The 60,966-nt window shown below is 52.9% G+C and overlaps 5 protein-coding genes across 9 annotated transcripts in view; 2 read left to right on the top strand and 3 right to left on the bottom strand.

The window, feature by feature from the left end:
- Window positions 1-265: 265 nt before the first annotated feature.
- Window positions 266-3,458, bottom strand: BLOC1S1 (biogenesis of lysosomal organelles complex 1 subunit 1). Its single transcript, XM_004589638.2, has 4 exons — window positions 3,300-3,458; window positions 2,722-2,794; window positions 691-823; window positions 266-453 (listed from the first exon to the last, which is right to left on the bottom strand). The coding sequence occupies exons 1-4, from the start codon at window positions 3,358-3,360 to the stop codon at window positions 343-345; spliced, it is 378 nt and encodes a 125-aa protein (XP_004589695.1). The 5' UTR covers window positions 3,361-3,458; the 3' UTR covers window positions 266-342.
- An 8,675-nt stretch (window positions 3,459-12,133) lies between these two features.
- On the top strand, window positions 12,134-34,588 carry ITGA7 (integrin subunit alpha 7). Of its 5 annotated transcripts, XM_058673261.1 has the most exons (26): window positions 12,134-12,406; window positions 16,467-16,594; window positions 16,677-16,756; window positions 18,371-18,626; window positions 19,159-19,290; window positions 19,510-19,629; window positions 20,450-20,657; window positions 20,804-20,997; window positions 21,284-21,372; window positions 21,482-21,612; window positions 21,732-21,827; window positions 21,991-22,052; window positions 22,225-22,394; window positions 22,780-22,929; window positions 23,503-23,618; window positions 24,879-25,071; window positions 25,139-25,219; window positions 25,305-25,384; window positions 25,479-25,553; window positions 25,713-25,815; window positions 26,359-26,535; window positions 26,673-26,804; window positions 31,151-31,264; window positions 31,485-31,583; window positions 31,742-31,867; window positions 33,595-34,588. In XM_058673261.1, the coding sequence occupies exons 1-26, from the start codon at window positions 12,201-12,203 to the stop codon at window positions 33,823-33,825; spliced, it is 3,549 nt and encodes a 1,182-aa protein (XP_058529244.1). In that variant the 5' UTR covers window positions 12,134-12,200; the 3' UTR covers window positions 33,826-34,588. The 5 variants fall into 5 exon arrangements, with proteins under 5 accessions (XP_058529244.1, XP_036348341.2, XP_058529243.1 ...); XM_036492448.2 differs by lacking the exon at window positions 19,159-19,290; XM_058673260.1 differs by lacking the exon at window positions 19,159-19,290 and having other exon boundaries at window positions 26,640-26,804.
- Window positions 34,589-34,614: 26 nt separating this feature from the next.
- Window positions 34,615-37,543, bottom strand: TMT1B (thiol methyltransferase 1B). The gene is made up of 2 exons (XM_004589636.4): window positions 36,814-37,543; window positions 34,615-34,961 (listed from the first exon to the last, which is right to left on the bottom strand). Exons 1-2 carry the CDS (start codon window positions 37,309-37,311, stop codon window positions 34,725-34,727), a joined length of 735 nt encoding a protein of 244 aa, XP_004589693.2. The 5' UTR covers window positions 37,312-37,543; the 3' UTR covers window positions 34,615-34,724.
- A 17,176-nt stretch (window positions 37,544-54,719) lies between these two features.
- On the top strand, window positions 54,720-55,717 carry LOC101533752 (olfactory receptor 10P22-like). Its single transcript, XM_004589799.2, has one exon. It carries the CDS (start codon window positions 54,720-54,722, stop codon window positions 55,659-55,661), a length of 942 nt encoding a protein of 313 aa, XP_004589856.2. The 3' UTR covers window positions 55,662-55,717.
- Window positions 55,718-60,427: 4,710 nt separating this feature from the next.
- Window positions 60,428-60,966, bottom strand: part of LOC101534394 (olfactory receptor 10P1) — a 1,210-nt gene continuing 671 nt past the window's right edge. The window contains exon 1 of the mRNA XM_004589635.2: window positions 60,428-60,966. This exon is cut by the window's right edge and continues 671 nt beyond it. Coding sequence (XP_004589692.2) covers window positions 60,428-60,966 — 539 coding nt within the window.

The following is a 60,966-nucleotide window of genomic DNA, read 5'->3' as shown; positions in this document are numbered from 1 at the left end:
AGCCAGAGCTGGGGCCCAGGCCTGCTCCGAGTCATGTCCCGGATGACGATGCTTGGGGCAGGGGCCACTAGGACCTTCTCTAGGGAGGTGTGGGAAGCTGCCACACTCTGATCACCCAACAGAGGCCCTGAGAGAAGGAGAAAGAGGAGAGAGTCCGAACAGTGAGAGAAGCGAGTGCCACCTTTTATCTAAAAAACATTGTCCAACAGGAAACCCCTTTGAATTCTCTCTCCCCTGCCACACCAGAGTGCCTTGAAACACCACGTAGGAGCAGAAGCTTGGGTTTTATTCCTGCTGCGACACGTGAGGTAGGGGTGGGGGGTGGAGAGCAGGGCAGAGAGGCTAGGAGGGGGCGGACTGCAGCTGGCCTTTATACACATATTCCAGCGCTGTGGCGATGGTGCGCATGTCCAGCTCGATGCTCCGGGCCCAGTTCTCTACATCCCCAATTTCCTGGGAAAGGGAGGAGGGATCAGGTGGAGGGGCCCCCAGGCTGGGAGCACTTTCAGACATCCCCTGGAGAGAGTTGGCCTTGCACTCTCCAGTGGCTTTTCTTGCCTTGGCTTCTCTGACACGGGGCCGCAGGTGCGGTTTCTGGGACCACCTTCACTTCCTCCCTCAACTCCAAGCCCAAGGGAGCCAGACCCTGGGCAGTCAGGATGGGGAGGGGATAGAGTGAGCAAGGCCCACCTTAAGTGCCTGGTTGAAGTTCTCCACCATCCCAATCCACTGGCCTGTCTGCTTGGCAAATTGGGCGGCCTGCACCTGCAGGGTCTTCACCTCGTGGTCCAGCTTCCTCTGGTTCATGTAGGCCTGGGCCACACTAAGGTACACAGGAGGAAGGAGGTTAGCTCACTCAGCTTGTGTGTGTTGTGTGTGTGTGAGGGGTTGGTCCCTAGAACTAATGTTCCACTGTGGCAGGGGGAAGCCAGCCAGCAGTCCTGGATCAGGGGTCGGGGGGAGTGAGTGGGGGAACTGGAGGATTTTGGCCAACCTTAGATGTGATACAAATGAGCCGGCTCCTCCCTCCCACCTCTGGGACTCCCAGAAGCAAGATGGGAACTGACAAGGGACAGCAACTCTCATCCTGAAGGAGCTCTTGCAGCTGGGTGGGAAGCAGGGCTAACTCAGGAGGACAGCCTTGAGGAAGGAGCCAGGAGAGGGAGAGGGGCATGGTGATGCGGGGCAAATCTGGCAGCAAAGACACAGCCGGCAGCTCCTGAAACTCGGGGGTCTGTGCCAGTCAGGAAGGGAAGCTGGGCCCCTTCCTGGATCTGGAATAGGATGGGAAGTCCACTCCTGCCCAGGGACCCTGGGTAAGGACAGATAGCCCAGGCCCAGGGGTTTCTTCTTGGCTCGCATTCTCTCCCCCCAGTCCCTCTTCTCTCTCACACACTTCCTCCTCTCTGCTCTAGGCAATAGCTTTCTCTTTAGATAAGTTGCTGGTGGCAGTCAGGGTTACTACCATGGGTCAGCAGGGTTGTTCTCTCCCCACTTCCTCCCTCCATCATTATTCTCCTTTATTGGCTGACCAACCTTTCACTCTGCACCCCCAAAGCTCCCTAGATCAGCCTGGAGACTCCATATCCGGTGCCCCTCCACCCACTGGAATGTGTGGGGGCTGGCGGAGGCATGGGGTGGGGTGGGAGCCCAAGAGGGGGGCCAGGACACCTGACAGGGGCTGAGATAGATGGGGCCTTTGTTTTCCTTTCCAGGGAATGAGAGGAGCTGTGGGCAGCCACACAAAACCCTTTCTAATCTGGCTTTGGCTGAGCTGAAAGTAGCTTTGGCTACTTTTTCTCTTTGGCCGATGGTGAGGGAAGACAAGGGGAGGCCTGGGCTGACCTTGTAAATGGTGGACTAGGCAGAGCCCAGGAGGCACCAATGTGGGAGGGTGGGGAGGAGGCGAGTGGGTTCTTTCTCCTCAGAGATAGCCTGGAGTGAACAGAGTTGTGAACGGGACTGCCTGAAGGGAAGAAAGATCAGGGGCCCCAACCACAGCCTCTTCCCTTCATTTCCCTGCAGACGAGTCATGGGATGACCCCAGGCCTGGCCTAGCTCACTCCCATGAGTCATCCTCTGGCTTGCTGGCCGGCGCATCGCTCTACTTACTCTGGGTACAAGGCATCCTGCTGTGCCATGGGGCTAGGTGACCATTGGCTGTGTACCTTCCTGGGTCCCTTGGGACCATGTTCTTTGCTCCTTTCCAAGTCTCTGGCCGTTCCTGGCATTCATTTAGGGCTGGGGCAGTGGATGGTCCCTGGAGACCAGGAAGGACTGGAAGAGACAGCCTGGCTCTGCCCTAACTCCTGGCATAGAGTCTGCATCTTCACCCCTGCCAGCTGTGCCACCCCTTTCCTGCCAGCTGCCACTCGGGCTTGCCAGGACTGGGAGGTACAGAGGGGAGGTGGCAAACTGTGGTGAAGCAGAGGGCTCGCCCTGCTGCCGGAGTGACAGCTGGAGCTGTAAGGGTGAGGGGAGGTGGACAGATGGCATCAAGTGGGGACTGGCAGCAAGGGGAATGCGGGCAGCGGGGAATCTGGCAGTTCCTCCATCCGCTGCAGCTGCTCCTTCCTTGTCAAGGCTGGGAGGGAGGGGCTTTTTACCCCTTCCACAGCTGTCTGAGGAGCAGGCCTCACCAGGGTCTCAGCTCGAGCTGGGGTGCGTTTGTGTGTGGGAGGGGCAGGGTGGAAACTGGTGTGGCTGGGGAGTTGTCCCTACCCCACGTTGAGGTGATCCACCAGGGCTTCCGTCAGGCAGGTCGCGGCCGCGATGGCCTCTCGCCTCCTCTTCTCTGTGAGGAGGGAAAACGGGATTGGAGCCGAGGCTGATGTTTAAAGGGGTGCAGCGAAAGGGTCTTCACCCCTTGGGTTAGCCTCTCAACCCATTTCGCAAAGGCAGAGTGGAGAAGGAAATATTGCAACATAAAGCCTCTGTTGGAGAGGAGAGCAGGACTTTACTCTTGAACTCTCCACCTCGGAGGTGTCTGGGGGGGGGTCCCAACACTCCTTCATTAGGGGTGTTCCTCCCTACCGTCAGAATGACAGGGGCCCTGGACCAATAGGCTCAGCGGCCTACAAACACAGGGCGGGGCTAGGAGGCCGCGTCGGGGATTCGCCGAGGGGGACCCGGAGAGTAGCCTTACGGACCGGGTCCGTTGGCAAGGGGACGGGATTTCCAAAAAGGCCGCCCCTCGGTTTCCTCTCCCTCGCCCTTGCCGAATCTGGACGAGGTCCAGGCTCCAGACTGAAGCTAGGCCGCGGCCGGAGAGACACAGGCCGACGCGGTATACAGCTTACCCTGCAGCTCCTTGCGTTCATTCTGCTTGGCCTGGTGTTCCTTGAGCAGGCGGGACAGCATGGTGGCGTCCGGCTGGGGGGGCAGGGCATACTGGGTCCCCTCCACCACCGCAAGCTGGAATGCACCGCGGCGGCCGAGGCTCACGTGACCGCCCCCTCACGTGATGCGGAGCCCGCCCTCTTTTGGAGACATGGAGTGATGCTAGTGAAAGGCTTAGCCCGGAAGGGCAGGCACCGCAGGGCTGGCGCTGCATCTGTACTCTTAGTTTTGAGAGCTCACTTTTTGGTGAGTGTGGGAAGCACTATAGTGTTTAACGTCTCCATGTGACTGCTGGTCCCCGGGAGGGTCGGTGTCGCCTGGCTACCCGTGGCGGTTCTGTGCCGAGGCTCCCCGGAATCACTGAAATTCTTTTCCTTCTCTTCCCCTGGCCCCTGGCTGTGCTGGCCAGACCCCCTCCCGCCGGAAGACAGCCTTATTCTCTGTCCGGAGTCTCCAGCGAGGTCCCTGAGTTCTAAGTGATCACTGTGGAGCAGCGTTTGAACCTTCTAGGGAGCTTTGGCATCGTTGGCGGACTGCGTGCGGTGAATGTACAATTCCATCCTTCTCCTTTTGTGGTCAGAGAATGCTGCACCCCTTTTAGTCTTAGCCGAATCCCGAGTGTTGCTGCCAAAGTAAAATGTACATTATATAACACCTCTCCCAGCTACAGAGGAATGCTTCCCGGCTGAACTCCAACAGGGAAAAGGGTAAACATTGCCACTGAAATGCCAGTGCTACACTCGCCCTTGTATCTTGCCCTGACAAGGCCCACAACTCTGCATCTAAGTTGAATGAAGTCGCCTGGCTATTGGAATATCATAGACAAATTTTTAAAATGCTTATTTTCATCTGCTTCAAAACAGCGGCCTTTCATCTACTGGTTCACTCCCTATATGCCCACGGCAGCAAAGGCTGGGCCAGGTGGAAGTCAGCCTTTAGCTCTGCCATGTGAGAGGCAGAGATCTGAATACTTGAACCATCCTCTGCTCTCATTAGTTGCAAGCTGGACTGGAAGTAAAGGTGTTGGGACTTAAACCAGAACTCCAAAATGAGATGTAGGAGTCTCCAGTGAGGCTTGACTTGCTGTTTCCCAATTCCCATCCCTCATGGGGGAGTTTTGGTTTGTTTGTTTTGTTTTTAAGATTTACTTATTTATTCTTAAAGATTTATTTTAATTTTATTGGAAAGTCAAATATACATATACAGAGAGAAGAGACAAAAATCTTCCTTCCGATGATTTACTCCCTAAGTGAGCACAACGGCTCATGCTACGCTGATCTGAAGCCAGGCTCAAGGAACTTCTTCCAGTTCTCCCACATGGGTGCAGAGTCCCAATGCTTTGGGCTGTCCACGACTGCTTTCCCAGGCCACAAGCAGGGAGCTGGATGGGAAGTGGAGCTGCCAGGATTAGAACCAGCACCCATATGAGATCCCAGCGCATTCAAGGCGAGGACTTTAGCTGCTAGGCCCCGCCGCTGGGCTCAGATTTATTCATTTTTATTGGAAAGTCAGATCAACAGAGAGGAGAGACAGAAAGATTTTCTGTCTGCTGATTCACTCTCCAAGTGGCAGCAACAGCTGGAGTTGAACCAATCAAAAGTCAGGAACCAGGAGTTTCTTCTGGGTCTTCCACGTGGGTGCAGGGTCCCAAGGCTTTGGGCCATCCTCTACTACTTTCCCAGGCCACAGTCAGGGAGTTAGATGGGAAGTGGAGCAGCCGGGATTAGAACAGGCACCCATATGGAATTCTGGCCTATTCAAGGTGAGGATTTTAGCTGCTAGGCCACTACACCGGGCCCAAGGCTATTAAAATTTTAAAAAAGGCTATTTCCAAATTTGACATTCTGTCTTTCACAGTTACATTCAGTGGCATAGTTGAAATGGACATTAGTGTATTTACTTTCAGGAAGAAGAGAAATAGGTAGTGATTAAGATATAATGAATCATTCTGAATGAGAGAATTATTGACTCATTGGTTCACTCTGCTACTTATGGAATAGTATTGTAAATCCTGGCAGAGGTACAACCACCAAAGGATGAGACTGAAGAAAGACACGAAATGTTTAAGGGCAAGGGGACTGGTGTGGTAGCCTAGTGGCTAAAGTCCTTGCCTTGCACACAGCAAGATCCTATGCTGGCACTGGTTCTAATCCCAGCAGCCCCACTTCTTCCTATGCAGCTCCCTTCTTGTGGCCTGGGAAAGCAGTTGAAGATGGCCCAAAGTCTTAACCCTGCACCCACATGGGAGACCCATAAGAGGCTCTGGGCTCCTGGCCTCAGGTTGGCACAGCTCTGACCATTGTGGCCACTTGGGGAGTGAATCAACAGACAGAAAATTGACCTGTCTGTATATCTGACTTTATAATAAAAATAAAATAAAAATTAAAAAATGGAATTAAGGACAGCATCAATCAGATCATTAAGTGGCATAATGAACATTCCAACTAGAACTTTTGGATACTATGTATATATATGTCTAAGCACATGTTTGCGTAGCACAAGCACTTTGTCTCGCATTTCATAAGTGCTTCCAATGAGTCAAGCCCCTTTACTTGTATGACTTCATTTAACCCCTAGAGCAAGCCGGCGAGGTTTTGCTGTCATCTCCACTTTGCAGAAGGAGAATCTGAGGTACCAAGCAATGAAGTAGGAGAACTCCCAAGTGGTATAGATTGGATACCACTCCAGGCTTTACAACGCCAGAGCCACAGGATGATCACTGTATCCTGCAGAAACTGTGGGAGAGAGCTCGGGAAAGTGGTGGTACCAGCACTTTTCTTGGGGTCCCCTTATGCTGTCACCATGCTCCTGTCACCCATGGGGCGTCAGCTGAAGGGAATCCTGGCAAGGAGGAGTGTTTGGGAAGAGGCTTGGCTCTCAGGAGGGTTGATCAATAGGAGCAGTAAGAGTGAGAGCAGCACAGGGCAGCCCGGCGCAGTCCTCCCCCCTCTCTGGCTCCAGCTCCCAACGCAGTGAGCCAGCAAAACAGAGGCTGACTGGGAGATGGCTGACAGCAGGATCACAGGGCCTGAGAGAGAAGGGCACGAGTTGGAAGGGGCACCAGGGAAAGAAGGCATGGGGAAGTGAAATGGGTAGGGAATTGGTGTTGGGGGCCTCAGGGGGCAAGATTGAGTGCTAAGACTGGGCTGCCTCGGGAGAGAGAGGCCCATCTGGTAGCAGCACCCTCAGCCCCCTTGCAGAACCGCCGGCATGTTCACAGTCAGCGCAGCAGGCCTGCCAGCATTCTGCAGACACCTCTCCCACCTGCCCTCCCCTGCCCACTGGCTGCTCGTGTGCCCCACACAGGACCTGGGGAACCTGCATCTGGGCATCCGGGCATCTGGGCTGTCTTCTATTTGTTCTTCCTCCCTCCCTCCCTTCCTTCACCTCATTGTTCACTTTCCCCCTCAGCTGCATTGGATGTAATTGCCAAGAGTTGGATGATTCTTAACTTCTTTTTTTTTTTTTTTTAAAGAATTATTTATTTGAAAGGCAGAGTTAGAAAGAGAGAGAGAGAAAGATTTTTCATTCATTGATTCACTTCCCAAATGGCCACAATGGCCAAAGCTGGGCCACTCCAAACCAGGAGCCAGGAGCTTTTTCCAGGTCACCCATGTGGGTGTTGGGGGCCCAAAGCACTTAGGTTGTCTTTTGCTGCTTTCCCAGGTACATTAGCAGGGAGCTGGATGGGAAGTGGGGCAGCCAGAGCTCAAGCTGGCAGCCTTAAGGGGTGTTGGTGTCTCAAGCAGTGCTTTACCCACTAAGCCACAGTGCCAGCCCCTGATTCTTCTTTTTTTTTTTTAAAGATTTTATTTATTTTATTACAAAGTCAGATGTACAGAGAGGAGGAGAGACAGAGAGGAAGATCTTCCGTCCGATGATTCACTCCCCAAGTGAGCCGCAACGGCCGGTGCGCGCCGATCTGAAGCCGGGAACCAGGAACCTCTTCCAGGTCTCCCACGTGGGTGCAGTGTCCCAAGGCTTTGGGCCATCCTTGACTGCTTTCCCAGGTCACAAACAGGGAGCTGGATGGGAAGTGGAGCTGCCGGGATTAGAACCGGTGCCCATATGGGATCCCGGGGCGTTCAAGGCGAGGACTTTAGCTGCTAGGCCATGCCGCCGGGCCCCCCTGATTCTTGAAATTGGATTTTTTTTCTGCCTATCTCTCCTTGCAAGTTTGCACCCAGATCATTTTCCCTTAGAATGAAGGAATGCAACCTCATGCTCCTTTTCTCCATTTATTTCCATATTGTTTTCAGGGCTCTTTCAAAATTAGCAAATTCCAAATGGACCTTGCAGCAGAAAGCTACTGAATTGCTAGAGGCTGGGTGGGGAGCGAGGGAGGGCTGCAGAATGAGTGAGTAGAGAAGGTTTCACTCCTGGGAAATCTGGCCGTGCTTCAAGGAGTGGGGGCTGTTGGTGGTGTGGCCAAGTTCCAAATGTCGGCCTGAGGCCAGGGCTCGAAGAAAAGGGGCCCTCAAGGCGGCCTCAATGGCTCCCTGTAGTGAGTGACCTCCCAGTCTTCTCCCAAAGATGTAAGACTTTCTTGCACCCCAGAGAGCAGGGTAGTGCAGCCATTTCCCAGTGGCTCCCCATCAGTTATGTTGCTGTTCTTTCTCTCCTAGCCACTTCCCCTGATTTGAGCCTTGGCCAGGGCTGGAATCCGGAGGCTTGCTGGAGAATTTCAGCACTAAGAGGCGGGTAGGGTGGGAAAGTTTTCCTGGTGAGTGTTGGGAAGGGAAAGCCTGACCCTGCTCCAAGCTTGTGTGGCCAGAGGTGGGGAAGTTCACGCTGCGTGTGGGTTCTGGAAGGGTTTACGGGTCAGTGAGAGATGGCAGTTGGAAAACACGGGGAGCTAAGGAGTGGGACTAAGGAGCTAAGGAACTGGAGGGGGAAGGAAGTGTCAGAGGCAGAAGGGGCGACAGGAGCCATAGCTTCCATGCAGCCAGGAGCCAACATTTGTGTCGGGCCTGGACATTTCTCATGTTTAACATTTCTTGGAATTCATTTGCAATTGTGACAGATGCAGAGAAAGTTGCAAAAAAAGCACCAGAAATCCTGGGTACCCTGTGTTCACCTTCCCCCAGTGTTGACAACTCTTGTGACTGTCACAGAGTGCCAAAACAGGGAAGCTAACATTGGCACAGTAACGTTGGCTAGCCTGGAGGCCTGCAGTTCTCGGGCATCCATCTGCGCATGTGTGTGTGAGGTGTGTGGTGTGGGTGTGTCTGTGTGTACAGCTCTACAGAGTTCCCTCCCACGTAAGCTTCGGATAAGCGCTACCATAATGAAGAGACCCGCTGGCAGGAGGCTCTCCGCACTGTTTCTTTATGTTGACTCTTCCCCAGCTCTGTCTCCTGATCTCCATTAAGGCATTCTGCACATTTCTAGCTTTATCATTGTGAAAATGTTATAGGAATGGAATAATGCAGTATCAGCATTGTGGTGTTTTTGCTTAACATTTATTTTTTATTTATTTGAAAGTTACAGAGAAGAGAGAGCCTCCATCCATATCTGCTGGTTTACTCCCCAGTTGGGTGCAGCAGTTGGGGCTGGGGTGAACCAAAGCCAGGAGCTGAAAGCTTTTTTTTTTTTCAAGGTTTCTCACCTGGATAAACACTGGGGCCTAAACACTTGGGCTGTCTTCTGCTGCTTTCCTAGCTGTGTTAACAGGGAGCTGGATCAGAAGTGGAGCAGCCAGAACACAAAGTGGTGCTTGTATGGGATGCCAGTGCTGCAGGCAGTGGTTTTACCCTCTGTGCCACCACACCGGGCCCCCAGGATAGAGTTTTTTTTTTTTAAGATTTGTTTATTTTTATTACAAAGTCAGATATACAGAGAGGAGGAGAGACAGAGAGGAAGATCTTCCGTCCGATGATTCACTCCCCAAGTGACCGCAATGGTCGGAGCTGAGCAAATCCCAAGCCAGGTGCCAGGAATTTCCTCCAAGTCCCCATGTAGGTGCAGGATCCCAAGGCTTTGGGCCGTCCTCGACTGCTTTCCCAGGCCACAAGCAGGGAGCTGGATGGGAAGTAGAGCTTCCAGGATTAGAACTGGCGCCCATATGGGATCCTGGCACATTTAAGGCGAGGACTTTAGCCGTTAGGCCACCATGCCGGGACCCTAATAGAGTTTTGACTTCATGAATTCTCCAAGTCTTGACCTGAACACAAGAAGTTCTCTGATAGGTCATTATTATTACTGAGTGTCATGCCCCTCTCCTGTCCCTGGATCCCTCTAGTGTCTTCTGTTCCCCTCTTACCCCACTCTGGCACTCTGGCTTCAGTTCTGCTTTAGAGAGAATGTGGTTGTCTAAATTTGCTCACCGGTCCAGTGCTCCTGTGTGTTCCCTGCCCCCCTGTGCCCCACTATTTATAGCCAGGCTAATTTGGGTGGCCCTGGCCTCTGCTCCTTCCTCCTGCGGCTGCTGAGGTGACTCCTCAAACATTTGGTCTGAGGAGGTCAGACACAGGCTCCTGACATCTGATGTCAGCTTTGGATTTGTCTGAAGCTGATGGAGCATGCACACAGCAGCTGCAGGTGTAGGGGGCCAGTGGCTGGAGGTCAGGGTGGGGAGTCAGGAACCCCAGTTCTCCCCTGATCCTAGGACTCTGCATGCTCCTCTGGGCGCCTCTGGGGGCTCTGAGACAGACATCTCTGGGAGATAGTGGGAGTAGAATGCTGGTGTGGATTTCCTCCTTTTAGCATCTGTCTAGAGGTGTGCTAGTTCCTTGCCTCCCTGCAGCCCTCCGCACCCCGGGCTGGGGTTAGTGTGCACAGGTATAGCTTTACAGATATGGAGGACCCAACCTTCAAATGAACATCCACCCACCAGCGCAACGGACCCAGGGTGGACAGAGTGAGTACCCCACTCCCCACCTCCCCCTAAAGACACGTAACTGAACAAAGCAGCATGGGACAAGGGACTAGGCAGAAGGGAAGGGGAAGACAGTCATCAGAGTGTGTCAGCATCAGAAAGGCAGAGATGACATCAGAGACGGGTGAGAAGTCTGAGAAAGGTTCCCAGTGTGACAGGGACCAGAGGGGGCAAGAACAGGATTTGGGAGGAGACAAAATCAGAGAGCAGAGAGAGGGGAGGGGGAGGCAGGATGGGGGAAGGTGATGGACAAACAGGTCCACACAGGACCAATAACCACTAAGGGAAAGACAGAGGGTGGGGGCGCGGAGCCAGAGAAGTTCCAGTTGTGCCAAATTGTTTCCTAGCTCTCCTCCTGGCCCATTTCTGGATTGCAGTTATAAATAGCAGAAAGTTGGAAAATGTCTCCCCTCCCCCTTTGCCTCTGTCCCAGCCTGGGGGAAGGGAGAGGAAGAGGGACAGGCCAGTGGGTCCCTGTGGAGATCCCTTCTGTGCCCCACCCGGATCCTGCCCCTCCTGTTGGGGCCCCTGGGGAACCGCGGGCCTGGGAAGGGTCTGATGGCTGCAGGCTCCCAGCCTGGCCCTCTGCCCCTTGGGCCCAGCTTCATTCTCTCCACCCCCGCAGCTGGAGCTCTCTTCTTTCCTTGGGCGTTTTTCTCCCTTCATTTGTTCCTTGCTGTCCAGACTCTGGCCCCACTTTCTGTCTCTCATGTCCTACTCTCTTTTCTCCCTCTCTCTCCCCAGACTCCCTTGGTCTCCCCCCAATCTTCATCCTTTGTTACTGCAAATTGAGACCCCAGGGGTGGCATGACCCTGTGATAGCCAGGCTGTGGGAGGAGGTGGGGGATGGGATGGGGGTGTAGTTTGATTTAAAGAGCATGTGAGGTGTTGATGGAGGGACCTGTGACGCCGGCTCAACATGCTAATCCTTCATCCCATAGGTGGCACCGGCATCCTTGCTGTTACACTTCCCATCCAGATTCCTTCTTGCGGCCTGGGAAAGCAGAGGAGGATGGCCCAAGTCCTTGTGCCCCTGTACCCATCGTGGGAGACCCAGAAGAGGTTTCTGGCTCCCAGCTTCAGATCAACTCAGCTGTGGCTGTTACAATCATTTGGGGAGTGACCCAGCAGATGGAAGACCTTCGCTGTCTTTCCTTCTCTCTGTAAATCTGCCTTCCAAATGAAATAAGTGAATCTTAAAAAAGAAGTAAATCTTAGAAGAAGTTGGTGGAAAAGAGAATGAAAAGATAAGTTCATTTGGTGAAATCTGTGACTATAAGGGGTGTTCAAAAATTAATGGAAAATGTGTATCATAAAAAATAACTATGCATGGATTTCAAAAATAACCTTATCTTTTAACTCTTTCCCAAGAACTTTTCGAAGTGTCCTCGTGGATGGCCGGGAACGGCTCTCGTTCATCTGTCTCCCTCTGCCTGGGCTGTTCCTCAGTCTCTCCCACTTCTCTCCTACCCTTCTTTCTCTTTTCTGGCTCCTCTCCCTCTGTCCTCCTTTCTCCCTCCCCATTCCTAGGCGCCGCCTCCACCGCTAGGGCTAAGGGTGAGGGCTAGAGCGGAGCGTGCATTGCACGCTAGAGGCGGGAGCTGGTGTTGGACTCCGGGGTAGGGGGAAGAAAGGCCAATCCTCACTCCACATCCTCCCGCCCTCCTCGGGGAGCCGGCCTGGGCATCTCTCCACCTGCTGCGGGAGCGAGGGGCGGGGTCTGGGCGGGGCCTGGGTGCCCTCCCCCGCACCCCCAGGAGGGGAGGCTGAAGCAAGAGTGGACGCTGGAGCTGCGGCTGCCGCATTTGCTCTATATTGTGCTGGGGTGCCCGAGGGCGGGGGTAGGAAGCCGTGGCGTGGTGAAAGGTTGGGAGACGCCCGAGGGACCAGCCAGACTTTGGAGACCAGAAAGCTTGGGACACGCGGGGGCACGCAGGAATTTCTTTGCACTTGCGGGCAGGGCAGCGCGCCCTTGGCTGGGCTCATGGCCGGGATTCTGAGCCGCTATCCTTGGGGGGTCTCGGGGACTTGCTACTTTTTTGGCTCTTTGCTTCTGGGACTGCTTTTCCAACGGGCTGTTGCCTTCAATCTGGATGTGATGGGCGCCCTGCGCAAGGAAGGCGAGCCCGACAGCCTCTTCGGCTTCTCCGTGGCTCTGCACCAGCAATTGCAACCCCGACCCCAGAGTTGGTGAGTGAGTCGCCCGCCTGCGCGGACCATCCTCTACCCCCAACCCCTTTCTGTCTCGGATACCCCACGACCCAGCCGGCCTCTATCCAGAGTGGGGAGCGGCCGCTACTCCCAGACCCTGAGACCCAAGACCTCGCTTTGGGGATGAGTTGGAGGGTGACTTCACCCCTCCTCCCGGATCGACCATCCTTGCGCCAGCCCCAGGGTCTCTGCTTGCCCTCCTCCTTCAGAGGACAAGGGAGGGGGAGAGCAGAGGGGCAGAGAGGTGGGGGTGGGAGTGGATTGCCCACCTAATTTGTCCAGCCACATGCTGGAGGGAAGGCACAGAGCCTGCGGAAGCCGGCGCCACTTCCATGGCCCAATGTCATGGTAGATGGGGAGTGGACCCAGAAGTGGCCACCTGCAGAAGGGGGTTTGATGCCAGAAGGTGGTGAAAAGCACAGTCCCCAAAGTAGTCTGAGAAGCAACCAAAGAGATCCTGGAAGGATGCTGGGGATGCTGACTGGGTTGGCTGGTTCCCTTCCTCCTCTATAGGAAATTAACAATGTGGGCATCTGAGTAGGAGGGAGAAATAGGGAGGAGTGAGAGCCAATAGGCAAATAGCAGTTGTTTTTGTAAAGGGTGTAGGACACCCCCCAACTCCCTGGGGTGATGCATGCTCCTGTGTGTGCGCAGCCAGGGCCAGTCATGCTTCCTGTATCCTTGGCTCTGGCTGCAGGTGTACAAAGAAGAGCAGGAAGGGAAGAGAGCTTCCCATCTCCTCCTGAGGGGCTTTATGATCTGGGCCAGTGTCTAAGCCTCACTAAGTGTCCATTACTGGGATCAGTGTTGTCCATGGGGACTGCCTTCTCTTCCTCCTGTTGGCCTGGGGGCAGGAAGTGGGGGAACAGCTCCCTCCTCCTTACCCACCCACCTGAGGTCAGGGGGATGACCCCGCTGGGAGCATCATCAGTACCCCCCTCCCAAGACTCTCAGGGAGGGAGGAGATAGAAAGCAACTGACTTTGTTGTCTGCTGGGTCCCACCTTCCATCTGCTTCCTGCCTCTCTGTCTCTTGCCCTCCCCTTCTCCTTTCCTCCCTCCCTTATTCCCTCATCTGCCAGAGTTCCAAGACTGGAGGCCTTTTTAGGACATGCTGAACTCCCTGAGCTATTTCCAGGCAAATTCTAGGTTATTTTTAATAGCTTGGTCTCTTGTCATTCCCCCTCCTCTCTGACGGTGGTCCCTGGTTCTGTCTCCCAGGGCTCAGCTGGGGGCATTTTCCAGGGTTCTGACTGCCCAGCCCCACTTTGGCTCCAGCAGGGGGAGTTCTGGCACTCGGTGGTAGGTCAGAGGCCAGGCCCTACAATTTGAGTTTCAGGGTGATGATTTTTAGGACTGCTTCCTTCCTTCTTTCTTTCTTGATTTATCTTTAAAATTTATCTGAAAGGTGGGATGACGGAGAGAGTGGTCGTTTCCCAAATGGCTCCAACAAGACGAGGCAGCAGGGAGTAGGGCCCTGGTACTCCATCCGGGACTCTCACAGGGGTAGCAAGGCCTAAGCCCTTGGGGCATCTTCTGCTGCTTTCCTGAGCACATTAGTAGGGAGACGGATTTGAAGTGAGGAAGCCAGGACTTGAACCTGGCACTTGTATGATGGTATGGCAGGCAGACCCAGTGCACCACAATGTCGACCCCTTTTTATGCCTTTGAGTATAGCTCCAAGATGAGGCTTTGAGACCCAGCTTGCTCAGTGGTTTCAGCCTCATGGTCTTATTCTTCCTTTGATGGTAAAATGGAGATAAATAATAGTGTGATCTAGCAGAGTTGTTTGTGGAAGGGTTAAGAGTTTTATTGTCCTGTGCATAGTGGGTCTGGTAGAAGCATTGTTGACCTTGAATTGTGATTCCCAAGGCTAGGGAATAGTGCAGCCACCCTGGCGGCAGAGGTGGGGCTGCCAGGGCCAGCCTTCCAGGTCAAGCATCCTTCCCAGAGGACCACTCAGATGGAGAAGGGTCAGAGAGGCTGGCCTTGGGCTGGAGCACGGGAGTACGTGGACGCTGTGGAGAGGTACAGGGCTGACGGGCTCCTCCTTAGTCTGCACTTAGCTGGGCACCCCGGGGGGCCCTCTTTTCCCCCCCACCTCTCTCTTCCCGTCCCCCTACCCCCTACTCCACCAGCTGCCGATACTTGCTTTGCTTTTCTCTCTGCAGTGGCTGTGGTTGTGGCTACTGTTCCGTGTGCAGGCCTGGGATGGTTGAACTCACGGGGCGGAAGCCAGGAGGGAGCATGTGGCCGGGGCAGAGGCTGTGTGTGGGGGTGCTTGTTCCGCAGAGGGATCCTCTATTGGCAGGGCAGGGGAGGGGCTGGGGACATCTACACACTGTGGGTCTTTGCTCTCAACCTCCTTCCTGCTCTTAACCTCCAGGGGAGATGTGAGTAGAGGATCTCTAGCTTCCTTGAGGGCTTCGCTGGGTCCTGACCTGCTGGGGCACTGTGTGGACCCTGACACTTCTATGGGATGAGCACAGAGATGAGTAAGGTGGTGGCAGCGGTCCTGGGCACAGAGTTGGTGGGGAAGAGTGGAGGTTGAGGGGAAGCTGGGGACTTGTCTGAAGGTCGGCATTCATTCACCTGGGGTCTTGTCTCCCAGTTTCTCTTTCTGCTCAGGTCCCCCCTACAACCTGGTGCCCCCTTTACTTTTCCTCTGGAGCTGGCCCTGTCATTGGGGGGTGGGCTGACAAGCAACCAGAGTTAGCCGAAGTGGATGGGCATTCCAGCTTGGAGGCTTAGCATCATTAGAAAGACAAGAACAGAATCCTTCCTTCTGTCCTTGTGGAGGGCTTGTCTCATCTGGTGCCTGCATGTGGCATGGAGAGTGACAAAGGGGGGTCTAGCCTGGGACCTGCCCCATTGTGGGTGCTGGATAGATATTGCTTGCTTCTTTCTCAGCAAGTAGCTGTTAAATGATGCTGCATGGCTGTTCTTGTCCCTACCACTCTCTCCCTACCCTGTTCTTGCTCTTACTCACTGGCTGTGACATGGGGTGACAGCTGCTTAGAGGCGTTTGCGGGAAGGGAGAGTGGCTCTGAGCCCTCCCTCCCCGCCAACATGCTGCGCCAAGTCAGCCCTGGCCCAGTGCCCCACAGACGCCTGCCTGTAATATGGCCTGGCATGGTCTTGGGCCTTGCCCCCCTCCTCCCCACAGGAAGATATCTGGAACTTGAGAGGGGAAGGGAGGCCTGCCGCCATTGTTGCAGGGAACCCACATGGCCAGCTGGGCTTCAGGTCACTCACCACCTCTTTGCCCCTGCTCCCTCTCCCCTCAGCCTGGGAGTTCAGTCTCAGGAGACCCAAGGAGGACCTTGGCTATGCTCACAGACCCTCATCCTGCTGAGAAAGTGTCTGAGGGGAGGCAGGAGGAGAAGGCAGCTGGAGAAGGGGATTCGGGAATTGGGGAGAAGGGTGGTGATGGCTGGAGGCAGAATGGGACACTGTTCCTGCCTCCATACCAGCCAGGGTGACTGACAGAATCTGGGCCTGCTGGGACTGCCTGCTGGAGGGTGAGGGCCTGCCCTGATGGAGTCAAAGGAGGTGGAAGCAAGCATGTCTGCAGTCTCTTGTCTGTAGTTGGTCCCAGAGGTCCCTGGACGCGCCAGTTTGGGCCCCCCTTACTTTTACTCCCAGAATTCTTGGCATTTCTGGCAGGGTTTCAGCCTGCCTGGTGCTGGGAAGGAGGGTAGAGCTTGGGGCCAGGGCCAAGCAGTTGGGTGGGTGGGGCCTGGTAAGGAACAGGTGCAGGGAACAGGCTAACTGGGCTGCTGGGGTTTCTGTGGCTGTGCCCTCATGCGCATAGCTGCTGTGCGCGTTGGAACCTCATCCGGTGAGGTACGTGGGTCTGTCACGCATGGATCGCAGGGCTGGCTGCCTTAATGTTTCCTGCCAGGGTTAGAAGTTACTGCCTTTTGCATTCCTCTTGAGCCCTTCAACATTGGGTTTGGTGGCAAAGGACTGGGTCTAGGCAGCTCTGGGGAGGTTGGAACACTGGGACCTCTAACGCCTGACCCCACCATTTTGTGTAGGCTGCTGGTGGGTGCCCCCCAGGCCCTGGCTCTCCCTGGGCAGCAGGCAAACCGCACCGGAGGCCTCTTTGCCTGCCCTCTGAGCCTGGAGGAAACAGACTGCCACCGAGTGGACATCGACCGTGGAGGTGCAGAGAGGGAGCAGGGGAGCAGGGAGGAGAGGCCCTGGCCTCCTCTTCCTGTCCCTGACCCACTATGTCCTGCCTCCAGCTGATGTGCGCAAGGAGAGCAAGGAGAACCAGTGGCTGGGAGTCAGCGTTCGGAGCCAGGGGCCTGGGGGCAAGATTGTCGTGAGTACGGTGAAGGGTGCTGAGTACAGGGGTGGTGTGTGTGCATGTGTAGCATACTATGTGTGTATACCATGTGTATCTACCATGTGTGTATCATGTGCATATGGGTGTACCATGTGTACACAGAACATGTATGCTGTTTGCATATACCGCACAATACATGCACTGTGGTGTGTGATTTACATGTGTGTACCAGGTGTGTATACCACGTGTGTGCACAGTATGTATATTGTGTGTTCTTGTATGTGTGCATAAGTACAGGGTGTAATTCACAGACCTTGGGAGAAATGAACAAAAGTGTAAGACATGGTTCCTTTCCTTCTAAGTTCAAAAACATCTAACCATCCATCCATACACAATTTATCTTAGTTATTTTTTAAAAATTTCTTTATTTGAAAGGCAGAGTGACAGGGAGAGGGGATAGATTTCCTATCCACTAGTCCACTCCCCAAATGCCTTACAACAGCCAGGGATGGGCCAGGCAGAAGCTGGGAGTCTGGAGCAGGAACTCCTTCTGGGCCACCCACTTGGTGAGAGGAGCCAACCTAAGTCCTTCAGGCTATCACTTGCTGCCTCTCAGGTGTGTTAGCAGGAGGCTGGATAGATAGCGGAGTAGCTGAATCTTGATCCCAGCCACTCTCATATGGGCTGTGGGTGTCCCAAGTGGTGGCTTAATGCAATTTTTATTTATTTGAGAAGCAGATAGATGGATTGATCGCTAGAGAGCATGCTCCTCTATTTGCAGGTCCACTCTCCAAATGCCCACAGCAGCTAGGGTTGGGCTGGGGCTGAAGCTGGAGGCTGGGAGTGCCATGCAGGTCTCCCATGCGGGTAGTAGGATCTGGATGCTGGAGTCCCCATTGCTGCTGTGCAGGGTCTGTGTTAGCAGGAAGCTGGAGAGCTGGAGGCCAGTGTCAACCCAAGGTCTTCCAATATGTCCAGGTATCTAAGTGCTAGACCACCTACTGCACCCCTGAGACCCTTTCAGGCCCTTGGGCATTGTCCTGTTTGCTGCAAAGACACAGGCAGGACTGGTGCCTGCAAGGTATTCATGGAGACCTTCCTTCTCTTGTTTTTTTGTGTCTGTCTCTCTCCCTCCGGGTCATTCAGCAATGTGCACAGCAGACGGTAACCAGCATAAGGGCGGCTTGTGGTTACCGTGAAGTAAGGGGTGCAGCCATGGGTCTCTAAGTTCTGAGCAGTGGAGAGAGATGGTTCCTGTCATTGGGGTGATTTGAGCCGGATGTTAGGGAATCAGAAATACCGGGAGAGTGAAGAAGGAAGTTCTGTGCAGATAAGATGGTTGTGCTTATGAAGATCTTGTCACAGGGTTGTCATATGATCAAGGAGCCATGTGTCCTGTGTGCTGGCTGGATCATGTGTCTCGGTGCCCAGGCAGAATGTGGAACAAGGATGTCTCTTCCTGGGAGAGCAAGGAAGTAGGTAGCGAGGATCTTAGGTGGCTGGTGTTGCCAATTTAGGGGTTTGTGTGCACACATGCACACACTTGTGCCAGTGTCTTTTGGATGTCTGCTTGTGGCCGCTGTGCCTCAGCCTGGTCTTTGGTCCACACTGGAAACCCTCTGCCGACCCCTGCTCTGCTGTCTCCTGTAGACCTGTGCACATCGATATGAATCAAGGCAGCGCGTGGACCAGATCCTGGAGACACGGGACGTGATTGGTCGCTGCTTTGTGCTAAGCCAGGACCTGGCCATTCGTGATGAGTTGGATGGTGGGGAATGGAAATTCTGCGAGGGACGCCCCCAAGGCCACGAACAGTTTGGGTTCTGCCAGCAGGGCACAGCTGCTGCCTTCTCTCCTGACAGCCACTACCTCCTCTTTGGGGCACCGGGAACCTTTAACTGGAAGGGTGAGTGCCTCTCAAGGAGGGAAGGAAGGGACCAAGACCTTCTCTTACCCCAGGGATGGCACAGGGGCAGCACTCGGCCAAGCATGACCACCAGTTCCTGGAGCCTTGGGGCCCTGCCTCCTCCTGTGCCTGCACCTGGACCTTCATCTCCACCTCTGCCTCCATGTTGCTTGTATACACACGCACACACATGAACAGGGGCACCTCCTCTCCCTCGCATGGCCAGGCACAGCTCCACATGCTGGCACGGGCCCCCCAATGCACAGTGGGGGCTTGCATGCTCCAACACAGCACCCTCACCTCATCACTGCTATTCCCGTCTCTGCACGCTGCCGCTGGCTGGGCTGACACTCGGTGAGTGTGATGCTGGGTCTGCAGCGGGGATACAGGGGGCCCCAGAAAGCATGGGCTTGGAGAGAGGGTGGAGGCAGGGCTGGCAGAGGCAAGGGGCTTCTCCCAGGTGCTTTGTGTTGGGCAGGAAGGGGTTGCTGCTCTCTCCTGGCCGTGGGCACTGACACAACTGTCCTTGCAGGCACGGCCAGGGTGCAGCTCTGTGTGCAGGGCTCGGCGGACCTGGCATACCTGGACGACGGGCCCTACGAGGCAGGGGGGGAGAAGGAGCAAGACCCCAGCCTCATCCCGGTCCCTGCCAACAGCTACTTTGGTAGGGCTCCCCTCTCTGGCCCAGAAGCTCTCTAATCTTCTACTCCTCTCTTCCTCCCTCTCCATGCTCCCCTCCTGCTGTCTCTGTCTGGCTCGTTATCTCCCTGGTCTTGTCTCTCTCTTTTTACCTTGTCTTCTATGCCTCCCCTGCTGCCTGGTTCTGTCTCCTCCTCTGGGTGTTCCTTCCCTGCTGTCTCCTCCCCCTCACTCACCCCCATAGGGTTGCTTTTTGTGACCAACATTGATAGCTCAGACCCTGACCAGCTGGTGTATAAAACGCTGGACGCTGCTGACCGGCTCCCAGGACCAGCCGGAGACTTGGCCCGGAATAGCTACTTAGGTTTGTAAGCTTGTCTTCCCAGGGAATATTCCTGCCTGTTCTGTCCCTCTCACAGTTCCCACACAAGTTGGGCCTAAATTACCTGAAAGAACTGGGCTTAGCTGCCAGGCCTTGAGTGAGGAGGCTTCCAGGGTGATGGTGTCTGGGGTTTCTTAGTGGGGGTGTCTCTGTGGAGAAGGAGCCAGGTTGCAGGCTGTGGGAGGGGAATGGTTGCTGCTGGGAGGCAGGTCCCCATCTCTTGGGGGGAGTGGCTTTCTTGGAGGTGGGTGGAGGGATGCACCTGCTGGAGACAGGTCTTGTCTTGGGGCGGCAGCAGGTGGGGGGATGCCTCTCACTGTTATCACAGCCCTCTGCAGAGGTGGGAGAGCAAGCTCCAGCTGCCCCCTGCTGCCGTTGCCTCTGCCATCTATCCATCCATTTGTCAGGTGAAACCTGCCCCCACTCCCTGCTCCCACCAAGGTGGTAGGTGGGACCAGCACCTCTCCTCCAGTTCCCTGGCTGGGTGTGGGCGGGTGCTCAGCTCTGCCCTGCCACCTGGTGTCTCCATTGGTGCCTTTCTGTCTCATCACATTTTCTGGAGCCAAACTGTAGTTCCTGAGGCAGGCAGGTGTGGGAGGGCTGCCAGGCCCCTGGAGGGGGAGAAAGCCTTCTGGCCAGCCGTGATGATGACTTGGGAGACATTCAGACCTGTTGGGAGGGGACAGGAGTTGGTGGGAGGGGGCTGTGGCCCACCTTGCCTTCTGAGCCTTGTGGGAAGCAAATGTCCAAGGCGAAGTGGCTCCAACTGCTACCCGCCCCTCCCTGCCCTGCGTCGCCCCAGGTTTCTCCATTGACTCAGGGAAGGGGCTGATGCGTGCCGACGAGCTGAGCTTTGTGGCAGGAGCCCCCCGCGCCAACCACAAGGGTGCCGTGGTCATCCTGCGCAAGGACAGTGCTAGTCGCTTGGTGCCTGAAGTCCTGCTGACAGGGGAACGCCTGACTTCTGGCTTTGGCTACTCACTGGCTGTGGCCGATCTAAACAGTGATGGGTAACTGTGGGTGAGGGCAGTGGAGCCCGGGTGGGGGCAAGGGAGGCTGGGCCCAGGAGTCGATGCATGGCCGCTGCTGGCCCTTCCTCTGCTGGAGTCCCCTTGCCAGGGTGGCTGGGCACTGACTGCTGCTGCTCTCTCTGTAGCTGGCCAGACTTGATAGTGGGTGCCCCCTACTTCTATGAGCGCCAAGAAGAGCTGGGAGGAGCTGTGTACGTGTACCTGAACCAGGGCGGTCACTGGGCTGATGTCCCCTCCCTCCGACTCTGTGGCTCCCCTGACTCCATGTTTGGGATCAGCTTGGCTGTCCTTGGAGACCTGAACCAGGATGGCTTCCCAGGTGGGAAGGCTCCCTCTAATGGGGGGCAGTGGGGCATAGGAGGGTAGGTACAGAGAAACCCCTCAGGGGCTTGGTGGGTCTTCTGCGGATTCAGGGAGCTTCCTGCTCTGTGACCTTGACTCTTCTGAGCTGAAGGCATCTGCATGCGGGGAGTGGCTGAGAGGAGTAAACATGGCTTGTGGCAGGTGGCCGCTGGTTGAGAACTGGGAGGCTGAGGGAAAGGTGAGGTCTGGACGTGTGTCCCCATCCCCCAGCCAGTGTGACACTTACCTCTCCACCCCTGCAGATATCGCCGTGGGTGCCCCCTTTGATGGCGCTGGCAAGGTCTTTATTTACCATGGGAGCAGCCTGGGGCTTGTGGTTAATGCTTCGCAGGTGAGAGCAGTGGTGGCATGGGGGAGTGATGAAGGCGAGATAAGGGCCTGGGGTGGTCAGGGAGGCTGAGTCCCGGGGAGGGGAGGGGAGGCTTACATCTGGTCTCCAGGTGCTGGAGGGCGAGGCTGTGGGCCTCCGGAGGAGCTTCGGCTACTCCCTGTCCGGCGGCCTGGATGTAGATGGGAACCACTACCCCGACCTGCTGGTGGGCTCCCTGGTCGACACTGCGGTGCTCTTCCGGTGAGCAGCGCCTGCTCCCCCACCCCCCGCCCCGTGCCCCCTGTGCCCGCCTCCAGTACCAAGTATGGTGCTCAGGGGTTACGGGCTCACCCACAGCCTCACGTTTCTGGCACCTTCAGGGCCAGACCTGTCCTGCATGTCTCCCATGAGGTCCTCATTGCCCCCGAAGCCATCGACCTGGAACAGCCCAACTGTGCTGGGGGCCAGTCTGTCTGGTGAGGATGGGCCCGTGGGGGCAGGAGCAGCAGAAGCCTGCAGGGTGCAGTTTCCCTTGGTGGCTTTGCCTTTCTTTCCCTGCATGGGGTTGGGCAGTGGAAGGGCTGGGCCCTTGGCCCCGTGAGCCGGGTGTGGCTCAGAAGTTCCCCTTGGTCCCCACAGTGTGGAGCTGAGAATCTGTTTCAGCTATGTGGCCGCCCCCGACAGCTACAGCCCTGCCGTGGGTGAGTGACACCTCCTCCCATCTACCCACCCACCTGCCACCTGGTCAGCCTTCCAGGGCGGTGCCTCCAGGGATCATTTCTCAACATAGCCAGAACAGCATCCTGGGGATGGGATCAGCTAGAGCAGTTCCCTGCTCAGTGGCCCCTTTCCTGTCCCCCATACACTGCACAGCCCTGGAGTACATGTTAGATGGTGACACGGACCGGAGGCTCCGTGGCCAGATTCCTCGGGTGACCTTCCTGAACCGCAGCCCGGATGACCCCAAGCACCAGGCGTCAGGCACCGTGTGGCTGCGGCATCAACGGGACCGTGTCTGCAAAGACAACATGCTGCAGCTGCAGGTGGCCCTGGGGCGGGGAAGGGGAGAGTGGTCAGCACCGCCACAGGCACTCTCCTCATGCCTTCTTCCGCAGCATGTTCTCATGCCCTTCCACAATCTAGACCTTGGAGAGGCTGCCTACCCAGCTCCTTTCCTCCTCACTAATCACCCCCTCACATCTCCCTGGAGGTCCAGGTGGCTGGCTCAGTCATCTCCTCTGGTCCTGGAAGCCCTTGTCTGGGTTCCTGTCTGCCCCCTGCCCCTCGCCCCAGCTCTCTCCCTCTTGTTGCTCAGTTCTGCATCATTGCTCTCCTGAGTCTGTCCTGCGTCTGGCTGAGGCTTTAGGGGCAAGGCTGGGGCCTAGAGATTGTTCCAGTGAAGAGCGGCTCCCTCCCTGCACCCCCCAGGACAATGTCAAAGACAAGCTTCGGGCCATTGTGGTGACCTTACGCTACAGTCTTCAAACTCCGAGGCTGCGGCGGCAGGTTCCTGGTCGGGGGCTACCCCCAGTGGCGCCCATCCTTAATGCCCACCAGCCCAGCTCTCAGAGGTCAGAGGTGAGTGCCAGTTCTGTTTTCTTGCAGGAAGAGGAGCCGGGAGGGACCATGGTTATGGTCACTCCTTGCCCAGGGATGTCTATTAGTAGCTTGTATAGTTCTTTCATTCATTCCTTAACCCAGGTGCCATCTCCCCCCAAGCAGGCACCCAGGGACCCAGGATGTCAGGATTGTTTTTGCCATTTTCAGATTAGCCTCTAGGGTCCTTAAGTCACCCTGATCCAGTTCATCTGGAAGGGGGAGGCGTGATTCTCAGGACCAGCCCAGCCATGGCGTCTTCCCTGTCTCTTTGGCATGAGATTTCATGTGGACGAGGCTAGGGGCACATGGCCTCCCGGGGGACCAGCCTGCTGGTCTGCACCATGGCCTGGTGATATGTCTGTCATGTTACTGATGAGGGCCCAGCTCAGAGCAGTTAGGTAACCAGCCCCGAGTCACACAACTGATCAAACATCAAATCTGAGCATGGGCTCTGACGTGCGGTGTATCCTGTAATGCTCTTACACAGTTTGCTGTGTACTGTGGGGACATGTGGGCCCCTCGGAGGGACCTTCTTGTCGTGTCTGTCCCCAGATCAACTTCCTGAAGCAAGGCTGTGGTGAAGACAAGATCTGCCAGAGCAACCTGCAGCTGGTGCAGGCCCGCTTCTGCGTCCGGGTCAGCGACACTGAGTGCCAGCCTCTGCCCATGTGAGTGGGTGGGGAGCAGAGGGGACCCTGCAGGAGGCCAGAGGGCTGGGGACCAGCTCGTGATTCAGAGGAGTGGGAGAAGGGAGTCGTGGAGAGGGTGTTCGTGGAGAGGGATAGCAACATGTCACAGGAAACATCGTGTCGGGGGACCTCAGGAAGTCCAACAAGTGTGTGCTATGAAAATCATGCACGGCTCTCAAAGTTTTTTATGCCCAAGTAAACTTTTCTCTTTCTCTTTTTATGATTTATTTTTATTTGAAAGGCAGAGTTAGAAAGAGAGAGAGAGAAAGATCTTTCATCTGCTGAATTCACTTCTTAAATGGCTAAAATGGCCAGAGCTGGATTAGTCTGAAGCCAGGAGCCTGGAGCTTCTTCCAGTTTTCTCACATGACTGAAATCCTTGAGCCATCTTCCGCTGCTTTCCCAGGCTGTAAGCAGGGAGCTAGATTGGCAGTGGAGCAGCTAGGACACCAACTGGTGTCCATATGGGATGCCAGCAATGCAACAAAAGTTTAATCTATTATACTAAGGTGTCAGCACCAGACTTGTCTCTTTAAAAAAAATCTTAAAATTTATCCAAGATGTTTTGGGGCAGGGGGTGGGGCGAGGAGGAAAAGACAAGAGATAGAAAAGGAGAGACAGAGGGTACACCCATCCATTGGTTCACTCCCTAAATGCTTGAAACAGCTGTGGCTGGGCTGGGTGAGCGGGGTGCTAAGAACTCAGTCCTGGTCTCTCATGTGGGTGGCAGGGGCCTGTTTACTTGAGCCATCACCACCGCCTCTCAGCGCGCATGTACATTAGCAGGAAGCTGGAGTTGGAGCTGGGTAGGTGATCCATGCAGTTTGATGAGGGATGCAGGGATCTGAACTGCTAAGACAACCAGTGCATCAACATATCTCTCAATTCCATTAGAAGATTAGAAAGATTGATTGAATTTAAAGGCAGTGCATGTTTTTCATGAACTGGTTGAAGTTCCTGGCATGCTCTATTGGCCAGCTCTGTGTGGTAGGGTTCATGAGTTCTGGTTTGTTAAGTTACTAGCTGAGGCTAAGTCAGAGGCAGAGCTGAGCTGAGAACTGAGGTCCCTCATCTTCTAGTCACCATGGAAAGACCCAGGGCATGGGTTGGAGTGCAATTTGGGAGACTTGGGGTAGAGAGAGCCTGGGGAGGAAGCCTCATGCCCTGGGTGGGTGACTGTGAGGGGGCGAGATGGGAAGGATTTGCCAGCCTAGAGTGAGTGGGGCCCTGACCCTTCAGGGATGCCGATGGGACGACAGCCCTGTTTGCCATGAGCGGGCAGCCGGTCATTGGCCTGGAGCTCACCGTCACCAACCTGCCCTCGGACCCAGCCCAGCCCCAGGCTGATGGTGACGACGCCCATGAAGCCCAACTCCTGGTCACCCTCCCTGCGTCTCTGCGCTACTCGGGAGTCCGGGCCCATGATCCTGTGGTAAGTCTCCAGGGTGGGATAGGGTGGGGTCCCCAGGGACCCTAAACTGACTCCTCTTCCTTTGCAGGAGAAACCACTCTGCCTGTCCAATGAGAACGCATCCCATGTTGAGTGCGAGCTGGGGAATCCCATGAAGAGAGGGGCTCAGGTTGGCATGCTCCCCTTCTCGGAGTGGCTGCCCCTTGAACCCATAGCTCTCCCCTGACCCTTACTTCGTTCCACGCCCTGGACAGGTCACTTTCTACGTTATCCTCAGCACCTCAGCCATCACGATCGAGACCACGGAGCTGGAGGTGGAGCTGCTGTTGGCCACGTAAGCCTGGTGGCGCCTTGTCGGGGGAGGCTGGGGCTGCTGGAGCGGCCTCACCGACCTCTGGTGGTGTCGATGTGTGTCTGTCTCACACCAGGATCAGCAAGCAGGAGCTGCACCCCACGTTTGCTCGAGCTCGTGTCTTCATTGAGCTGCCGCTGTCCATTGCAGGGTAAGTTGTGCCCTGAAGTGGCCGCCTCTGCTGGAGAGTGGGCGGGCAGGGGGCGGGTATTGCCACTCCTAAACCTTGGCATCACGCTTGCCCTCCCAGCACTTCTTCAGGCCAAATCCCCAGCCTCCTCAGCCCCTGTTTTGATCCCCTCTATACCAGGGCGGCCATTCCCCAGCAACTCTTTTTCTCTGGTGTGGTGAGGGGTGAAAGTGCCATGCGGTTTGAACAGGATGTGGGGAGTGAGGTCAAGTATGAGGTCACGGTGAGCATCCTGGTGTGTGGTTTCTCCACGGTCCCCCATCCCATGGCAAAGAGGAGAGGCTGAGACATGTCCCATGGGCTCAGTTTCTGGGGAGGGGGGAAAGGGAAGGACTCTCCTATGTAGTTCAGCAAGTTCAAGGCCTCTGTTGTGCATGTGGACTTGGGCTATAGGCAGATACTGGGGCCATAGTCAACACTTTCCTGGTTATTTCTTAGTGGGCTGGGAGGCTGGGAGAGCCTAGGGAAGTGTCTGCTAGGGACCTCAGCCAGAGCGTGGGCATGTGGGGGAGGGCTGAGGCTTCTTTCTGACACTCTGCCTTTGCTTGACTAGTGCCTCCTCATATACCTGGCACCACGATGGCTTTCCTGAATTTGGAGGTGGGAGGGTAGAGGCAGAGAGAATGCAGCAGATGGGACCTAGACCTCTGAGTCTTGGTTGAAACTGCTTCCTGAGGCTCTTGCTCAGCGCTTGTTCCCTTCCAGCTCTGGGCATTCACTGTCTGCTCAGAAAGCAAGCTCCATCCATCCTGTCTGATACCCACAGGTCTCCAACCAAGGCCAGTCGCTCAACACGCTGGGCTCTGCCTTCCTCAACATTATGTGGCCCCATGAGATCGCCAATGGGAAGTGGTTGCTGTACCCCATGAGAGTGGAGCTCGAGGGCGGGCAGGGGCCTGGGAAAAAAGGGCTTTGTTCCCCCAGGCCCAACATCCTTGGCCTGGTGAGGCTCAGGCAAGGTCAAGGGGAGGCGGGGGAGTGTGCACAGATGGCAGGCTGGGAGGAAGGTGATGGGAGGAGATGTGGTCTTGATTGCTGTGTTTGCAGGACAGTCATTGGGCACCCCCTCCCTATCTCCAGAAAGCAGGTGGCAGGGCTAGGAGGCGGCGAGAGCTGGAGCCGCCAGTGCCGCAGGCGCCCCATGAACAGCCAGAGCCCAGCACATCCTGGTGGCCAGTGGCTTCCCTAGAGAAGAAGAAAAACATCACTCTGGTGAGGACGGGGTGAAGAGTACCTCAGGAATGGTGGTGCATGGTGTGCTGGAGGATGCCATGGGGCTCGGAGCTCCAGGGTGCTCAGTGTCCAAGGAGGGGACCCTCAACACCTGTGGTGGGTATGGGGCACTAGGAATAATGCCCGTGCCCCAGGTCAGAATACATGGGTGCCAGGCCCAGCTGGCAGGCAGCAGGTAATGGCTTCAGTGATTGGGACCCTGCTCGCCCTACGGAACATCTGCTGGGTTCCTTGCTCTTTACTGGACTTGACCCAGTCCTGGCTGTTGTGTCATTTGGGGGAGAGGGCTGACAGAGGAGTGCTGTCTCTCAGGGGAAAACTAGATGAATAAGGACATTTGATTAGAGACCTAAAAAAAAAAAAAGCCATGGGATGGTCAGATACCTGGGCAAGTGGACAGTGCGTGAACTCACAACCTGTGGAGGGGCGGATGGAACCTCCAGTGTGGCGAGAGATGCCCTCCCCAATGTGCTTCATCCAGATGCAAAAGTCAGCTGGCCAGCCACCTTCTCGCCACATTGGTTTATTTATTTTAAACTTTATTTTATTTTTATTGTTAAGTCAGATATACAGAGAGGAGGAGACACAGAGAGAAAGATCTTCTGTCTGTTGATTCATTCTCCAAGTGGCTGCAATGGCTGGAGTTGAGCCAATCAGAAACCAGGAGCCAGGAGTTTCTTCTGAGTCTCCCACACAGATACAGGGTCCTAAGGCTTTGGGTCATCCTTGACTGCTTTCCCAGGCCACAGGCAGGGAGCTGGATGGGAAGTGGAGCTGCTGGGATTAGAACCAGTGCCCATACGGGATCCCGGCACGTGCAATGCGAGGACTTTAGCCGCTGGGCTACTGTACTGGGCCCTATTTATTTATTTTTTAAGGGTAGATTTATTTTATTTTTGATGATGTTTACATAGTTGAGAAGGATGCACACCCATGTGGACCATTGATCAGGGTGTCTCCCCATGTTTCTATAAAACATTATGAATTATGGGGATGTATTAGCCAACTGTGGATCTGTTTGTTGTTCTTCTGAACCTTTTTAGAACAAATAAGTCAGTTTGTGCAGGGCTAGGTGTTTGATTTCCAAAATGTCAAAAGCATGAAGCTTTAAATTGTGGTGTATTACATGTGGTTCATGAGGTCTGTACTCTTTGAGCAGTTCGGCAACTTTATTTTCTATTTGTTTCATGTGACTTTGTTGTTGTTTTTAAGAGATTTGTTTGTTTATTTGAAAGATTTACATTGGGGGGCACAGAGAGAGGGAGAGGGAGAAATGTCTTCCATCGCCTGGTTTATTCCCTAAATGGCTGCAATGGCTGGAGCTGAGCTGGTCCGAAGCCAGGAACCAGGAGTTTCTTCTGAGTCTCGCACGTGGGTGCAGGGCCTGAAGTATTTGGGTCCTCTTCTGCTTTCACAGCAGGGAGCTGGATCAGAAGTGGAGCAGCCACGACTTGGTGCCCGTATGGGATGCTGGCGCAGCAGGTGGCAGTTTTACCTGATATGCCACAGTGCTGACCCCTTTGTTCTTTTCTTTCCCTTCCCTGCCCTGCCCTTTTAACTTTTCTTTCTTTAAAGGTTATTATTTAAAAGCAAGAGGGAAAGGAAGAAAGAAAGAAAAAGGAAAGAAAGGAAATAATCCATCTGTTGGTTCACTACCCAAATGATTGCAAACGTCAAGACGGGCCAGGTTGAAGCCAGGAACCAGGAACTCTATGTGGGTTTCCCACATGGCTGAAAGGGCACCAAGTACTTCTGCCATTATCTGATGCTTTCCCAGACCATTAGCAGGGAGCTAGATCAGAAGTAAAGTGTCGCATTCTGTAACAATCCACTACACCACCAGGCCAGCTCTAGAGTGGCTTCTATTTTTTTCAAATAAGATGTGTTTATTTATTTGAAAGGCCCACATTTTCCGTACTAGACCCACTCCCAGCTCTAGATCTTACACCTGCCAGAGGATACTGCAGTCTAGCCTGCCATGATTTGCACATAGTCCCAGCACTGCCAGCAGCTAACATCAGCCTAGCCCAGCCTGAATTGCCCCCAGACTGGCCCACCTCTAGTGCCAGCTCTCACATTCACCAGTAGAAGCAGGGGCCCAGCAAGGAAGTCCCCAAAGTTCCCCTACCAGGCCCACTCCAAATTCCAGGTCTTGTGCATGCCAGTGGGTGCTGCAGCCCAGTCTGATATGGCCTGCCCCCAGTCTTGGCATTCTCTAGCAGGTGCAACAGCCTGCTTCAGCTCAGCCCATCCCAAGGCCCAGCACTCTCTGGTGGGTGCAGCAGTCTAGTCTAGCCTGGGCTGCCACCAACCCTCATGTGAACTGGCAAGTGCTGCAGTTCAACTTGGCCTGTGCCCTATTCTGGCTGTCAGTCATGCCAGTGTGTGCTATGGACTGGCCTGGCCTGGCCTGGCCCAACCCCAGACCTGGCTCACACATATGCTGATGGGTGCTGCAGCCCAGCCCGGCCTGTTCTGTCCCCAGCTGCAGTTCTTGTGTCACCAGCTGGAGCTGTAGCCTAGCAGGGGAGTTCCAAAAATTGTCCAAACAGGCCTGTTCTCAGCCCCAGATATTGTGTGTGCTGGTGGGTACTATTGCTGGTGGCTGGCCCTCAGTGCTGGCACTCATCTGTGGGTACTGTGGCCTAGCCCAACTGGCCTGTACTCTTGCCAAGAGTATTCTGACTCTTGCCAATGGGTGTTACAGCCTGGCCTGACCCCAGACCGGCTTTCATGTGGACCAGCAGGTGCCATGATCTAGCCTGGTCTGTGCCCACACCCGTCCTGGCTCTCATGAGTGCCAGTGGGTGCTGGGCTACTTCCTAGTTGTACAAGTTCAACTTTTGGGTTTCATGTATGAGTGAGAGCATGTGGTATGTGTCTGTGCCTGGCTTGTTTCATTTAAAGACATGTCTGAAATAGATTCTTTTTATATAAAATTACGGCAGATGACTGAGGATTCTTGAGTTGCTCAAAAGGGGCAAAATAAAAGATGACTCAGAATTTAAGCACTTTCTATATATGGATTATGACGTGATGAATGTAACAGGAAGTGCTGGCAGCTGGGTCATTGGGTGGGGACAGAGCCAAATGCCTTTAGGTCAGGCAGGAAGGAGCAGGGGTGAGGCCCTAGGCTGCCCCCTGGAAGCTTGTGGGGCAGCCTCCTGAGCTCTGTGCAGGGTTGTGGCTTTGATGACCATGGGCCTGAGTTCAAATACCTGTTGTAGTGCTGACTGGCTTTGCTTGCTCTGTGACCTGAGGTAGGTCACCTGACCTCCCACAGTCCGAGTTTCCTCCCTTGAGCAGTGCGGATGGTAACAACAAGCACCTTCCAGGACCATTGTGAAGCTTACATGAGAGAAGTCTTTGGCATGCAGCAGGTGCCCAGTCCATTGGGTGGTCATTGGAGGACACAGGCATTGATCGGGGATGTTACTGTGCTGCTACCGTCAAAGGAGAGGTCCCCTCCAGGACTTCCATGCATTTTAAACTCAGATAGATCAGGTTTGGGGTAAGTAGTTACTTTGGATCAAAGGTGTAGTTTGGAAAGGCTTCAAGGAGGATGGAGTTTGAAGTTGGGTTAAAAAAAAAAAGGCGGTGGGGAGGGATCAGCATTGTGGTGCATCAGGTAAAACCATTGCCAGCATGGGCCTGCTGCAATGGCTCAATTGGCTAATTCTCCCATTTCAAGCACCTGGATCCCATATGGCCACCAGTTTGTGTCCCAGCTGCTCCACTTTCATTCCGGTTTCTGCTTGAGTCCTGGGAAAGCAGAAGAGGATGTCACAAAGCCTTGGGACCTTGCACCTGTGTGAGAGATCCAGGAGGGGGGTCTTAGTTTCAGATCGGGTCAGCTCCAGCCATTGTGACCATTTAGGGAGTGAACCAGTGGATGGAAGATCTTTCTCTCTGTCTCTCCTTCTCTCTGTAAATCTGCTTTTTTAAAAAAAAAAAAAAAAGTAAATCTACCCCCTCCCAAATAAAACAAAACACTGCCTGCAGCACTAGCGTCTCCTATGGGCCCCACTTCTAGTCCCAGCTGCTCTGCTGCTCATCCAGCTCCCTGCTGATGCGCTGGGAAGTTGGCAGACAATGGCCTAAGTGTTTGGGACCCTGCACTTACATGGAGATCTGTAAGAAGCTCCTGGCTTTAGCCTGGCTCAGCCTTCTGAGGGAGTAAATCAGCAGATGAAAAACTCTCTCTGCTTCTCTAAATGTAACTTTCAAATTAATAAATAAATCTTAAAGAAGTTGGGAGCCTCATGGTAGGCTCAGTGTGGGGGGGTGTCACAGTAACCTGCTCAGAGCCCTGTCGCTGTCCCCAGGACTGTGCCCGGGGCACGGCCAACTGCCTGGTGTTCAGGTGCCCACTCCACAGCTTTGACCGAGCTGCTGTGCTGCACGTCTGGGGACGCCTGTGGAACAGCACCTTTCTGGAGGTGAGAGCCTGTAGGGGGAGCCCTGGGCTGGCTAGCTCCCTCCCCTGAAACCGACCCTCTGTAGGATTCATTCCTCCCAGAGGCAGCATTTTCCTAACCCAAGCCGTGGCAGAAGCATTCTCTGTATTGGACACAATTATCTTTACGATTTCTGGAACTGGGAGAGGCACGAGGGGGGTGTGGTGCTTAGGAGCAGGGATCTCCTTTTCGCCCGTATTAGGAGTACTCAGCTGTGAAGTCCTTGGAAGTGATTGTCCGTGCCAACATCACGGTCAAGTCCTCTATCAAGAACCTGTTGCTCAGAGATGCATCCACAGTGGTGAGTTGATGCTGCAGGGCTGGGCTGGGCTGGGGTGGGCATGTGTGTGTGTGTGAGAGAGAGAGAGAGAGAGAGAGAAAGAGAGGGAGAGAGGGAGAGAAGGGAGCAGTGCTCACTTTCCCTCCACCCTCTCCTGCTCTTGCCCCATTAACCCCTAGATCCCAGTGATGGTCTATTTGGATCCCGTGGCCGTGGTGGCAGAAGGAGTTCCCTGGTGGGTCATTCTGCTGGCTGTGCTGGCCGGGCTTCTGGTGCTGGCGCTGCTGGTTCTGCTCCTGTGGAAGGTGAGGCTTGGGGAGAGGTGGGGCTGCAGATTTCTCTCCCCAGGCACCTGCGAGTAGTAGGAGCTTTATCCAGATGCCAAATGCAGATCCTGAATTTTATGATCCAGTCAGGGGTCAGGGAGCCTTGCAATGCAGGACCAGGCAGAGGTGTGGAGCTGAGACAGTGCAGTGGGGTTCAGCAGAAGGCAGGCTTGTGAGGATGTGGCCCTGGGTGGAGCACCAGGGGAGTTGGGGCAGAACCTCTGGAGGTCGGGAGCTGGGTGCTGTGGGGCCTCCACACATTTCGGAAGGACCATGGAGATGCAGTCAGGGAGGCAGGGAAGTAAGGCCTGATGTGACCAAAGGAGGGTGGATTAGACTGGAAGGGAAACTGTGGCCGTCAAGGTCAGCCAGCGTGAACAGCTATCTCCGGGGCTGGCCACGTGGAGCTCCTCTTGGGCACACAGCTGCAGACAGAACCACATGGGCATCTGGGGCTCAACGTAGCATGCATACATGTGCACACACATGTAAGTGCAGGAGACCTTGTCCCTCAGCTGGGCCCATCCTTGAGCCACCTGCTGCCTCTGGGACTGCGAGTGGCACCATGCATGTCCTTGGGGCTCTGTGGAGAGCTCTCTTCCAACCTGTTCCTGGAGTCCCATCAGATTGAGCACAGCCTCGCACGCATTCAGTCACAGTCCAGTCCAACCAGTAAAAGCAGTGGTGATGGGTTGGCTGACCCCTTCATGCCACCAGGATGCCTGCTCCCTGCCCCCTCCCCACACCCTGGCCTGGAGACAGAGCAGAGGCAGGGCTGCCATCCTCCCTCCATCTTCCCATCCTCTGCCTCTTCTGCACCCTCCCCCCCTCCACCTCCCAGTGTGGCTTCTTCCGGCGCAGCAGCCAGAGCGCATCTTTCCCCACCAACTATTACCGGGCCCATCTAGCCATGCAACCCTCGGCCATGGAAGCTGGGGGGCCTGGGACTGTGGGGTAACTGTGGAACATGTGCATTGTGTGTGTTTGCAAGCATGTGTCCATATGTGTATAATGTGTACACGTGTGAATGTAAGGAGATTCTAGCACTTAGGGCATCTGGCATGTGTGGGGCAGAGATGGTTGCATGGAGGGGGATGTGAGTGCTAGGGAACATGCTGAGGGCAGTCAGAGTGGAGAGTACGCATATCCTGGTGCATGCATGGCATGTGGGCTCGGGGTGTGAGGGTATGCAGGGGCCCCATGCATGTCTTCTAAGCAGTTCAAGCATGTAGGAGTATGGGGCGCTTCTCAGTGTGAGTATGAAAAGGTGCATCATCATGGCCAATGTGTGAGGGCTGGTGCTGGGGATGGAGGAAGGAGGGCCTGGGTTACTATAGTCCATGGATGCCAGGGCCTGCCCAGTGTGTGGCAGCATGTGGTGAATGTGAGCGAGGCAGTTCCTCTCCAGTTCTTGCTTAGGTGCTGGGAGGCCGTGTTGAGTTTCCTGGCGCACATGGGTGGAAACCTTGCAAGTCCAAGGTTCTGGGACTCTTCAGGGTCCTTGTTCCTGCCTCTTGGGCCCTTCTGGGTTTGTGGGTGGTGAGAACCTGGGGCCTTAGCCCTGAGGGTGGTCCTTGGGGCTGCCACTGCCTTGGATGCTGGCCCACTTGTTACCTGTTTGTCTCAGGGATGAGGGATGGGGAGGGCAAGGATCCGGCCCTTGCTGGCTCCTGACAACTGGCCCTGGCTGCTTTTCATCCTTACAGATGGGATTCTTCAAGCGCGCAAAGCACCCCGAGGCTGCCGTGCCCCAGTACCACGCGGTGAAGATCCCTCGGGAAGACCGGCAGCAGTTCAAGGAGGAGAAGACGGGCACCATCCTGCGGAACAACTGGGGCAGCCCCCGGAGGGAGGGCCCTGACGCCCACTCTATCCTGGCCACTGACGGGCACGCTGAGCTGGGCCCCAATGCGCCTTCTGCACCAGCCACTGCCTAGTGTCCCCTGGCCTGGCTTGGCCCCTGGGTATCCCTCTACTCCTCCCCCATCTCTACTGCCACTCCCGCTGCCCAGAGGTGGCTCCTTGGGGGCAAAGAGCTCATGGGGTTGCTGGTACCACACCAAGAACTGGCAGGGGAATGAAACCCCACCCACCAACATTTTCCCTTTAGTGTGCTCTGAGATGAAAGCAGAGGGGGTCCATCAGGGATTGGATTCTGGCCAGGGTAACCAGGGCTGGCATGTCCCAATGCAAAGGTGGGAGAAGGGAGCCCACTGTGAATACCCCAGGACCTGGCTCCCCAGAAGTGCCTTAGCCTGGAGAGTGGGGAGGGCATTGTGTGAGTAACTCAGGAGCTCTTCCCTCCCTCTCTCCCTCCCTCATTCCTTTCTCCCTCTCTTATTCCCTCCCTTGATTGTAGTTTGTGCATTAGTCTAGTGGGTTTTGTCTATTTATTAAAAAAATATTTGAAGACAAAATTTCTGGCTTCTTTACTGGAGTTTGGGTACTCTCATCCCAGGGTCTTGGATTCTGGCCCCTCTGCAGTGGGGGGGGGGGGCAAAGGTGAAGGTGGTAGGGAGAGAGGGAGGAGGGTCAGATGACCTAGCAGGAGTATAGGGACCATGGCTGAGGGGTCTGGGAGGCTAATGGTCACAGCCTCTGAGGCAGGGCACTGGGACAAGGGACAGGGGCAGGGAGCTGTTGGATGGGGATGTGGATGGCTCTGGGCGAGTGGGAGACCAGTGATGGACACGACAGGTGGAAGCCAGAGCTACTCATCATGGGGTGGGGTGAGGGGAAGAGGAACGAGGGTGTTTGTGGGGTCTCATTCTTGCAGCAGATCCCTATCATAGAAGGTGGCTTGGGCTGGGGATGGGCGAGGTGCTTTGGAGGAAGCTTATTTCACAGCCTTGCCCATGATGTGGGGCCCCACGGGCAGCCACTTTATGGGAGGCGGTTGTCGCTCCATTTGGACGTTGGAGAACTGGGCCTTCTCCAGGTCCTTCCAGGTCTCTCTGGTGAGAAAGCAGCCGTCCCCGATGTGCTTCCAGGTGGGCTCCAGGACCTGCTGCCACATCAGGGCCCAGCTGCCCCGCGGCTCAGCCACATGCTCCAAGAAAAACAGCACGCCACCCTGGAGGGGCCACAGGGTGGATGTCACCTGCTGTGTTCACAGCCCCTCCCCGCGACCCCCTCAGGTCCAGCCAGGTGAACCTGAACCCCAGGCTGAAGCCAGGAGCTCCTAAACTCGGGGTTCTCTGTTCAGAACCACCCAGAACCTGATGCAGATGATGGGGATAGAGCGAAAGCTTTGTACGGTGACTGGAAGGGCTGCACGGGGGGAGGAAAAACAGGAGGGGTTGGCTCATCCCCTACCTGCCACCCAGGTCTCTACTGGGACACGCGCCCTGAACTCTCCTGAGATGCAGATAAGTGCACAAGTATTTCAAAATGTTTGTGGAGCAATGAAATGCAAAAATAAGCTTAGGAGTTTAGCTTATCAGCTAGGATGCCTATGCCCCACGTGGAAGGGCCTGAATTCAGTTCCCACTCCCTCCAGTCTCCTGGCTCCAGCTTCCTGCCAAGGCACATCTGGGAGACCTTGATGGTGGCTCCAGGAATGGGGTTCCTGACATCCATATGGAGCACCCACATCGAATTCATGGCTGTTTTGAGCATTTGAAAAAATGTGTCAGCAGATAGGAGCTCTGTCTTCCTCTTAAATTTTGAAAAAATCTATTTCGGTGCAAAGAAATCTGAAATATTTATGTAGTTTTTTATAACTTGCATTTTTCATGAAGGTTTTGAAGACTGTATGCAAAGATCTCAAAAATCTTTTAAGATTTATTAATTTTTATTGGGAAGCTGAAGTTAGCAAGAGAGAGAAAGAGCTCTTCTATCTGCTGGTTCACTCCCCAAATGGCTGCAATGGCCAGAGCTGGGCTGGGCTGAAACCAGGAGCTTCTCTTTGGTGCCTCATATGGAGGCCAGGGACCTGGGCCATCCCCTGCTACTTTCCCAGGGAACTAATACACCAGTGGCTTCCTGGACATCTTCCTGAGCAACTCAGGGAGACCCCAGGGCTGACCCTGACCAGCTCTGGGCTTCTCCCAGAAGGGGTGGGCTCAGTGACCCCATACTCTGAGTTAGCGGTGCAGGCTGGTGAGGGCTGTCTGTATCTCTGCTGTCGGTCTGACCTTCGGGCCCAACTCCTCCCTGCCCAGCTGGCGTCTCTGCTCAGGCTCTCAGCAGCCCTTCTCATCTCAGAAGACCACAAGAAGGAGGTTTCTCTTTCTTCAGCAGTGGCGCCTTCTTCCATTCTCCCCTCAGTCGTTCATGCTGCAGCCTCAAAAACTGTCCTGAACTTTCTACACGCAGGCCAAGCATCTCAACCTTGACTCCCCATGATAGCTCTACATGGGACATTTTCTTTTCCCACCATCTCTGCCCACTGCTTACTCCTCCATATCTCAATTTTAAAATTTTATTTAAGACAGGGAGAGAGAGTGCACGAGAACTTGTATGTGACAGTTCACTTCCCAAATGCCCATGATAGCCAGGGCTGGGCTGGCGCTAATGCCAGAGGCTAGGAACTCAATCCAGGCTTCCCATGTGGAGGGTAGAAACCCAGTTATTTGAGCTGTCATTGCTGCCTCCCCAGTCTGCCTCAGCTAGAGAGGAGTCAGGGGTAGACGCTGAACCTGGGCTCTCTGGATGTAGGACGTATGTCTTAAGTGCTTGGTCAAATGCCTGCCCCTCGATCCCCATTTCAACATTACTTCCTTAAGTGTTGTTGATGACCCACCCCCATCCCCATCTACCTGTCACAGGTCCTGATGCGTCCCTTCCTAGTCCTATCTCTCCCTCACTGGTAGATGGAGGTAGACAGGGTATCTTAGGTGCTGGGCATCAGGTTCCCTGTTCTAGGGGCCCCCCATGCTGGGGTGCCCCACGCTTGCCCATTCAGTCCCCCATGTCCTGCTCACCGGTCTCAGCACCCTCCGCACCTCCTGCAGGACCTTCTTTGGGCTCTGCACAGAGCACAGCACCAGTGTGCAGACCACCACATCCATGGAGTTGTCGGCCACCTCGTGCATGTCTTCCCCCGGAGCCACCACGAACCGCTCATACTGCAGGTGCTTGTTCGCGGCCATGCTCTTCATCAGGAACTTCTCGAACTTGGGGTTCGGATCCAGGCAGGTGACTTTGCAGCCAGGAGGGTAGAACTGGAAATTGGCACCTGTGCCACAGCCCAGCTCCAGCAAGGCTACCTTCCCAGAGGCCCCCTTGATTTTCTTTATCTGACTGAATAGCTCCCGTTTCTTGCTCTCCATCCTGCGGTTGGTCTTGTCAGCCAGCACAGCCATGAGGTAGGGGAAGTAGCTTTTGCAGAGCGGCTGCCAGCAGCCGAGCAGAGCCATCAAGTGCAGTGGCAGGGTCAGCAGCAGCACCAGCAGCTGCAGGAGGCGCACCAGGGCGTCCATGGTGGGGTGGCTCTGAGCCCGGCTGTTGCCAGGCCCCGGGCTGTCCAGTCTCTGCGCGGCCTCTTGTGGTAGGACTTTGATCCCGAGCAAATGCCTCTGTGCTGGGCGGAGTGTGTTGGGTGGAAGCCCTCCAGAGGGCACTGCGGCCTTGGCCCCACAGGCTCCTCCAGCTTTATGTGCCTTGAAGCGACAGCTGGTGCGTGTGTTTCTGCATCCTAAGGCACAGGGTGGGGTGTGCTGAATCACCTCGGAGAGGAGCAGAAGGGGGAACAGGGTAGCCTTCTAAAAATCTTGGCCTCCTGGGGAGTCGAGGGGGGAAGGGAGGGCTGAGTGCTGACTCATGGGGGCATGTCCTGGTCTCATGCTGCCCTCAGAATGGCTCAGGTTGTGCAAGCTGAAAATTCTGGTCAGGTTCTCACAGCACAGCCCCAAGCCTTTGCCCCACAAACAAAGTGTTCAGGGTTAGGCATGAACGGTTAGAAGCAGGAGAGAGCCTAACAGCCACAGGAAGAGCACTTTTGGAACTGGTTGGTGTCTGTGATCACATTTGAGGCCGTGAGGCCTCAGAAATAGAAGGAGGAGGAAATAAAGGGCAGAGTGGAGGAGAGACAGGTGCCCAGGTTCTAGTCTGGGCTGTGCCGTTAACTTGGCATTCTCAGGGGCAGGTGTTTTCACTTTCTTGCAAATCAATCAATTAGTTAATTTTAATTAATTTTTGCTTATTTGAAAGGCAGAGGAGAGGAGAGAGGAGAGACCTTCCATCCACTGCCTTGGAGGCATTTCCCCAGGAATTGGTAGTGAGGGAAATAATTTATTTTATTTAAAAAATGTGTATGTATTTGAAAAGCAGAGTTATAGAGAGATCTTCCAGCTGCAACGGCTGGGGATAGGCCAGGCTGAAGACTGGAGCCAGGAATTTTTTCCAGGGCTCCTGGGTTGGTACAGTGGCTCAAGCGCTTGCATCATCTTCTGTTGCTTTCCAAGACACATTAGCAGGGAACTGGATGGAAAATGGAGCAGCTGGGTCTTGAATCAGTGTCCCATACAGGATGCTGGCATTGCAGCTGTTGGCTTTCCCTGTTATGCCACAATGCTGAGCCCAAGGGAAGTATTTTAAAGATATGTTCATGTAGATGTAGAACATCTCTTAAATTTATTGTTGGTTATTACACCTTTATTTGATTACTATAAGGAGTCTATTCTTTGTTTTTGTTGTTAGCAGTGAGCTTGCTACCCAAGTTTAACGCCAAGAAGTAATGAAGAGACAGAACAGGTGGGCATCCCAGTAAAGCCCCCCAGAGTCTGCAGTGTGCTCTTCATTTCTGTCTTCAATTGCCTGTGAGTAGCACATAGAGTCATTTTTTGATTTCTGTAAGTTTGGTTAAAAAGTGTTTTCAAAAGAATTTATTTATCTGAAAGGCAAAGTTACAGAGGGACAGAAATAAGGAGAGAAAGGCAGAGAGATACACACAGAGAGATCTTCCATCTGTTTGTTCTCTTCCCAAACAGCCATAATAGCCAGGGCTGGTTCAGCCAAAGCCAGGGACCTGGAATTCCATTCAGGTCTCTCAAGTCCTGGGGCTGTCTTCTTCTAGTTTTCCAGTGCATTAACAGGGAGCTGGATCTGAAGTGGAGCAGCCAGGACTGGCACCAGTGCTTATATTGGATGCCAGCAGTATAGGCAGCAACTTAGCCCATGGTGCCACAATGCTGGCTCTAAACATTTTAAAATATTATTAATTGTACCTATTTAAGGATCACAGTAGGACTTTTCAATACATTTCTCTCTCTCTTTAAACCAAAAATACTTTATTGGTGAGTCATCTTAGGATTCCTTAGGGTATGCCAACCTCGAAATATTTTCCAGCCAGCCTGGGCTATCGTGGCTCCATTGGCAATGCAGAATCTCTCCTCTGTAGCAAAAAGCCTGGTTCTGTACTTCTGGCCTCAATACATTTCTCTTTTTTGAAAAAGAGAAAGAGAGAGACAGACAAAAGAGAAAGAGAAGGATCTTCCTTCAGTGGGTCACTGCCCAAATGCCCACATAGCTGGGGCTGGGCCAGGTTAAAGCTAAGCAGCTGGAACTTTATCTGGAGCTCCCACTTGGGCAGCAGGGACTTGGCTGACAGGCCATCACTGCTGTCTCCCAGGGTTTTCACTGGCAGGGAGCAAAGCATGGGAGTAAGAGAGCATTCCACCTGCTCCTGGTTGGACAGCATGGCAGGACCGGCAGCAGTGGCAGAGAGGGATGGGTCTTGGCTTCACTGGCTTGAACCAGTGACTGCACCTTTCCAGCCGCCACAGCTCTGGTTGTGGCAGCCCTTTTGGGGCATATCTCAAACATGATAATTTTAAAAAAGATTTATTTTTATCCATTTGGAAGGAAGAGTGACAGAGAAAGAGGGAGAGACAGAGAGATTTGCCATGCACTGGTTCATTCCTTACATGGCTGTAACAAACAAGGTTGGGCTGGGCTGCAGCTAGGAATATGGAACTCCCTTAGCAGGGAGCTGGAATGGAAGTGGATTGGTGCTCTGATCCAGGTAGTAGGTATCCCAAGCAGCAGCTTTGTGCACTGTGCCATAGCACCAGAACCTGTTACAATGAGGCCAGTGATAACCAAGCACCACTGTTTTAGGCTTTCTGGGGCTCATTCCTTCCTCCATTCTGCATCCCTCCCACCTCCAGTGGCTTCCTGTTGTTGTTCCATGCTCATTACACCTTTGTTACCAGTTCTTGACCTTGCATTTCTTCTATCTGAAACCCCTCCAGTGGTTTCTGCTTGCCTGACTGCATCTCGACTCATTTACCCGCGAATGAAGATGTAGACTTCCGAGCTGAGATAAATTGATCTGCTGTATCAATCAACTTTGAGTTGCACTCTCCCAAATCCTCCGTCTTGCCCCCTTTTCTATCTTTACTTTCAGTTGATGAATGTTCCTACACCTTGTGATAGGAGCTATCACAGATCAATTTCTATTTTCTAACACAGGACTACCTACATTTTGCCTGCATCTTCTCCCCTCAGTCTCCACTTGTGACAACAGTGTGTGTGTTGTTACGATTGTCCATATCTATCTGTGTTATTTCTTCCCCCTCACCTTCTCAGTTTCTCACCCTGGCTGATTTTTAAACAGAAGAGCTTTATTGATATATAATCATATACTATAAAATGTACCATTTAAATGGTGCAATTCAGTAGGTTCCAGTTTATTTGCAGAGTTGTGCAACCACCATGTCAATCAGTGTTAGAACATTTTCATCACTCTAAAGGGAAATCTTTGTACATTACAATCATTGACATTCCTTCCGCCTCCACCCCTAGCATCTCCAACTGACTCTGTGTCCCCGGGAACTTAGCTGCTCTGGACACTTCGTGCTGTGGAGTCCCATGATATGGCCTTGGTGACCTTGGCGCTAGCTTCTTGCACTCAGCACAGTGCTTCCCAGGTGCCTCCACACTGTAGTTTGTGTTAGGATTTCATCCTTGTTATGTCTAGGTGAAGTTCCGCTGTGTATTTATGTTATTTTAGATTTTTTTATTTTTTAAAAAAGATTAATTTATTTTTATTGGAAAGGCGGCTTTACAGAGAGGAGAGACAGCAAGAAAGATCTCTGTCTGCTGGTTTACTCCTCAAGTGGTCACAACGGCTGGAGCTGAGCAGATCTGAAGCCAGGAGCTTTTTCCAGGTCTCCCATGCAGGGGCAGGGTCCCAGGGCTTTGTGCCGTCCTCGACTGCTTTCCCAGGTCACAAGCAGGGAGCTGGATGGGAAGTGGAGTGACTGGGATTAGAACCGGTGCTTCCCTCAGGGACCACTTGATGTGTGTGTGTTTACTGGATGGAATAGTATGAGGCCCATTCACTGGTTCATATCCCGCATGCTTACAGCATCCAGGGCTGGGTCAGGCCAGAGCCGGGAGCTTGCAACTTAATCAGAGTCTCTCAAATGGGTGGCAGGGGGCCCAGTGTGGTAGCTTAGTGGCTAAAGTCCTCGCCTTGCATGCACCAGGATTCCATATGGACACCAGTTTGTGTCCTGGCTACCCTACTTCTCTTCCAGCTCCCTGCTTGTGGCCTGGGAAAGCAGTTTAGGACGACCCAAGGCCTTGGGACCCTGCACCCACGCAGGAGACCTGGAAGAAGCGTCTGGCTGCAGATTGGCTCAGCACCGACAGCCGTTGTGGCTACTTGGGGAGAGAACCAGTGTATGGAAGATCCTTCTCTCTGTTTCTCCTTCACTTGTAAATTTGCCTTTCCAATAAAAATAAATAAATCTTTAAACATAAAAGTGGGTGGCAGGGACCCAGTTACCTGGCCATCACTTGCTGCCTCCCTGACTGTGTGCTAGAAGGAAGATAGCTCAGAAGCAGTGTAGTTGGAATCCCACCAGACACTTGGATATGGGAGGCAAGTGACTCAGCTGACAACTCTTGTACTACATGCTTGCAATGCCTGTGACACTGTACCTTAAATGGGGTATCATAGGCAGAATATACCATCATCCATTCCTGGACCTGTTGAATCTTTCTAAACCAAAACTGTACCATCAATAACAGCCTCTTCCCACTAATTCTGGAAAACCACCACGCGCTGCTCATTCTTAGCAGATTGCTCTAAAGAGTCTCACTCCAGCCAGTGGATTCAGTTTCTTGGAACATGGAGATGCTGTTTTGAAATAAGGTTTGTTTGGTTTTGGTGTGCTGACGTAGATGTGGCTATGTCCAGGGAGCAGTGACCTTAGATGGATCTGGAACTTTGAAGAGTTTTTCCATCTGCACAGAGGTGGGATGTGGTGTCACACTCCAGACTGGTTGCTCATTCTGTTGGCTTTGATCTGGTTGATGCATCAGTTTCCCCCAAATCAAAGACTTGGTGTGTGTGTGGGGGGCACGTCTTCACTCTGTTCGCTAACCATATCCGTCCCTTACAACTCATCTTGAGATGCTGCTGTGTGTTTCCAAACACTTTCTAAACACAGCTTGGCTCTGTTTCCTCCTCCCCCAGCGCTTCAGCTCAGGCCCACATCAACTGGGTTCCACTCCTGCTCATTTTAGTTCCATCCCATTCTTCCATGCAGCTACCAAACATGATTTATCTAAGTTGGACCACGACCAGGCAAGACCTCATTTAAAATCTCAAATTGTTTCCTCATAGTCTGTAGGCTAAAGCCCAAGTGCTTTGATGTGACAGGTTAAAGTCCTTGGGGATTGGCCTCTGATCCATAGCTTAGCTTCCTCCTGGAAGCTTCCTCCCTTGCCCACTGCCCTCTGGCAACCTAGGTGTGGGCAGCGCCTGTCCTGCCACAGGGCCTCTACTGGGCAGCTGCTCTGCCATGCAGGTTCCCCGTGCTGTGTGGCTCTGCTTCCTTTCTTGGTTAAGCTCATCTCTCTTCTTTAAGGGCCTGTTGGCTTATTCACTGCAAGGACAACCCCTGATATATTCCTACAGCCCCATAGAGTAATAATCAATGATGTTTGCAGAATGAATGAGTGCTATAAAGGAGCCAAATAGAAGAGAAGCAAGCAAAATCACACATAGGGAATTCTTGAGGGAAATTCAGATCAGTCCCACTGGGATTAGTGAAAATGTTGAGCAGGGCAGGCTCTGTGTGAGGGAACATTCCACGAGGGAGCCAGTTCTGCGCTTCCCTTGGTGCCAGTGAGGGCTGTTACTGTGGACTACTTTTTCAATCTGTAACACTGCACTAATTAGTATTCTAGAAACTTGAGGCTCACTGTGTGTTTCCTGGGCCAACAGCTTTGGCCAAACCTCGGTGTTAGAAAGGCAGATTCTTGGGGCTCACCAAAAGCCTGATGAATCTGTGTTTTTTTTTTTTAATAAGAAAACAATCTTTCTACTTTTTTATTTAAGAAAAGATTTATTTATTTGAACTTCGGAGTGGCAGAGGCAGGGAGAAATAAGCAAGAGGGAAAGGAGAGCTCTGTCATCCTCTGATTCACTTTCTTCATGTGTATAACAGCTAAGGCTGGGCCAGGCTGAACCCAGGAGCCAGGAATTCCATTTGGGTCTCCCAAATAGGTGGCAGGAACCCAAGGCCTTGGGTCACCATCTGTAGCCCCCCAGGATCACTGGGGGGAGCTGCCTCAGAAGTAGGGGTGCTGGGACTCGAACGGGTACTCTGAAATGGAATTCAGACATTCCAAGAAGTGGCTTAACATGCTGTGCTACAATGTTTACCCCTTTCCACATCTTCTTATAACATCATTTAGTTAAATTTTGTTTGGAAAACAGCGGGGCAGATTTATCCTCCATCCACAATATCTATCAGCCATCTATCATCTATCTATGATAGAGATTGACAGACATATCACTTTCATCCACTGCTTCACTCTCCAACTTCTTTTTTTTTTTTTTTTTTTTTTAAAGATTTATTCATTTTATTACAGCCAGATATACAGAGACGAGGAGAGACAGAGAGGAAGATCTTCCGTCCGATGACTCACTCCCCAAGTGAGCCGCAACGGGCCGATGCGCGCCGATCCGAAGCCGGGAACCCGGAACCTCCTCCGGGTCTCCCACGCGGGTGCAGTGTCCCAAGGCATTGGGCCGTCCTCGACTGCTTTCCCAGGCCACAAGCAGGGAGCTGGATGGGAAGTGGAGCTGCCGGGATTAGAACCGGCGCCCATATGGGATCCCGGCACGTTCAAGGCGAGGACTTTAGCCGCTAGGCCACGCCGCCGGGCCCAACTTCTTTTTTTTTTAAGATTTGTTTATTTTTATTGCGAAGTCAGATATACAGGGAGGGACAGAGGAGGAAGAAGAGAGACAGAGAGGAAGATCTTCCGCCGGGCCCAACTTCTTTTTTTTTTAAGATTTGTTTATTTTTATTGCGAAGTCAGATATACAGGGAGGGACAGAGGAGGAAGAAGAGAGACAGAGAGGAAGATCTTCCATCTGTTGATTCATTCCCCAAATGGCTACAACAGCCAGAGCTGTGCTGATCCAAAGCTAGGAACCCGGAGCCTCTTCTGGGTCTCCCGTGTGGGTGCAGGGTCCCAAGGCCTTGGGCTGTCTCCAACTGTTTTCCCAGGCCACAGGCAGGGATCTGGAAGGGAACTGGCACCCATATGGAATTCTGGTGCATGCAAGGCGAGGACTTTAGCCACTAGGCTATCATGCCAGGCACACTCCTCAACTTCTTGCAGCAGCTGGTGCTAGGCCAGGCAGAAACTAAGAGCTGGGAACCCATTTGGGTCTTTTGTATGGGTGTCAGGGACCCGAGTACTTGAGCCACCACCTGCTGCCTTGCAGGTGCACATCAGCAGAGAGCTGGGAACAGGAGTGGCATAGGGACTCAAACCAGACACAGATGTGGAATCCTGGTGTCCCAACCCATGTCTAAACTGTGGCTCTGGCTGCCCGCCCCCTGCACCTGTTCTTTTAGAAAGATCTCCAGATTGTTGCTATGTGCATTCCAGTTGGAGAGGCAGGCACTGTGCTAGGAAATCTTGGCTGGGGAAGATGAAGGAGCCACCGGGCTGAGTGTCTTTGTTCCTTTTTGCCTCTCAGAAGCTCTCAGAAGCGGACCCACCGGATGCCAGGGCTTGTCTACAGGAGGGGGATAGCAAAGTACTCGTGTATAGAAGATGTGCCACATACAGGCACTCCACATACAGGGTCAAACAGGAACTGTCTGGGGACTGGGACTGGACTTGGCTAATCAGGAAAAACAGACTCTGGCTGCATCTGGCAGGAAGCAAACTTCATGGCATCTGCAGGTGAGGCCGAGGCCTGGTCAGCAAGAGTGGGTCAGGGACAAAAGATCAGCTGAGGTTGTTCCTAGGGTTGGAATGACCTGAGGTTGGGCCTTCAGCTCAGAAGTTTAGGAGGATGGGTCCGGCGGCGTGACCTAGCGGCTAAAGTCCTCGCCTTGAACGCGCCGGGATCCCATATGGGCGCCGGTTCTAATCCCGGCAGCTCCACTTCCCATCCAGCTCCCTGCTTGTGGCCTGGGAAAGCAGTCGAGGACGGCCCAAAGCTTTGGTACCCTGCACCCACGTGAGAGACCTGGAAGAGGTTCCTGGCTCCTGGCATCAGATCGGTGCGCACCGGCTGTTGCGGCTCACTTGGGGAGTGAAACATCGGATGGAAGATCTTCCTCTTTGTCTCTCCTCCTCTCTGTATATCCGGCTTTCCAATAATAATAAATCTTAAAAAAAAGAAGAAGAAGTTTAGGAGGATGGAGAAGTTTAGGAATGGGGTGAGGCTCAGGGTTGGGTGAGAACATCAAATAAAAAAAAAAACCATGGTTCTTGGAGGCATCGTGCGGAAAACCAGTGGTTGTTGAAAGGTTCTGCTTTGTATAGTACCTGGTAGACTTTCGGTTTCCTTGGCCCTAGAACACAGCTCACAGGGAACACCCTGGGGAGGGGCAGAAGAGCAAGTGGTAACCAGCATGACCCCCCCAGGCAGTCTTATAGTTTGTGACTTCTGTGTGACCCACAGGAAACATCTGAAGCTGCCAGGGGTGAGCTGGAGTGTGAGCGGTCACGTGGCTCAGAAAGCACTGCAACCCTTCTCTTCTGTCTGGAAAAAGTTGTGGGCTGGAATCTGGAGCTGGCTCCTGTGTCTGGGAGGGGCTGAGGCACCTGTGAGAGCCAATGCAGCTTTAGGAAAAGTCAAGAATTCCTCAGCATGGGCGTGTTGGGGTTGGTATTGGGTAGGAATTAGGGTCAAAATGTTAACATTAGGAACAGACATGTATTCTTTTTGAAAAATATTTATTATATTTATTTGAAAAGCAGAGTTGCAGGGAGATACACACACACACACACACACACACACACACACACACACAGGGAGGGAGAGGGGGAGTCAGAGAGAGATCTCCCATCCACTGGTTCACTTGCCAAATGGCTGCAATGGCCATGAGACTCCCATGTGGGTGCCGGGGCGCAAGCACTTGGGGCCATCTTGTACTACTTTCCCAGGTAGATTAACAGGGAACTGGACTGGGAGAGGGGCAGCTGAGACTCAAACCAGTGTCTGTGGCATGTAGGCATGTGGGAGACAGCTTCACATGCGATGCTACAGCACAGCCCCAAGATGCGTTTTCTTAATATACAGCCAGGTTTTATTGACTTGGGTGAACAATGAGCTTTGTTCCGCTGAGGCCTGCATTCATTTCAGATGGCTCAAGGGGAAGCTGGCTGCAGGAAGCAGGAGCTCAGCCCAGGTGGGAGGATGGCAGGAACCCACCCCTTGAGTCATGCTGCTGCCTCGCCGAGTCTGCATTAGCAGGAAGCTGGAAATGGGCACCAGAGGAGGATAGTCAGCCCTGGACACTGGTGTGGGGTGTGTGTGTCTTAGTCGGCGGCTGTTCCTTCCTTCTTCTTACAAATATAAACTTTATCATGTCAATTTAAGGAATGATGTTATGAGATACATAGAGATGGTAAAATGGTTATCATAGAGAAGCAAGTTAGCATACTCATCATCTCATGTAGTTGTGTATTATTATTATTAGGTGACAAGCGCTGCTAAAACCTACCCAGCAAAACTCACAGATGCAATGTGATGGTGTTGACTGTAGACCTCATGTTGCAGCTAGGTTTCCAGACTTAAGCAGCTATCCTTCATACCTACTCCCTTGCCTCCTCCCTCCTCGTTTCCTCCCTCTCAGCACTTGTCCCTGGACCCACTGGTTTCTTCTCTTTTGTATTTGAGTATTTTCACTGAATACAATGTCTTCGAAGTTCATTCATGTTGTGGGGAATCACAAAATCATTATGCTTTAAAAAATATTTATTTATGAGGCCCAGCGGCGTGGCCTAATGGCTAAAGTCCTCGCCTTGAACGTGCCGGGATCCCATATGGGCGCCGGTTCTAATCCCGGCAGCTCCACTTCCCATCCAGCTCCCTGCTTGTGGCCTGGGAAAGCAGTCGAGGACGGCCCAATGCATTGGGACACTGCACCCGCGTGGGAGACCCAGAAGAGGTTCCTGGTTCCCGGCTTCGGATCGGCGCAGCACCGGCCGTTGCGGTTCACTTGGGGAGTGAATGATCGGATGGAAGATCTTCCTCTCTGCCTCTCCTCCTCTCTGTATATCTGACTTTGTAATAAAAAATATTTATTTATTTATATAAATAAATTTATTTTCATGAAAGCATCACATGAATGTTCATGGTAGAATTATTCAAAAGAATCCGCAAAGGACAACCAACCAAATGTCCCTAAACTGATGAATAGGTGAGTGAAATCTCTCAAACATATTATTTGGCCATCAGAAGCATGAAAGTGGCAAGATGGGCCTGGCGCAGTAGCCTAGTGGCTAAAGTCCTCGCCTTGCATGCACCAGGATCCCATATGGACGCTGGTTTGTGTCCTGGCTGCCTCACTTCCCATCCAGCTCCCTGCTTGTGGCCTGGGAAAGCAGTCAAGGATGACCCAAAGACTTAGGACCCTGTACCCACGCAGGAGACCCAGAAAAGGTTCCTGGCTCCTGGCTTCAGATCGGCTCAGCTCCAGCCATTGTGGTCACTTGGGGAGTGACTCAATGGATGGAAGATCTTGTCCCTCCTTCTCTCTATAGCTGCCTTTCCAATAAAAATAACTAAATCTTAAAAAAAGAAAGTGGCAAGATATAACACAACGTCACAAGAGATCATATACTGCATGATTGTGTGTATAGGAAGGTTCAGAATGGGGCAGGCCACAGGGAAAGACGTGGTGGGGGCGAAGGAAGAAATGATTGCGAAGGGGTACAGAGTTACTTGCCAGAGTAATGAAAAAGTTCTAGAATTAGATCATGGTGGTGGCTGCTCAAGGTTATGAATATACAGAAAGCCACTGAGTCGCATGATAAATGAGTAGATTTTATTCTGCACAAATCATACCTCAGTGAGGCTGTAAAAGAATAATAAAAGTAAACATGGCTATCCTTCCTTTGTATCTCTACTTTAAAAATAAAATAGGAGCAATTTGGGCCTTTGGCTCACTGGGTCTCAAGTGGAGATGGTTTTGTTTCCTAGGGAACAAACGTACAATGTCTGCAACAGCAGGCACAGTCAGGAATTAAAGTGGAGAACTCCTGACTCAGGCCAGGCTCCACTGGTCAGCGTAGAGTGGGTGCTGCCCCCCACTCTAGCCCACAGAGGTCCCGTGGTGGCACAGTGGACTTCCCTGTGCCCAGGGCAGCCGTCAGAGTCCAGCCTGGTAGCTGGCAGGTTGGGGACCATGGCTGGCCATTTATCTACACGTGTCCTTGGGGGAAACTTGTGCCTGTCTGGTCCTAGTTCCAAGAATAGCTCTGTTTCCCTGTGCTGGCTCTCCCTGTCTTATCTCCTGGACATTGAACTCCACAACTTCCCTTTTTTGGTTCTGCTGTTCAATAGTTTCAAGGCAAACCAGAAATCGAGGGGCCTGGGTCTTCCGTTTCATGTCTCAAAGTTTCATTCCCAATGTTATCTTTTATATCCCTAAAATCAAGTTCTGTCTCTTGATTTCCTTTGCTCGTCCTGGTCATCTTTGCCATCCTGGTGTATGTGTGTGTGTGTTTTAATGTGTTAAGTTTTGTTTATGCTGAGCCAGGGACTCTGACTACCATAATATAAACAGCAGGTACTTTCCCAGCTGGGGGTGGGGGTAGAATGCAGCAGAACGTGGGCAGAGCCATGGGTGGCATGACAGAGGCACTGTGGATGCCCTGGACAGGGACCATCAACCTCGCCTGCTAGGGTACATGCTGTCCTGCACTGGAAGCCCAGCCCCGTTGGGGAGGCAGTGGGCCCTGGCTTCTGTGTAGGACACCATGGCCTCCTGCTGGCAGAAACTTGGGCTTTCGGAGGACAAGTAACAGATGTGGATCAGAGTTACTAAGAGAGGGGTCCCAAGCGCAACAGGACGGGGGTGCCTCAGAAAGGGCCAAAGACATTGCCTTCTAGTTCCACCTTCATTGGCCAAGTGGCTGACAGTCGTTTCCAGTTACCAAAACAGGCCGCTAATTAGTACCCGATGGCTCTATCTTGAGGGATGTTGCTGGGAGCAAATGAGATAATGCCTATTCATGTTTAGGCTGCAAACTTTTTCTTTCTTTAAATGTTGAGGGACAAAAATAATTGTGGAGTTATAGATAATCACCAATGTCAGAGAGCGGCTTGGGGTAGGAGAGAGAACCCCCACAGGGAGCTACAGGGAGAGTTGAGTGGCTCCAGGGAACTCATTAAAAGTTTGTTTGTTAATCATTAAGTTGCATTGAAATGTATGCAAATTACTGCTCAGACTCCGGCAGTGAAAAAAGCTGCTTAGGGCACTGGAGAGGCAGGTCCCTATCCCAAGTTGCCTTTGGCAGCACCTGTGAGACCATTAAAGCAAAACATGCACACACCCCCACACGAACAGAAGAACACCTGTCCCAGGAGATTCACAAAGTTCTGGGACTCTGGGTCAAGGACACTCTAGGCTCCATGTTCTCTGGCGATCTCTCGGGATGAGAACAGCCACACTTCTGGGTTCTTGCATTGTCTTTCACTTCCAACTTTGGTAACCTTGGGCCGTGTCCCCTTTCTCTCTTTCTCTTTTCTTCATGGTGACAGCGCAGACATGGAACGAGCCAGCCAGACTCAAACGGTCCCGGTTTGGCTGACAACGTTCAAAGCCGCTCAGTCGGTAGCCACTGAGTGCCGGCCTCCTTGCGTTCTGGGGAGTTGACCTGGGCTGTGTCGCTCCCAGGTTTTCTTCACAGCCAGTTTGATCTGATACTAGCTGGTCTTGGCATGCTCGATGAACCTTGTGTAACTAACTGTCTTTGGTCCTCTGCCAGGCAGGCTTTGCAGGCAGGTGGAATGTGATGATGGCGTAGTGGTCTTGGGCCAAGAAAGGTGGGTGAGGAGCAGACCTTTATTCTGTGGCACTATCAGTAGGTGTTTTTTTTTTAAGATACTTGTTTTTACTGGAAAGGCAGATTTTACAGAGAGGAGACACAGAGAGATCTTTTAACCATTGTTTCACTCTCCGAAGGACCATGCTGGGAGCTGGCTATTCAGGAACTCACCACAGGAGGGCAATGTGACTTCACTTGAATTAAGCCAGGATTGGGTGTAATTGGAAGAGGGGAAAAACCTTTCCCTTTTGGTCTATTTTTGGACTCTGTTCCCCCCCTTATCTTATTTTATTTTTTAAAAACTCATTGTAACTGAGGCCAGCATTGTGGCGTAGTATGTGAGGGTCATGGTTTGTCTGGCTGCCATCTCGTGTGACTGCCCGTTGGTGTCTTGGTTGCTCCACTTCAGATCCAGCTCCCTGCTAGTGGCCTGGAAAAGCAGCAGAAGATGGAAGACAAGGATGAAGCTCCTGGCTTTGGCCTGGCCCAGCGCTGCTTTTTGTGACCATCTGGGGAATGGACAAGTGGATGGAAGATCTCCCTCTCTGTCTCTCCCGCTCGGTGTTTAACTCTGACTGTCAAAATAAGTAAATAAATCTTAAAAATGAATGTCACTGTAATTAAAAAAAAGATCTATTTATTTTTCTTGCAAGTCAGATTTACAGAGGGAAGGAGAGAAAGAAAGGTCTTCCATCTGCTGGTTCACTCCCCAAGTGGCCGCAATAGTGGGAGCTGAGCTGATCTAAAGCCAGGAGCCAGGAGTTTACTCCAGGTCTCCAACGCAGGCTTTGGGTCATCCTCAACTGCTTCCCCAGGCCATAAGCAGAGAGCTGGAAGGGAAGTGGAGCAGCCAGGACATGAACCAGTATCCATACGCTATCCTGGTGCATGCAAAGTGGGGACGTTAGCCACTAGGCCATTGAAGTGGGCCCAACTTCAGTTGTAATTTAAATGTACAAAAATGTCAAACTTGGGAAACCTGGAAACAACCCCAGGACTCACCACTCTGGGCTCTGCTTGCAGCCTTTCTGCCATGTGAGCCTTTGAAAATGCACTGACAGCTGAAAACATCCACGCTTGACCAAATTAGAGAAACAGCCATTGGGGCTGGCACTTTGGCTTAGCAAGTTAAGCTGTTTCCTTGTAGTGCCAACATCCCCTATGCTCACCTGTTCAAGACCTGATGACCCCACTTCCATCCAGCTCCCTGCCATTGTTCCTGGGGAAGCAGTGAAACATGGCCTAAGTGCTCGGGCCCCTGCATCCATGTGGGAGACCCAGAAGAAGCTCTTGGCTCCTGGCTTCAGCTTGGCTCAACTCTAGTCATTGTGGCCATTTGGAGTGGCCAATGGATGGAAAACCTCTCTTTCTGTCTCCCCCTCTCTATCTAACTTAGCCTTTCAAATAAATAATTTTTTTAAAGAAAAATTAAGTCATAGGCATTGCCAGAGATGTAAAGTGGTACAATTGGCTAAAAGGAATTAAACATAAAAATATAAAGATAAATTTTATTTTATTTTATTTTTATTATTATTATTTTTTATTACAAAGTCAGATATACAGAGAGAAAGATCTTCCGTCCGATGATTCACTCCCCAAGTGACTGCAACAGCCAGTGCTGCGCCGATCCGAAGCCGGGAACCAGGAACCTCTTCTGGGTCTCCCACACGGGTGCAGGGTCCCAAAGCATTGGGCCTTCCTCGACTGCTTTCCCAGGCCACAAGCAGGGAGCTGGATGGGAAGTGGAGTGGTCGGGATTAGAACCGGCGCCCATATGGGATCCCGGGGCTTTCAAGGCGAGGACTTTAGCTGTTAGGCCACGCCGCCAGGCCCATAAATTGTATTTTAATATTTAGATGTATTTTCCCTATTTTATTACCAGTGAATCTAAAATTAAAAAAATATATAAGACAAAACCATCCAAAGATTATCACTGTTAACACTTTGATATATATCTAGCTTAATATATATATTTCAATGAATTTAGTTTTTATCTCTTAGCAATTTTCCATAGGTTTATTTCCACCTCAATAAACAAATTTAAAGAATAATATTTTATCTTACACACTGTGAATGTCTTCCACAGCTGGGGTTGAGCACGGCTGAAGCCAGGAGCCAGGAGCTCCATCTGAATCTCCCATGTGCTTGGCACGGACTCAAGTCTTGGGCCGTCCCTGCTGTCTCCTGTATTTGTAGGAAGCCGCATTGGACAAGGGAGGGCCCAGCATATTGGCTCAGTGGCTAAATCCTCAACTTGCACATGCCAGGATCCCATATGGGCGCTGGTTCTAATCCTGGCAGCTCCACTTCCCATCCAGCTCCCTGCTTGTGGCCTGGGAAAGCAGTCGAGGACGGCCCAAAGCCTTGGACCCTGCACCCGTGTGGGAGACCTGGAGGAGGCTCCTGACACCTGCCTTTGGATGTGTTTAGCTCTGGCTATTGCAACCATTTGAGGAGTGAACCAGCGATGGAAGATCTTTCTCTTTGTCTCTCCTTCTTTGTAAAATCTGCCTTTTCAATACAAATAATTTTTCTTTTTTAGAAAAAAGGAAGTGCACAGGAACCAGGATACAAACTAAGCACTCAGGGAGGGGCATGGCATCCCAACAGCATTTACTCCACTGCTCCTTGATACTTGCCCCTAATACTATATTTTGCAATAGTTTCATACTTAGAAAAAAATTGCTGAGATAGTACCCAGAATTTCTGTGTGCTTCACATCCAATTTCCTCTGCTAATAGCCCCTTAAACTATTATGGTATGGGGCCCGGCGGCGTGGCCTAGCGGCTAAAGTCCTCGCCTTGAAAGCCCTGGGATCACTTGGGGAGTGAATCATCGGATGGAAATCTTCCTCTCTGTCTCTCCTCCTCTCTGTATATCCGGCTTTCCAATAAAAAAAAAAAACTATTATGGTGCATTGGTCATGATTAATGAGCCAGTGTAGTTACCGTCTTCTTAACTAAAATTAGGCAGATGTTCTTAGCTGTTCCAGGAGCCCCACTGAGAATAGGACAGCATGGCACTTGTCATATCATATTGCCTTAGTTTCTCAGACTTCCTCTTTATTTTTTTAAAATAAGATTTATTTTATTTTTACTTGAAGTGCAGAGTCACTATGGCCTGAGTTGAGCGGCTCTGAAACCAGGAGCTTCTTTGGGGTCTCTCATGTGGGTACAGGGGCCCAAGGAGTTGGACCTTCCTCTGGTGCTTTCCCGGGCCACAGATGGGGATCAGGATTGGAACTGGAGAGTCAGGGATCCCAGCGCCACAGGCAGACAAGTGGCCTCCTACGCCCACCCTGGACGTTCTTTGCTTTTGATGTCTGTGTTGACTTCAGGTGGTATTGGCAGGGATTCTGTGACATACACATGTTCTAGAATTTGTGTGATGTTTTTCTCCTGAACAGTCTGGGCTTATGGGTTTTGGGAGGAAGGCTGTGGGATTGCTCTCACTAGATTGTGCTGAAGGCACTGTGACATCAACATGGTTTATCTCTGTTGACAGACCTCAGTCACCTGGTGGAGGGGTGTCCACTCTGTTATTGTGTGTCAGGTTGTCCACTCTTTCTTTCTCCTCCCTGCCTCCTTGAAACACAATGCATAAACCCACACTTGAGGAGTCACTTCGGTGTGCTTTCTTTCTTGGAGGAAAAACTGTTTACATAAATTATATGACATCAGTATTGTTTTAAAAGATTGATATATTTGAAATACAGAGACTGGGGCTGGGGGGCAGGAACCCATGTATGCCATCAGAAGCTCTTCCCCCACCCCCCAGGCACATTAACAGGAAGCTGGATTGGAAATGGATTATCCAGAACCCAAACTGTGCTTGGGTATGGGGCACAGCTTAACCAATGCCTTCCCTGAAATATGTCACAAATAAGCTTTTATATCCTAAAGCAAACAAACAAGCCTGCTTTGAGTCAGGCAGGCCTCTGTGGATTTGACCCCATAGCTGTGAAGAGAATGGCTTCCTTGCTTCGGCGACATGTAGATCTCAAAGGACCTGCAGAGTCCCTTGGGTCCTCCCTCGCTGAGTTCTTCATGCTCAGGCATCTCCGGGGTCACCCTGTCACCTGCTTGCTGTAGCGGATGCTCCAGCTAAGATGTCAGCGTGTTTCCCATTTCTCCCCTTTGAAGGATGTTGAGGCTGACCCCTGAGCTCTCCGTTGTGGCTGGGATGGACACCCCAGACCCAGGCTGGTCGCAGGGGGAGCGCTGCCATGTGCCATGGGGGAGTACCGTGGGGACCCTGCTGTAGGGAAAAGCCCCTTGCCTTCTCCCCAAAGCCCCAGGCCCGCTGCTTCTTCCTCGGGCTCTTGGCAGACCTGTTTTCCCGCCGGCTGTCTTTCTCCTGTCGGCTCCTCCAGCTCTTTCCTCCCGCGTTTGCCCTCCTACTGTCGTGCCAGTGCCAGCGCCAGCGCTTTGCTCCCAAACTCAGAACCCTGCCAGCTCCTACACCCCCAAGGCGGGCTATTTCTGCGACCTCGGCCTGGCTGGCTGGCTCCTTGGTGCCGTCCAGGCCTGTCTTTGGCAGCTCCGTCTGGTGTGGCCTTGGGGACATGACGGGGATTGGCAACCGCACAGCAGTGGTGCAGTTTGTTCTGTTGGGGTTCTCAGGTTCCGGGTCCCTCCGGCGGCCTCTGTTCTTGGGGGTGCTTGGCGTCTACTTGGTCACTTTGCTGGGCAACTCGCTCATCATCCTGCTCACCCTGGTGGACCCCGCCCTGCGCTCGCCCATGTACTACTTCCTGCGTTACCTGTCGCTGGTAGAGGTCCTCTACACCACCACCATCGTGCCCAGGATGCTGGCGGACCTCCGCTCCACCTGCCCCACCATCCCGCGAGCCGCCTGCTTCACTCAGCTCTACTTCTTTGCTCTCCTGGGCATTACTGAGTGCTGCCTGCTCGCGGCCATGGCTTTCGACCGCTACGCAGCCATCTGCCGGCCCCTGCGCTACACCACCCTCATGAACCAGGGCGTCTGTGCCAGCCTGGTGGGCGCCTCCTATTTCATGGGTGTAGTGGCCGGCACCACGCACTCTGTCTTCATCTTCACCTTGCCCTTCCGTGGTGCGAATACTATCCACCACTTCCTGTGTGACATCCTGCCCGTACTGCGACTGGCCAGTGCCAGCACCTTCTGGGGTGAGGTGGGGAACCTAGCCGTCACCATCGCTTTCATCTTGACCCCTTTCTCACTGATCGTGGCTTCCTATGCCTGTATCCTTGTCTCCATCCTTAGGGTCTCCACAGCCCAGGGCCGGCGCAAAGTCTTCTCCACCTGTTCCTCCCACTTATTTGTGGTTGTGCTCTTTTTTGGAACTGGGACTATCGCCTACCTGAGGCCTCAGGCAGGCCCCTCCCAGGACTCGGACCAGATTCTGGCTGTCTTCTACACGGTGGTCACTCCCGTGTTCAACCCCTTTGTCTACACCCTGAGAAACAAGGAGGTCATGGGGGCCATGAAGCGGCTTGGGCAGCTATACCTTTGCAGCTCTTGATGCCTGGAGCTCCTGGAGAGAAGGACTTGGGACATTTCCCAGGAGGATGGAGAAGCTGGGACAGGCAGGCTGCAAAGCCTAGCCATGCTCTGTGTACGTGCCTAAGTGTAAGTGTAGGTTCTCTGTCTCTGCACCCAACATCAGGTCCCAGGGCACCCACCTGCTGCTCCTTCCACTTCTCTGGCCTGCTCCCACGACCTTGACCTGGCTTGTGGGTGGGTTCAGGGCTGGAGGAAGGCGGAACAGGGAGTGTGGCTGTGATAATCCTGTGAGGTGACTGCAGCCCCTGCACTTCCGGGGCCGTGAGCCCTGAGCCTCTCCCACGGATGCCTTGGTGCAGCAGTTCTGTCCCAGCAGTCTCGTCTGCAGCCGCCGGCGGTCCGGTCCCTGCAGGTGCAGGCCCCACCTGGGGGCTGGGGGCAGAGAAGGGCCAGGGGCCAGCTTGGTGCTGCTTTCTGCCTGGTGCTGTCCACCCAGGGCCTTCACAGCTGATACACACTCCTCATCTGGGCTCCCTGAGGTGCCAGGGTCTCTGAGCAGCTTCTCCCCTCCCCTCCCTACTCCCTCCCGCAGCCCCCCTGCCTCTTTTTGACTGGCAAGCTCATCATTTCCTCTTCTGGTCCTAGCACAGAAACACAACTACCTCTCTCTTCCTTAGTTTCTTTTCTGGCTGGACCAAGCTGGTCCTTGGACTGCCCAACCAACACAGCAGTGCCTCGCAGATGGTCACTGCTTCTGTTTGGAGCAGAAGCCTTCGTTTGCAGTTTGTTTATTAATGCTTTATTTTTATCTATCTATATTTATTTATTTATTTCAAATTTGAAAGGCAAAGAGAGAGAAAGAGATCTTGTGTCAAATGCCCACAACAGTCAGGACTGGGGCAGGCTGAAGCCAGGAGCCCAGAACTCCGTCTGGGTTCCCATGTGGGTGGCAGAGATCCAAACACTTGAGCCATCGTTGATTGCCTCCCGGGGTGTGCATTAACAGGAAGCTGGGTCAGGAGTGGAGAAGCTGAGACTCCAGGATGCACTACAAACTCTGGTTTGTTCATGAAGGGTTAGGGTTAGGCACTGAGCCACAGGAAGGAACACAACAGAAGTGACTCTGTTGACAGCGCTTTTCCTTTCCAGTTTATAACCGCCACACTCGCTGCTCATTGTGCAGAAGTTTGTGTCCCAAAGGAAAGAGAAGAACTGTTAACTTTGGGTGTGAATAATGTTCTTGGGAAATTACTGTGGCCTGGTCTAAATGCAGGGCTGAAAAAAAAAATCTGAAAGTGGTGTTTAGCTGCCTAAACTGCTTTCTAGTAGTTATTTTGCACTTTAATACACCACATTGTAAAGCATAATTTTAACATCCATCTGGTAGCCTACTCTAGGAATGTTTTGAAATGTTGAACCATCTTCTCTCAATGGGATGACATTTATTTTTGTTATAAATATTGGTGAAATAGAAATTGTTGCACTTATGTATCTTGGGCTTTTCTGAGCACAAACTTCTAGAAGTAGAATTGCTGGGCCCACGTTATGGGGATGGTTTAGAGCTTTTGCCAAATTGCCTGCCACAAGAATTTTTATTGTTTTACAGCCCAGTTGAATGCCTGTCGCCAACAATTCTCAGGGCAGGGAAATGGACTAAAAGTCAAAAATAAGCTGGGATCCAACGGCCCTGGGAAGGAAGGCGTGGTGGAATCTGGGTAGCTATGTCTGTGCTCACCGGCAGCAGACACTGGGGAGGAGACACTCGCTTCTGTTTGTTGAGGCCTGGAGGATGAAAAGCAGGCCGCGAGTCCTTGAGGAGGCACTTTCTGTGGGGTTGGCATCTGAGCAAGAGGTGAGGCTTTGGCTTTTTCCTCTTTGTTCTGAACTCACTGTGGAGGCAGACACGGGAGGACAAGCTAGAACTGGTGCATGGGAGTCATGGAGGGCTTCCTGCTGGTGGTGACCTGCAGCTCTGGGTGCCGAGCTTCCTGTTTTCAGGAAGAATTGCCCGATAAAATTATAGCATGACCATTGCAGTCTGAGTTCCAGATCACTGAGTTGGGGTTTGGTACAAGTGTGTCCTTGGAAGTGTTCAACTAGACCTCTGTATCTTGCTGGAGAATGAGTGAAATGTTTGGGACGTGTTTAACACACACACACACACACACACACACACACACACGTTCATTGTTTATCAGAAATTCAAATGTAGCCAGGTGTAAAATCTGGCAGTCCTGACTCCAGCCCTGCCTAGTGAGAGAGCAACATCTCAGTAGAAAGTCTCAGGGACTCTCTGAGAAGGAAGCTGCTGTGCAGCTGCAGTGGCTCCCTTGGCCAGGAGCCCTGGTGGGAGCAGAGCCCTGCTCTCAGAACTTGTACGTGCAAAAGAGGCTGTGAAGGAGGGGGCAGGGGAAGCCGTGTCAGTCCTTAGGGATAAGGGTCATCTAAGTGTACAGCAGGGGCCTTTCTTATACTGGAAATTTGAAGACTGGAGAATAAGGGATGGATCTGGAATGACTGATCAGAGGCTGGATTGCAGTGGGTGACATTGCATTGGGGCTGGAGACTTGGCTCTGACCTTGGCAGGTACAATATCAAGTCCTGATCATCATTTACTCAGAAATGTCCCTATTCCCATAGGACTCAGTCTGGGGCAGGTGAGGATGGGGGAATAGTGTGAAGAGAAAGCAAAACGGTAGAAATGTGCATAATAGTAACAATAAGGATACCTAGATGTGCACTGGGAAGTTAATAATTACTAACAGTTTCAGGGAGCCCCAGTTATGACTCAGCAGACTGTCACCTCCTCTGGTGCTGGCATCCCATATGGATGTTAGTTCATGTCCCCACTGCTCCACTTCCCATCTAGCTCCCTGCTAGTGAGCCTGGGAAAAGCAGAAGAAGATAGCCCAAGTGTTTGGGCCCCTGCCACTCATGTGGGAGAACCAGATGAAGTTGCAGGCTCCTGGCTTCAGCAGGAGCTGAAGTCAGTTAACTGCAGTCATTTGGGGAGTGAACCAGTGTATGGAAGATCTCATTCTGTCTCTCCTTCTCTCTGTAAGTCTGCCTTTCAAATAAACAAATCTCAAAAAAGAATTAGTAAACCCTCTCTAAGAAGAATAAGAGTTTGGAGTGATCCTGGAGGAAGTAGCTGAATGTGGGACTTTCTATATTTCTCATAAACAAATTGCTAACACTTGAGTGGTCCAAGGAAGATCACTTAGACAGAATTCGGAGGTATCAGGTCATGCTTGGTGCAATAAAAAAAATCACTTGCAATCTCTTATTGATGTGTAATTATAAAGAAAACTAAATACACCGTGCTAAGGAAGACTTTACCTACAGGTTTTTATCTAAAACTTCCCATGGTTTCTCTGTAAGCATAATTTTTACCCTGTATTAGATGGTGTGCTTGAATAATGGCTCAACACTTCTTGATGAAGAACATTTGCTGGAGGCCCACAGCACAGCAGGGTAAGCCCCTGCATGCAATGCCAGCTTCCCATATCAGATCCGCATCTGCAACCTGGAGTGTGAGGCATCACTTCCTGGAGTCTGCGATAGGGAAGAAAGCTGGAGCTCGGAGCTGCAGCTGAGTGTCGCACTCAAGCACTCTGATACCAGCTGTGGTGTCCTGCCTGGTGAGTCGACTACCAGGCCATACTCCTAGGCCCACACCATGCTCCTAAAGTGGGGAATTCTCCAATCCTTGAAAGAGGGTCAAGAGGGGTGGCCACAGTCAGTGCCAAGGGTCCACTCTCTAGATCCTGCCCAGATGGCTGAGGGCCTAGCCTGCCCTGGGGGACCAAGCTGATGGTGCAGGTTGGGAGGAGGACAGTGATGTTGCAGGGACCCTCCTGTCTAGTCAGTCTTGGTGGATGACATCAGAGCTCAGGGTGGGAGGGCAGAGAGCCCAGGAACATGGACTCTGAGTTTATGAAATGAATCCATGTGAAAGCAGGGTTCCTGAGCACTGTCGAAAGGGGAGCAGACTCAGCAGTGTGGGAGGCCCCAGGAAGGACTGGGATTTCTGATTCTTACTAAGGGTCACTTAGAACATGGACTTTGCAATATGTTCCTGGGCCTGTGGATGCACTAAGGTGGCCTTGGCCAACCAACAGATCTTGGAAAGATTTTCTCAACCCTAGTGCAACAAAGACAATGATGTCTCAGAACTATCAAATTCATTCAAGTTAGACCCTTGGAACACTTCCCCTGTTTGGGGTCTCTAGGGCATTGTCAGATGACCATCCTCCTATCCCTAGGGCTGATGTAGTTTGACAGCAAGGAGCATCCCTGTTTCCTTCCTTCCTTCCACCCCCCACCCAGACACCAGAGAATAGAAAGACAAAAGTTGAAATATTTGTCCCACCCACCTTCCTCCATACCTCAACCCTCCCCACCCTAATCTGAGGCCAGATGGGCATGCAGCCCTTCCAACTATGTAAACAGTATTAAAAAAAAAGAGAAAAAATAAATTGCAATTCCTTGCAATATGGTGGCATAAGTGGGGGTGGGGGGGAGAATAATGGGGTGTGTTTGAGATAACGAATTTTCAACCAGAATTCTTGAGTTGTTCCCCAAGGCAGCAGTGTTCCTATCCTCCCGTGTCCTAATAATCTGTGCTTTGGGGGAATAGAACAGACGGTAAAACACGAAATTAGCTCTGTTTTAACTCTGGCACTTTCTGCCAGGAGGCCTTGCTTCTTTGGGAGGCTGCATGGGGTTAAGGTCAGCACCGGCAGGTAGGGAGGAGCGGTCCGTGCAGGACATCCCTGGAGCCCGTCAGGGCGAGGGCGTCGGCCTCATCACCACCTGCCGCAGGGCCGCTGCCACCTCCTTGTTGCGGAGGGTGTAGATGACCGGGTTGAGCATGGGCGTGACCACTGTGTAGAAGAGGCTGAGCACGCGGTCTGTGGTCGCCGAGGAGCCTGCCCGGGGTCGGATGTAGGTGATGCTGGCCGACCCGAAGAAGAGCGAGACCACAAGCAGGTGGGAGGAGCAGGTGGAGAAGACTTTGCGGCGGCTGTGGGTGGAGGCCATCGCCAGGATGGCTCTCAGGATGCGGGCGTACGAGGTGACTATGAGTGAGAAGGGGACCATGATGAAGACCACGGTGGCTGTCATCACAGAGATCTCACTCCTGTGCTTGCCAGCACTCGCCAACCTCAGTACCGGCAGGATGTCACAGAGGAAGTGTGGGATGATCGGGTGCCTGGGGAAAGGCAGGGTGAAGATGAGGGAGGAGTGGGTGGTGGCCGTGACGAGGCCCATGAGCCAGGAGGTGCCCACCATGGCCACACAGGCCCGTTGGCTCATGAGGG

The sequence above is a fragment of the Ochotona princeps genome, chromosome 15, assembly GCF_030435755.1.
Source record: "Ochotona princeps isolate mOchPri1 chromosome 15, mOchPri1.hap1, whole genome shotgun sequence".
NCBI classification, from domain to species: domain Eukaryota; kingdom Metazoa; phylum Chordata; class Mammalia; order Lagomorpha; family Ochotonidae; genus Ochotona; species Ochotona princeps.
Note: the sequence above shows the minus strand (reverse complement) of the source record. Positions and strands in the feature narration are given on the sequence as shown.

Excerpts from the sequence above, each read along its gene's own strand:
- BLOC1S1 (XM_004589638.2), bottom strand. The coding sequence starts at position 3,360 with ATGCTGTCCCGCCTGCTCAAGGAACACCAGGCCAAGCAGAATGAACGC. Across the intron at positions 824-2,721 it reads GTGGATCACCTCAACGTGGG|TGTGGCCCAGGCCTACATGA; the intron begins GTAGGGACAACT and ends TGTGTACCTTAG. Across the intron at positions 454-690 it reads ACTTCAACCAGGCACTTAAG|GAAATTGGGGATGTAGAGAA; the intron begins GTGGGCCTTGCT and ends TCCCTTTCCCAG.
- ITGA7 (XM_058673261.1), top strand. The coding sequence starts at position 12,201 with ATGGCCGGGATTCTGAGCCGCTATCCTTGGGGGGTCTCGGGGACTTGC. Across the intron at positions 18,627-19,158 it reads GGGAACCTTTAACTGGAAGG|GCACGGCCAGGGTGCAGCTC; the intron begins GTGAGTGCCTCT and ends CTGTCCTTGCAG. Across the intron at positions 21,828-21,990 it reads GCTGGGGGCCAGTCTGTCTG|TGTGGAGCTGAGAATCTGTT; the intron begins GTGAGGATGGGC and ends TGGTCCCCACAG.
- TMT1B (XM_004589636.4), bottom strand. The coding sequence starts at position 37,311 with ATGGACGCCCTGGTGCGCCTCCTGCAGCTGCTGGTGCTGCTGCTGACC. Across the intron at positions 34,962-36,813 it reads TGCGGAGGGTGCTGAGACCG|GGTGGCGTGCTGTTTTTCTT; the intron begins GTGAGCAGGACA and ends TGGCCCCTCCAG.
- LOC101533752 (XM_004589799.2), top strand. The coding sequence starts at position 54,720 with ATGACGGGGATTGGCAACCGCACAGCAGTGGTGCAGTTTGTTCTGTTG.